The sequence below is a fragment of the Sander vitreus genome, chromosome 12 (assembly GCF_031162955.1).
Source record: "Sander vitreus isolate 19-12246 chromosome 12, sanVit1, whole genome shotgun sequence".
Classification (NCBI taxonomy): Eukaryota; Metazoa; Chordata; class Actinopteri; order Perciformes; family Percidae; genus Sander; species Sander vitreus.
In genome coordinates, this window is record NC_135866.1 from 27843842 (window position 1) to 27904789 (window position 60948).

Below are 60948 nucleotides of genomic sequence, written 5' to 3' on the forward strand. Positions count from 1 at the left end.
AGGTAACTGCAGCGGCGGCGCTAGGCTATTTTTAGCTGTGCTCAAGCCATTACGGCAGGCTATTAATAGCACACTTTAAAAACTTGTTGTAGGCTAGCCTACTCCTAAGCTACATTTGCCTACAGTTAGCAATTTTGTCAACAAAATTGGACTCCGTGGTGAATAAGCTTAGGCTAATTCAGATATAATTGCCATCATTGTGATCAGGGAATCACAGATTGGTTCCACAAATACTACACCTGAAGCCTACTTAACGTGTTCATTCGATTAGATTTAATTTTCACTCCATTAGCCATACCTTTTCAGTTGTTGAAAGTAGCCACACTCTGACGACTGTTCCCCAAAGTTATCTGCGCAGACTGAAGAGTAGGCTGAGGCGCCCTCGTTCAGGGAATCGCAGACAGGCTGTTGACTTTAGGCTACAACTGAGCTGAGCCTGTCGTCATTTATCCTATTCCATCGCTAAAATCAGGTTTGCAAAAGTAATAACGTTTGAGCAATAAACGATTTCACAAAATCACAATGATAAGGACTTTATTTTTCAGGGGTGCTGAGATGATTTTTAGGGGTGTTTCAGCACCCCTAAAAATAGCCTAGCGTCGCCTATGTACTGCATCTATCTATCTATCTATCTATCTATCTATCTATCTATCTACGTATCTATCTATCTACTGTGAGCCCGGTACCGGTCGCCATGAGGCAGCAGTCGTTTCAGAGCCCGATGCATTTGAGTTTAGCCCAAAAAAGTGCCTGTGAGCCGGGTACAGAGCACCCTGAGGGGCTGGTCCTTTCAGTGGCCATTACAGTTGAGTTTTTCCGACAAAACGTTAGCGTCATGCGCGACAACAGTTAAGTTTAGGCACTAAAATGACTAGTTAAAATTAGACAAAAGATCGTGGTTTGGATTAAAACACCGGGACACGAACACATGGGTGAAAGTCTTGTGTTTTAATCAAGACAGAGCCACTGCCACTCCCAATAAATAAGTGGAATACATACGTGTTATAGTGCATTACTGAAATAGATTGTTTTGATCATTGGAAATGATTCTGAAAGAAGTTACACGCTCAAGAGAACAAAGTGACACAATGCAGGGTTCAGTTCAAAATGTTGCAAAGGTTTAATGAGAAACACAAGAATATATACACTTTCTAACAATCGCTTCATTCACTTGGATGAAGTGAGAATAGACAGGCCCTGATAAGAAAGAGGCTCCAGAGGAAGGGAGGATTGATTCATGGTAGGTTCACACTTCAGGAAGGAAAACAGTGTTACAATTTATGATACAAACGTATGATACCAATTAAAACAGAAGAGAGAGGCTTTGTTCAGAGTTTTTACAGAATGGAATGTAACAGATTCACAACAGTACTTAAGTACAACTTTGAGGTACTTGTTCAGAAATACTTTCCTTGAGTATTTTTTTTCTGCCACTTTATACTTTTACTCCACTAAATCTCAGAGGCAAATATTGTGTAATAAAAGATTGTATTCAACCCCTCCCCCCTAACTGATTTTAGTGTGTGTGTGTGTGTGTGTGTGTGTGTGTGTGTGTGTGTGTGTGTGTGTGTGTGTGTGTGTGTGTGTGTGTGTGTGTGTGTGTGTGTGTGTGTGATCTTGTGACTTTAGAGTTTGCAGGTCTGCACTAGATGCAGAAATGCAGACTAGTGGGAAAATACAATTTTTTGTCCCCATTCATGTCATTGTACTTTGGGTGAACTGACCCTTTTAAAGCCAAACTGAAATTGATCCAAATTGTCCGGATACCTATGCATATACTTAACTCCACTTCTACCCTGATCACATGTCCTTATTTTCTTACATTCTACATCTTCTTTCATTACTCTCATTCTTTCATCCACAGCAAATCTCCCGCTGTGTGTTTTTTGTTCATCTTCCTCTGTCTTCTCCCTTTTTCTTCAGTCCCCCCCCCCTACCTACACCAAGTATTCTGCTATTCTTTTAATCTTGCTCCTTTCTCTTTCTTTTCTTCCACGCTCCACTCATCCCTCTTCTGACTGTGTTGCTACCTCCGCTCATCATCCTGCTGTCATCTCCTATGGGCTACGGTCCAAACCAAAAGAGATCAAAGCCTCCCGTTGCTCTCAGAGGCCACCAAGATCAAAGGGTGGATATATATACCGACTCTCCCTCGCACACATACTGGATAAATCCCATCACACATCTATACAGGAACACTGGTCCAACTGATAGAGTTGGTCTAAGATGATAGAGGAGAACATGTTTTTCAGCAGTTGAATTTCCTTTTGTGTGTATGTGTCATTTTGATGAGTTATTGATTACACAAGCTGATGGAAAACCTTTTTCTTTTTTCTGATGTATTTTCTAACATGTTTCCTCTTTTTTCCTCCGAGCTTGGAATGACCAATTCCCCTTTGCACTGTTGTTGTTATCGTGACCAACTCGCTCTGTTGGCCTAGCCTAAATCAGTAATTAGAAATACAGGGGGGAAAAATAAGAAATATAGCCCTAAAACGAGACTCTCCTCCCCCGAAAAAACGCTCCCAGAAGTTGTTTGTTCAAGCAGCAATTACGACCTATATTTACGTTTATAGTGGCGGTGCCCTCAAGTGGCCTTGGTAACTATGACGGGAGCAAAGCAGGAAGTAAGGTGACAGAATATAAGCGCGTCAAATTCCCACTGACAAACACAGGACTTCCACCCTTCACCCGGGAGAGCGGGTTTCGAGTCCCGTTTGAAACTAAAAGTTAAAGGGGTGGTTCAGAATTTTGGACATAGGACCTCATTTCCAAGTTAGCCAGTGTGTTATTTATCAGTGGAGACCGTTTTCAACACTTTTCATCCAGTCCTTCCAGTTGCAGAGTTCACTGGTGCTAGGCTGACAACGTTAGCTAACGGTATAGCTACACTCTTGGTAGATACCTGGCTGGGCTAACCGCTAAGTTTAGGTAACTGCTGACAGAAAAGTCATGTAAGCTCAGACAGTTTACATACAAATTGCAGCGGCAGGTAAATAAACTTATTAATAGATTGTCATGGAACGGCTTTCTCAGTGAATGAGTAATATTACTCCGCTGCTGTAGCCTATGCTGCAACTGCAGAGACAAAGTATAACTATTGCAATCTGCGATGCAAGGAGTAGTTTATTTCTTGTTATTCTATCACAGACATTTACATCGATGGTCTGTTATAATTTATTTGCCACGGGTGTACTGTGAGTGGGTAAGACTGTTTTAGTGGCAGGCTGGCAGATACTGTGACTAGCTAGCCTAGCACCAGCGAACTCTGCAACTGGAAGGTCTGGATGAAAAGTGTTGAGAAGGCGGTCTCGCTGACAAATAACACACTGGCTTTAACTTGGAAATGAGGTCCTACGTCCAGTCTGAACCACACTGCTAACGATAGTTAACGGTATGTTTTCAACCTAACGAAGGCGCGTAACATTCAGGAAGTGAAATAACGTCACGACTTTTAACCCTAAACTGTGGCCATTTCACAACGTTAAAGACGTGTTTAAAATCGCAACCTTTACGTTCAAAACCACAACCGACGTTCTCTGGTTTAGATGTGAGGTTGTACTTTCTGCCTCCACTAAAGGGCGCTATAGTATGAAACATGCCTGTGGGTTGCATTAGAGAGTTAGGGAAGAAGCGACCCACATCGTCGTATGGTTTGGAGGACTTGTTACCAAGGGGGTAAGCGAGGCATCCCAGGCGAGCCGTACCTCCTATGGGGAGATTCTGGGGCTAACAATGCCATCACCTCCTGTTAGTATTCCATTGGCTCCCATTCATTTTGGAGCCACTTTGACAGTGTATAACTTTACATCTGAAGCGTTTAAAGACTTTATTTGTCAATTTTTCATTTCTAAAGAAACACGACAATATATAAAAGGCTCCATTACCTTGTATCTCACATTATAGCTCCGTAGCAGCCATTTTTGTAAAAATAGGCTAACGATTGTGTCATGACCACGCAACTTTCTGTCGCACAGTAGATCAATTACCGTTATAGTCGGGAGATTGTGTGTGTCATGGTGGAAGGAACTGGACAAATGCAGACCCAAAATGCAGAGGCGGAAAGCTGAGGGATAGTTTTGAAGATTTAATTAAACTCAAAAAATGCACAAAAACCAAAGGAGTCCTGGAAACAAGCAGGCAAAATGGGAATCCAAAAATAAAGTCCAAGTAAAACAGAAAGCACATGAACTCTAACACAAACTGGGAAGAAAAACAAAACTGGAATACAACCACCTGGAGACAAAACACAATGATGGAGGAGGCATACAGTCAAGGGAGAAGCCCATAGAGAGTCCATGAAAGCATCGGAACAAAATATTTCAGCAACGTTTTGCTCCTGCTCCTACGCTCATGGACAGCTCCTACTCACGCTCTCCGTCTCTGCAAGATTGGGAATGATTGAGATTTCTCTTGGCACAGCTACCAGAAGACTTCCAACTTTCAGACAGGTTGCTCACGTCACAGCTACGTCGTCTCGCTCAGTTTGGAGGCTGCGCAGTAACGCTCAGCCATCGCCGGAAAAGTGCTTTCGTAATTGACTTCACTGATCTCCGTCGAAGTCCGTGGCGTCGCTGTGTCCATTTCTTTCACTGTCTATGGTTTAGATGTGAGGTTGTATTTCTGCCACCACATAGGACCTCATTTCCAAGTTAGCCAGTGTGTTATTTATCAGTGGAGACCGTTTTCAACACTTTTCATCCAGTCCTTCCAGTTGCAGAGTTCGCTGGTGCTAGGCTAGCGCAAGTCAACAGTATCTGCTAGCCTGCCATTAAAAACAGTCTTCACAGTACACCCGAGGCAAATAAATTATAACGCCAGACTATCGATGTAAATGTCTGTGTTGATAGAATAATGTTAGGACTAAAACTACCCTTGCATCTCAATGATCCCATTACATTTTGAGGGACTAGTTTCTCAGCAGCGGCGGAATTTTACTTTGCTCCGGTTAGTAGTACTGCACCGAAAAGTAAATAGAGAAGCACACTACAGTCGGGACACCTAGTAGTAGCCTAGTACAATGGTATTGAAGCATTGGATTGGAAACTAAGGACTAGGCAACATGGTCATTCAGTGTGCATTTAGAAATTGTAAAAATAAACCAAACAGATGGGCACCACAACATTTCCACAAATGTTCGCCTAGCTGCTACTGATAGATTGAGACTGACGACGTTAGTGGAGATAACGTTACAATTCAATGCATTGTGGAGAGTGACAACGTTAGCTAACGGTATAGCTACACTCTTGGTAGATACCTGGCTGGGCTAACCGCTAAGTTTAGGTAACTGCTGACAGAAAAGTCATGTAAGCTCAGACAGTTTACATACAAATTGCAGCGGCAGGTAAATAAACTTGTGTGATTGTCATGGAAACCGGCTTTCTCAGTAGACTAGGTAATATTACTCCACCGCTGCTGTAGCCTATGCTACCAACTACAGGGAACAAAGTATAACTATTGCAATGCGATGCAAGGGTAGTTTTATTTCTAACATTATTCTATCAACACAGACATTTACATCGATAGTCTGGCGTTATAATTTATTTGCCTCGGGTGTACTGTGGAGTGGGTAAGACTGTTTTTAGTGGCAGGCTAGCAGATACTGTTGACTTGCGCTAGCCTAGCACCAGCGAACTCTGCAACTGGAAGGACTGGATGAAAAGTGTTGAAAACGGTCTCCACTGATAAATAACACACTGGCTAACTTGGAAATGAGGTCCTATGTCCAAAATTCTGAACCACCCCTTTAACGATAGTTAACGGTATGTTTTTTTTTTCAACCTAACGAAGGCGCGTAACATTCAGGAAGTGAAATAACGTCTGATTTTAACCCTAACTGTGGCCATTTCACAACGTTAAAGACGTGTTTAAAATCGCAACCTTTACGTTCAAAACCACAACCGACGTTCTCTAGTTTAGATGTGAGGTTGTACTTCTGCCTCCACTAAGGGCGCTATAGTATGAAACATGCCTGTGGGTTGCATTAGAGGGTTAGGGAAGAAGCGACCCACATCGTCGTATGGTTTGGAGGACTTGTTACCAAGGGGGTAAGCGAGCATCCGGAGAGCGTACCTCCTATGGGGAGATTCTGAGGCTAACAAGCCATCACCTCCTGTTAGCATTCCATTGACTCCCATTCATTTTGGAGCCACTTTGACAGTGTATAACTTTACATCTGAAGCGTTTAAAGACTTTATTTGTCAATGTTTCATTTCTAAAGAAACACGACAATATATAAAAGGCTCCATTACCTTGTATCTCACATTATGGCTCCGTAGCAGCCATTTTTGTAAAAATAGGCTAACGATTGTGTCATGACCACGCAACTTTCTGTCGCACAGTAGATCAATTACTGTATAGTCAGGAGGTGTCATGGTGGAAGGCTGGATAAATGCAGACCCAAAATGCAGAGGCGGAAACTGAGGATAGTTTTGAAGATTTAATTAAACTCAAAAAATGCACAAAAACCAAAGGAGTCCTGGAAACAAGCAGGCAAAATGGGAATCCAAAAATAAAGTCCAAGTAAAACAGAAAGCACAGGAACTCTAACACAAACTGGGAAGAAAAACAAACTGGAATACAACCTGGAGACAAAACACAATGATGGAGGAGGCATACAGTCAAGGGAGAAGCCCATAGAGAGTCCATGAAAGCATCGGAACAAAATATTTCAGCAACGTTTTGCTCCTGCTCCTACGCTCATGGACAGCTCCTACTCACGCTCTCCGTCTCTGCAAGATTGGGAATGATTGAGATTTCTCTTGGCACAGCTACCAGAAGACTTCCAACTTTCAGACAGGTTGCTCACGTCACATCTACGTTGTCAAGCTCAGTTTGAGGCTGCTCAGTAACGCTCAGCCATCGCCGGAAAAGTGCTTCTAATAGACTTCACTGGTTGAAGTCCATCGCATCGCTGTGTCCATTTCTTTCACTGTCTATGGTTTAGATGTGAGGTTGTATTTCTGCCACCACTAGGGGCGCTATAGCCTGTGGGTCACATTAGAGCAGGGGTCATCAACTACATTTTTTCCAAGGGCCAGAATGTTTCTAAGCAGACACTCCGGGGGCTGGACTTACAAATAAAGAAAATAAAATGAATTTATACCTAATACGCCTATTCTTGTTTGAAATTTTCACTTTCTTACTGAATTAATGCTATATTTAATTTTGTTTACATGTATTAGTGTGAGCAAACTCCTAGAAAACATGGAAACTCCATAATGATAACTAGCTCTTTAACTAGAAAAAGATCTCAGACTAGGAGGCAGTTCACTGAGGAGTGATGGTTAAAGTCTGTGATTAGGGAAACATGGTTGTAGTATGCAGCGTCCTGATTGGTGGGAAATGCTTGCAGAAAGAAATGGCTGTTGTCAGGTAATGGTGAATGATGAATGGACTGATAAGCAGGCTATGCATTCGTCATGTATGCCCCATTTGAAATGAAACGATGCTGTTGCAAAATAATACAACCAGCATCATCAACAATGAAGAACGCGAACATAACGGTCGCGGCGGCCGTTGGCAATCCTCTTTGTATCGTCCCCAGTCAGGTACTGCGTGTTTTAACGCACACACATCTCGGCTCAGCTGTGTGTGTGTGTGTGTGTGTGTGTGTGTGTGTGTGTGTGTGTGTGTGTGTGTGTGTGTGTGTGTGTGTGTGTGGAGCGCGGGCATTGCTGTGCAGAATCCCGGCATGTGAATAGAGATGCAAATACAGGGGGCTGGGTTTGTGCTCTACCTGTGTAATGTTACCTGCTGTAAATGCTTGAAATGCTAAATAACGGAACGCATTTTTTCCTCTTCACATTTTCTGAATTCATGATTATTCTGCGGGCCAGATTAAACGCTTTGGCGGGCCGGATGTGGCCCGCGGGCCGCCAGTTGACGTTGGCTGCATTAGAGGGTTAGGGAAGAAGCGACCCATATCGTCGTGTGGTTTGGAGGACTTGTTGCCTAAAGCAGTACTTAGAAATGGAGAAAAATAAAAAAATATATAGGTACAAAACAAACAGGACACACCTGTCCAAAGTTAAACTTAACAAGATAGCCTACCTGTGATAGATGCTCTCTATCTCCTGCCAATCACACACACACACACACACACACACACACACACACACACACACACACACACACACACACTGTACCCTTGTCCAAAGCATTCTAGTCCTCCTTCTATGAGACACTTTCTAAAATCCTTAATAAACCTGTTGACCCTGTAGTCCATTAATCTCTATGTTTTTGTGTTCCTGAAGACTTCACATGCTTTATTAGAAAAAAGAGCAATATTATTGCTTTTTGCCCTCTTGTAGCCGTTGATGGGTTTTACTGTTATTGTAAAAATCAAAAACCTCCGTCTCCTAACCCTTGGCTGAAAAACCTACTGTCCTTTCTATCCCTGGAGAAGATCAAGTTCAGTATGAGGGGTTGCTCTGAAAAGTATAATACAATTCGGGACCCTGTTGTTTCTTTAGTTCATTCAGTTCCTTTTTTAAATGATTAGCATTATAACACGCATTGCCCTTGTTTGCTCTTCCTTTGTGTGTTTTTGCTTTTATACTTATTCTTGGCTTTTTCTTTTTGTCCGTGTGGGCTGTGTTGAGTGTTGTTAATAATAAAATACAATTAAAAAAAAGTGGGGGAAAAACTAACAAACACAAACAATATATATATACAGTCAGGTCCATAAATATTGGGACATCGACACAATTCTAATCTTGTTGGCTCTATACACCACCACAATGGAGCTGAAATGAAACGAACAAGATGTGCTTTAACTGCAGACTTTCAGCTTTAATTTGAGGGTATTTACATCCAAATCAGGTGAACGGTGTAGGAATTACAACAGTTTGTATATGTGCCTCCCACTTTTTAAGGGACCAAAAGTAATGGGACAGATTAACAATCATAAATCAAACTTTCACTTTTTAATACTTGGTTGCAAATCCTTTGCATTCAATTCCAGCCTGAAGTCTGGAAGGCATAGACATCACCAGACGCTGGGTTTCATCCCTGGTGATGCTCTGCCAGGCCTCTACTGCAACTGTCTTCAGTTCCTGCTTGTTCTTGGGGCATTTTCCCTTCAGTTTTGTCTTCAGCAAGTGAAATGCATGCTCAATCGGATTCAGGTCAGGTGATTGACTTGGCCATTGCATAACATTCCACTTCTTTCCTTAAAAAAACTCTTTGGTTGCTTTTCGCAGTATGCTTCGGGTCATTGTCCATCTGCACTGTGAGCGCCGTCCAATGAGTTCTGAAGCATTTGGCTGAATATGAGCAGATAATATTGCCCGAAACACTTCAGAATTCATCCTGCTGCTTTTGTCAGCAGTCACATCATCAATAAATACAAGAGAAGCAGTTCCATTGGCAGCCATACATGCCCACGCCATGACACTACCACCACCATACTTCACTGATGAGGTGGTATGCTTTGGATCATGAGCAGTTCCTTTCCTTCTCCATACTCTTCTCTTCCCATCACTCTGGTACAAGTTGATCTTTGTCTCATCTGTCCATAGGATGTTGTTCCAGAAATGTGAAGGCTTTTTTAGATGTTGTTTGGCAAACTCTAATCTGGCCTTCCTGTTTTTGAGGCTCACCAATGGTTTACATCTTGTAGTGAACCCTCTGTATTCACTCTGGTGAAGTCTTCTCTTGATTGTTGACTTTGACACACATACACCTACCTCCTGGAGAGTGTTCTTGATCTGGCCAACTGTTGTGAAGGGTGTTTTCTTCACCAGGAAAGTATTCTTCGGTCATCCACCACAGTTGTTTTCCGTGGTCTTCCGGGTCTTTTGGTGTTGCTGAGCTCACCGGTGCGTTCTTTCTTTTTTAAGAATGTTCCAAACAGTTGATTTGGCCACACCTAATGTTTTTGCTATCTCTCTGATGGGTTTTGTTTAGATTTTTCAGCCTAATGATGGCTTGCTTCACTGATAGTGACAGCTCTTTGGATCTCATATTGAGAGTTGACAGCAACAGATTCCAAATGTAAATAGCACACTTGAAATGAACTCTGGACCTTTTATCTGCTCCTCGTAAATGGGATAATGAAGGAATAACACACACCTGGCCATGGAACAGCTGAGCAGCCAGTTGTCCCATTACTTTTGGTCCCTTAAAAAGTGGGAGGCACATATACAAACTGTTGTAATTCCTACACCGTTCACCTGATTTGGATGTAAATACCCTCAATTAAAGCTGAAAGTCCGCATGTTAAAGCACATCTTGTTCGATCATTTCAACTCCATTGTGGTGGTGTATAGAGCCAAAAAAGATTAGAGATTGTGTCGATGTCCCAATATTTATGGACCTGACTGTATATATATATATAATATATATATATATATATATATATATATATATATATATATATATATATATATATATATATATATATATATATATATATATATATATATATGCTATGATTAAACAGTGGATAGATGATACATTTTACTTCTGAATATTGCACATTGCTAAGCTGTAGTGGCTTTATATACAGGCAATACTGTTGGGAATAAATATGTACAAGCAATATGCTACGTTGCATTGGAATGATGACATCAGTGCACTGTTTTAAATACATAAATAAATTCAAAAACAAATACAAAGCTTGCAGTTGAAATGTAACTGAGGGTATGCAGTGCAGATGATAGTCAGTGTCGTGTAGCATTAAAAATTGTTGTATTTTATTTTTTCTAACCATTTCGAACCGAACACTAGGAACCTTTTGTTTTTATCCTGACTCTTGTTTCTACCCGGACATAAAAACAATGCTTGGTGTCATTTCCGGTCGGTGCCAAGCTATGCCAACCTTGGCTTCAGCTGATTCTGCTATCAAACAGTTTGTTGCGAAGCTTGATTAAACGATGTGCTTTAGAGGGGAGTATGACAACGTGACGTCAATTATCTCAAGTAGAGTGTAATAATAACGTTAACGTTACTTTCACGGACGGAGTAAACATACGTTGTTCTCTGTTACAATGAGCTCCGTGCCGCTGAAGAGGTTCTACAAGGAGCTGCCGGTGTGCATAGTGGATGACCACCACGACGTAAGCCTGGCCTCTATATATATATATATATATATATATATATATATATATATATATATATATATATATATATATACAACTGTAATATTGCGTTGTCCTTCGAGACTTCCACTTGGGATCAACAAAATGACTCCCTGTATGTTTATATAGATATCTATGGCTAGCTATAGTTGATTAACGTTAGCGTTAATATTCCCTAGTTTATTTCTGACTGGGAAACACAGCTTCAGTAATGTGGACATAATGTCTAAGTGGGGAAAAGGCAAATAATAGAACAGCTAGAACAGTCTGGTAAGTTCAGAAAAGTACAGCACTTTACAGTAATGTAGCCTTTAAAACCAGGAAAAGACAAGACTTGGGTCATATCACGATATTACAATATCCAAAATCTAAGACGATATCTAGTCTCATATCACGATAGCGATATAATATCGATATATCTCCCAGACCTACTGGGCAATATATCAATATGAGATATATCTATATGATATCGACATCGATATATGAGACTAGGTATCGTCTTAAATTTTGGATATCGTAATATTGTGATATGACACAAGTGTTGTCTTTTCCTGGTTCTAAAGGCTGCATTACAGTAAAGTGATTCATTTTCTGAACTTACCAGACTGTTCTAGCTGTTCTATTATTTGCCTTTACCCACTTAATCATTGTATCCACATTATTGGTGATTATTTATTAAAACCCATTGTGTTAATATTTTGTGAAAGCACTACACACTACAATATCGACATTGACGTATTTTGTCAAAAATCGTGATATTTGATTTTTGCCATATCGCCCAGCTCTAGTACCTACTATTATGTTTTTATAGTAACCGTTTTAATTGGAGTTCATTTTTAAATGATTGACATGTGCTTTTTTTTCAATTTTTTTTTTCAATTTTTTGTGTTTTCTGTCTGTTTTACATCCGTATTGGCAGCTTTCACAGCGAGATTTCATTTGTCAGTGTTGTTGTCACATTAACCCTGCCGCTCACCCTTTAGCCAATCACCAGCCACATAGCAATCTCTGCAGTTACTGTACCAAAGATAGACTGCGAGGCTGGTCAGATATCAGCCTTCTAAAACTGTCTGTCATTAGTTATTCTGGTTCCTTTTAGAAAAACAGATGTTACCATCCAGAATTTTGCAAATCACAGGCAGGTTTGGAATTGTCAGTGACCATGATGAGCCCTTCATCATTTTAGTAGGGTTCATATTGTGTATCTGTAATTGTCATTCTGTTCCAAAAAAATAATACCAATCTTTAACTGTGGGCCAGATTTGTCCTTCAGCTGTTGGGATTGTTAAATGAGGTGGAAAGCAGCCTGAACCAAATCTGAGCCCAGAATTATTTCAGCAATTAAACTGTCAAACTGCTTTGACAAAGTTGTATATTTTGTACATTTTGTATATTTGACTGTAACTGCTGTTCTAATAGTGTAAGTGGCAATCACTGCTGCATCAAGAGTTACCAAAATGGCATAACTTTGGGTGTTGCGTGTACATGATTCCTATTGAAGTACTTTTGCCACTCTGCATTTCGTTATTCTCTTATGTTGTGATATACAGTAGGTCTTAAATTTCATTCATAAAGGTCTTAAAAAGTCTGAAATTTGACTTGTTGAAATCTGCAGAAACCCTGTGCACAGGTGCTATTATGTCTGTCTGATGTGTCAGTTAACAGTACTATACTACAGTTTCTATGAAAGATTCTGAGCTTCCAATAAACGGCCAAAGAACTTAGATATAATACCAGTTTTCTCAGCGCTGATGCAATGAGTCAAAAATCTCAAAACTGATTATTTTACTGTCTTTACTAGGTGGTGGGTCATATTTATCGGGCCATTGCATCAAGACACCTTCCACTGAAGGACATAAAGATGGTTCATTTAGACTCCCATCCTGATCTGCTCATCCCCGTCAACATGTCTGCTGACACAGTCTTTGATAAAGAGAAACTGTTAAGGTTTGTACGGCGATGGGAGTGCCACTTAATTTGCCCATATAGTAGCCATTTACAGGAAAATATCACTCAATCTTTTTTTTGTGGTGCCTTTTATATTCAATTCAGTGTTCAATAAAAGAATGAAATGATTTCCTGTCGTTTGTTTAAAATTCAACAGTCAACAAGCAACTTGTATTTTAGCAGGACACTTGCAGAACCGAGTACACTTTAATATCTGTTTATTTATCGCAAGTAATATTGTTATCGCGATATTCAACCACATTATTGCCTATTTTCCTCATATCGTGCAGCCCTAATGGATATTCTTAAAAATCAGACTGTTACATTGTGTTGGACTCCACCAATAACTGTAGGGTTGTTTGTTTTTCAGTGAGTTGAGTATAGAAAACTGGATAATGCCCATGGTCTATGCTGGCCATGTGTCATGTGTGGCGTGGCTGCATCCATACTGGGCCCAGCAGATCAGAGAGGGAGAACACAGGATGGCTGTAGGAAGAGACTCGTCCACCACCACCATTAGGTAAGATATAGAGCCTGGACCAAAAACACCAAACTCTAAATAATGGCCCAATTTATTTATTATTATTTTTTTAAAGATAATTTTTTGGGCATTTTTAGGCCTTTATTGACAGGACAGTTGAAGAAATGAGAGGGGGAATGACATGCAGCAAATGGCCGCAGGTCGGAGTCGAACCCCGGGCCCGCTGCATCGAGGAGTAAACCTCTATATATATATCAGCATCCGCTCTACCAACTGAGCTGTCCAGGCGCCCCCCAGTTATTATTATTATTTTTAAAATTGGCGATAAAGCAGGGGCTACACGCCGACCTGTCAATCATGACAATGGCTTAGCAATGCTAAACATGGCCCTGTGTACATTAAATTAACCGTGAACTTTTTTTGGGGGGTGTTTTCGTCTTAAACATTGACCCTCTCACTGTGTGTTTTTAGTTCATGTAGGTTAAAGGACAATTCCGGCGCAAAATGAACCTAGGGGTTAATAACTTATGTGTACCGAGTCGACCGTTCTCTGGGATATGTTTTCATGCTAATCGAATGTGTCTCTAGCTTGAAACAAGCTAGCGCAAACCGATGATTAGCTTGTAACGCTAGCCTTCGGGGCAGAGGGTAAAGTAAAAAGAAATCGCTATTTCTATACCACTAACAAGGCTCAAAATAGCACCACACTTCACGGTAGCATAATGAGGGTCCCTACATGTAAACCGAAGCATTGAGAACTTTGTAAGTGTACAGACAGTTTATTAAAAAGATAAAAAGAGTAGCGTTCACGTATACAAGCAGGCGCCGTCTTGGGAAAACAGTCATGACCAGTTGTGACTGTTTTCCCAAGATGGCGCCTGCTTGTATACGTGAACACTACTGTCTATATAAACTATCTTTTTAATAAACTGTCTGTACACTTACAAAGTTCTCAATGCTTCTGTTTACATGTAGGGACCCTCATTATGCTACCGTGGAAGTGTGGTGCTATTTTGAGCCTTGTTAGTGGTGTAGAAAAGCGATTTCTTTTTTCTTTAACCTCTGCCCCGAAGACTAGCTTTATAAGCTAATCAGCGGTTTGCGGTAGCTTGTTTCAAGCTAGAGACACATTGGATTAGCATGAAAACAGATCCCAGAGAACGGTCGACTCGGTACACATATGTTATTAACCCCTAGGTTCATTTTGCGCCGGAATTGTCGTTTTAATAGGAACACTTTGGGTGCCTAAAAATGTCATGTTCAGTGATTAATTGCACCTTGCCAACCAAAGCTAGCTAGTGCTAGCTAGTGACTTAAGGTAATAAATGCTATGTGAAAACTTAACCTCTTCTCAGGACTGTTTAGGTTTGTACAAACTGGACTTGACTGACAGTTTCCCCACTCATACGTTTGCACCTTTAGGGCGAGACAACTTATCCCGTTATCTTTCTGGTACATACCATATGAGTTTTGTGACTTTATGTAGCTCCAGCACAGCTCCCCCCTGGGCTTGAGCCTGACTGGATTGAAAACACCTAAGTGAAAAAGTGCAGGACCTTTTTTAAATGTAGTACATATGTTTTCCTTTTTCTTTTCTCTTTGATTTGTCCATAAACTCCACTTCCTTTCACCCTCTCTCCTCTGTTTCTCTCCCCTCTGCGCAGGGTGACCAGTACAGACAACTACTTCCTCAGCGATGGTCTGTACGTGTCGGAGAAGCAGCTAGAGAACTCTAAACCTCTCTGGCTGAATGTGGTCAAAGTCAATCCTGTTAAACCAAGTCCCGGGTCACCTCCAGGTGTGTTCTTAAGCCACTGAGGGCAGGTGGGAAGGAGACAGGGAGTCTCTAGTACAGTTAGCGACATTAGTAGTTGGATTACTTTGATATCCAACCGGAAATATTTTGTTGCCTCAGATGTTTTCAGCACCGTGGGGGGAAAGGGGTTTGTTGTACTCCAGGCCGCTTGGAGACTTTCTGGGCATTGACACAAAAAATCCAAATTGCGGGGCAGGGGGGGGGGGCAATATTTGTTAATGGCAAAATATGTGTCAAACCATTCTGATTTAAGTATTGTGGTGCTGCAGAGACGTCCCGGCCTACAAATCCCATCCTACAGACTAACAAAAAATTCTGTTTTCAATGAAACAGTGTGACATCCTGTTGTGTTCTTACAAAGCACAAGTAGACCTTATATTTCACAATTACTGTTTTCCGTCGGCGTTTCCGACCACACTTCAAGGCAGCTTCATTTCACGGCGAAAGAAAAAGAAAAGAGACGAGCGAGACAGAGCGAGTGCTTTGTTGTTGCAGGAAACACTCAGCTGTTACACAAACTCCCGGGCAGTTCAGTGCTTGTGTTTCCTTTTTTTTACCCTTTATAATGTTTTAAAAAACGTTCTTGTGGCAGCGCTAAAGGTAGTGATGTTTCCTGTACGGGATTCTCACACCGCCTCAAACCATAGCTCAAACCACTCTGACAAGTCTGATCTCCGTTACACGATTGGCCACCGCAGCGTGACGTGGGGTGGCGTTTCTCCAAACATTGAGTCAGTCTCAACTTTTCGCCGTAGGCACGCTGCTTTTTTTTTTTTTTGAGTGGTCCCCCTGCGTTAGTCCCGCTTTGCCAGACCCTCCTCCACAGCGCACTGAAGCAGGGTCTGGGTACTCCACACAGCGTTTAGGGATGGGAGGAAAACATGCTCTGGTTTAAGGGTGTTTCTTTAAACCAATCAGAATTGTCGTGAGCGGTGCTAAACTCCGCACAGAGCCGCTGTAAAATAGTCGTGCGAGAGAAAACTCAGATTGGACAGATAGTCTAGCTAGCTGTCTGGATTTACCCTGCAGAGATCTGAGGAGCAGTTAACCATAGTCCTCACAAATCCACCGGAGTTTAAAATTCCAACGCAAAGAAAGTGGAAGGAAACGGAAATTACATGCATCCGGCGGAATTTCCTGCAGCACCGGAGCAATCCCGGAAGTGGAACGCGAAGGATACAGTAGGGCTGGGCGATGGGGAGAAAATCAGATATCACAATATTCTTGACCAAATACCTCGATATCGATATTCAGTGTTTCCTCTACGTTGATAGCATAGTGGCGGTCCGCCATGGTAAAATGTCCAGCGCCACGGTATCAGAAATAGGGCAGACGCACAACAGGGTTTCCGCTATGTACACCGCGCACCACCGCTCCTTCAGCTGTTCATGAAACCCCCGCCACCGCTGAAAAAGATTCTAGCGGAAAACCTGATATTGCGGCGATATTCTAGGGTTGACAATTGGTGCTTTAACAAAATATCTTTACACACTTATATTTGAGATAAATAATCATCAGTAATGTGGACATAATGTCTAAGTGGGGAAAAGGCAAATAATAGAACAGCTAGAACAGTCTGGTAAGTTCAGAAAAGTACAGCACTTTACAGTAATGTAGCCTTTAAAACCAGGAAAAGACAAGACTTGGGTCATATCACGATATTACAATATCCAAAATCTAAGACGATATCTAGTCTCATATCACAATATTGATATATTGCCCAGCCCTAGGATATAGACTACCCCTGCGGCAACCCACGCTGCAGCCTTAATGCACTACCCCCATTCAAAATGGATGGAAAGGCCTGAGTTTTTGCCGGACCGGACGGTCGACGTAGGCAGTCTGAACGCGACCTTCCTTCGCCGGTGGGGGGGGGGGTTGTTTTAATTTCGGATTTTATTCTGGATTATAAACCCCGTTCTCTAATGGTGTGCGAGAGTGTTTTAATCCATTTGAAACAGTGTTGTGCTTTTCTGTGTAACATTTCAGAAAAGAAAAGTGAAGAGGACGCTGCGAGATGGTTTGCCAAGAGAGCCCGTACAGAGTGCAGTAAAGCTGGGGAGGCCAGCTGCTCCGAGGCCCCCTTCAGATGCACCGACGCACTGCAACCAGCAGAGGGCAGCACTGGGACGAGTTTGGGTGGCGATGATGATGATGAAGGATCCACCAGTTATGTTGTAAAGAATATATCTGCGTTTCTAAGTGAGACCGAGCCATACATCTTGGACATTGATTTGGATTTCTTTTCATGTAAGAATCCCTTCAAGGAATTATACACACAGGTATTTCCCGCTTATACACCTCATGTTTTAGTTCCGTAGCAGCTGTGATTGCTTTCAAACCTTGCTTTAAGTTACCATAATCATGTTTTTAATCAACAACCAGTCAACCTCTACAAATTAAAAGAATTTGTACTGCTACCTTATTTCTGTACTTATTATTAGGGCTGCGCGATATGAGGGAAATATGCCATACGCGATGACGTCGTTGAATATCGCGATAATGATATTACTTGCGATTAATTAACAGATATTAGAGTGTACTCAGTTCTGCCTTTCTGTTGCTTTCAGCATTCGTTTAAAATACAGCAAATTGCTTGTTGAATTTAAAACAAATAATCATTTCTAACATTCTTTTATTGAAGTGCAGTTTTCTACTGATATTTTCTTTCAACTAACACAAACAATCTTGTAGTGTCTGTCGCGATATGTCGCAACCTTTCGCAATATGTATATTCCGCTACTTGATATTGTGATGACAATTTAAAAAAAAAACGATATATTGTGCAGCCCTACTTATGTCGATCATTATCCGTACCACTTTCTAGCAGTCAGTAATTTTGCCTTAGAATTGGAAGAGTTTTGTAACTATCCCCGGCCTCGACAGGAAATGCATCATATCCAGAAAGTAAAGACTCCGTGGGGCTTTTAAAGTAACAATCCTTTATCCAACAAAACAAACAGAAATACTAAACACAGGGCTGAGACCTGATAAAGTATCGCTTCAATACATTGTCAAAGATACGTTAAGTTATTCATGTTTTCCGGTGCTTGGTTGCTTTACATCAGTGATTTAGGGGGGATGTAGCTTTTTTGTTTTTTCAACATAAATCACTTATATAGCATACATTACGTACATAATAACGAACCAAACCAACACTAAACCAAAGTATAATTTCAAAACAAGCCCCTATTACCCAGTCCTTCCAGAAAAATGCAGTTTTTTCGTGATTGTTGCAGGCAAAAATCCTTGATTATGCGTCACGTTTTCTTAAAAAATATATTTTTTTAAGATATATTTATTTTATTTTATTTTTTTATTTTATATATAAGATATTTATGCAATTATGCACGCCTCATACAAAATCATATTTGCAGTTTCCCACTTTTCACTAGCTTTCCGCTTTTTTCTCTTAAAGTCCGAGCATTGGTCAGACACTGAAGTTAATGTCGTAGCCTCCCGATGATGAATTTCCAAGAATGGTTTTAATGCAAGTTAATGAGCGCAACATTATGCCAAAGTTTAAGTTTTTACACACCCGTTTATCCCACTCACACTGCCTTCACACTGGCACTTGAAATCAGCTCCGTCATACGCAATGCGCCCCCCAGTGGACGTGGTACTACACCGTTGAAAAGCGTCGGGAGACTAACGACTCATTCTGTCAGTGTCCGAATGTCCAATTCTCTCTGACCTCTCATCTGAGGGCTATAGAGATATAAACAGAAAGGCTGCTGTGTGGAGAGAAGTTGCCCAGGACGTTGATCTGTCAGGTCGGTTTAATGTGATATAGCGGTATAATGACAATAGTTGTGATGTCTGTTGCTAACCAACTTAGCCATAGCAGGTATCCTATGCATTGTTTCTGCACAAATTCAGATTTGTTTACCAGTACCATGGCAACACTAACTTCCTCTCGGATTGTCAAAAAGGAACCGTCCGTTGCCTGTCGTACGAGTTCAACTTTTTTAACGCATCCGGATAACCAACAGACACGATTTCCTTTCGCACCGCACTCGTTCGCATCGGTTCGGACACATTCGCATGCGGAATGACATGAATGGTTTCGCAGCTGTATCTACTGTGCCAGTGTGAAGGCAGCGTTAGACCAGTTATAGCCTGAAGTACAACAAATGTGCGAAAAACTGTGTCCATGTACATAGGACATCTGTAGTAAAAAATGCTAAACGTGTTTCCTTGAATTGACCTCTGTTCTGTTGTTGTCTGGCTGTGTCAAGGAAGAGTACACCATCCTTAAGGAGCTCTACAACTTCAGAGGACCCAGGCCTGATGCTGCTGAGGTCAGACTTTTTGTTTAGTAAATGGGTTTCAACCAAAGATTACACAACCGACAATCCACCCTCTTACCTTATACTTAACAGATATTTCAACAACAAAAAAACTCTACATTTGACTGTTAAAGCACGAGGCTAGAGAAAATAATTAATTATTTGTGTGTGTGCGTGTCCAGGAGGAGCTTGATGAGTGTGTGGATTTCCGTGTACATCAGTTAGAAGACCTGGAGGCAGCATTCGCTGATCTGCTAGAGGACGATGGGGAAGAGACGGTTACACGCTGGGCCAGCAACCCTGGGTAACGTTTCTCTGGGTTCATTTCACCCGAAATGTATAGAGAACTAAACCCCGTGCTTCCTTAGCATTGAAGTTAATGTACCTTTTTAAAGGGGCACTCTCTTTTCCTAGTAAATGTCAAAATGCCAGCTGTGAAAAAGGCCCATGGTAATAATTTAATGTTAAGGGTAAAACCTATCCAGCTGTTTAGTTGAGTTTAGTTGAGTTGATTTCTTTATTTGACAGGGGCGGTGTGCCACAACATATCATATATCTATAAGGTGCAGAGCCTTGCATCATGTGACTGTAGACTGTAGAAACTCCATGCCATGAACATTAGTTTTCTGTCCATTGTTAGCAGAGACGCTCACAAGTCTCTGAGCTAGAGTCCAAGTCAATGGCCAATGCTGAGCAAAAACATGTTGGCTAACCTAAACTCGAGTCCCCATCTCTGAATCAGCTAGAGTGTATTATCTTACTTTGTTTCCTCCATGTGTTTTCAGCATGGCTTCGTTAGCCCAACTGGTTTCCAGTTTGAAGTCAAGGAATCTGTGCCCGGACTATGAAATGGTAAGAATGTCTGTACTGTAACTTAGAGCTGTAATCGGGCCTTAAAAGTTTGGCCCGACAAGGCCCCGAGCCCGACAGAATTCGGCCTGAGCCCAACGAGTACATTTTGATTGACAGCTTTTTAAAAGCCCAAACCCGTTTACAGCCCGACATTATTCAAATGTGCGCACGCACGCACACAGCTCTTTTCGCCTTTTGTCAAGAAAGAGTCATTTATACATTGTTTAACATAATTTATTCATGACTAACAGAGGCTATAGGCCACTTGGAAGTTGGAACAAAGAAATAAAATAAGTCCTCCAGAGGCCAGAATCCGTTTCACCTCCTCAGCATCCATTTTCGAGCTTATCGAAACGCATCACCTGACTGCTCATTTACCGCGCAACCCGGAGCGCAAGCCCGAGCCGGTGTAAAATGATAGAAATTAAGACCAAACCCAGAGATCTTCAGCTCTACTATAACTGCCAACCCCATCTACAATCTACTACTATATGTTAGGGCTGCACGATTATGGCCAAAATAACAAGAACAAGATTATTCACCACGATTATTCTTTGATTTTAGGGTTAATTTTCGCTTCCATGGCTCCGTTCTGGGGCCTCTTCTGTTTAACATCTACATGCGTCCACTGGCTCAGATTATGGAAAACAACAAAATAAGTTACCATAGTTATGCGGACGACAGACAAATTGACATAACCTTATCGCCAGGGGACTATAGTCCAATACAAAAACTGACTAAGTGCATTGAACAAATTAACGACTGGATGTGCCAGAACTTTCTTAAATTAAATGAAGAAAAAACTGAGGTGGTTGTTTTTGGAGCAAAAGAAGAACGATTGAAAGTCAGCTTTCAGCTTTAAACGATGTTAAAAACAACAGACAAAGCCAGAAATCTTGGTGTAGACATGGACTCAGACCTGAATTTTAACAGCCACAGTAAGACAATTACAAAGTCAGCCTATTACCACCTTAAAAATATATCAAGGGTTAAAGGACTTATGTCTCAGCAGGATTTGGAAAAACTTGTCCATGCTTTTATCTTCAGTAGACTTGACTACTGTAACGGTGCCTTTACAGGTCTCCCTAAAAAATCAATCAGACAGCTGCTGCTGCTCGAGTCCTCACTTAGACCAAGAAGGTGGATCACATCACTCCAGTTCTGAAGTCTCTACGCTGGCTTCCAGTGCCTCAAAGAATTGATTTCAAAATACTTTTGCTGGTTTATAAATCACTAAACGGTTTAGGGCCAAAATACATTTCTGATCTGCTAGTAAACTATGACCCACCCAGACCTCTCAGCGTTCTGTTTCTATGCTCCACATATCTGGAACAAACTCCTTATTCTTGTAGTGCCCTGTGAATTTTATTCTCGTATTTTATCTGTTTGTAATTTTGTATTCATTTTTAACTTCTCTTTAATGTTTTCTGTAAAGCACTTTGAATTCCCCTGTTGCTGAAATGTGCTATACAAATAAAGCTGCCTTGCCTTGCATGATGTGTAGAGCAGTGCCTTTCACAGTAAAGGCATACATAACTCAAATGAAATGGCAGATTTTAAATGTTCATACCGGGGCATTGTTTTATTCACACTTGTAACGTTTATCTGATCTCGTGCTTCTCTCTTCTCTCATGTTTTGCAATCTCCCCTGACGTTGATGCTTGTTTTTTTGGTCCTACTTTCCTACACTCTCCCTCCCTTTGCTTCAACCCTCCTGCTCTCTCCCTGTGTTCTCTCTCTCTCTCTCTCTCTCTCTCTCTCTCTCTCTCTCAGGTCCATCAGGCGGGGTTAACCTGTGACACCGTGGAGCTGCCTCACCACATCAGCACCGACGAGGAGATCGACAGACTCATCTCGGCGGTACAGCTGTGTCTGAAGGCTCTGCCCAAACCTACACTGGTTACTATGTCCAGGTAAATAATACGGCCACACAGAGTCAAAGACATACAGACGTAAGAGTCGGAATTCAGGCCTATCTTGTAAAAGGTATAGCGGTAAAGAATAGGGCTGGGTATCGGCAATGATTTCCCGATTAAATTCTGATTTACAAGGTCCAGATTCGATCCCAATTAGGTTCGGGATATTTCAGAAAAGAATAGTCTTGATTGTCATGTTGTAATGTATTGTAGTGGGTATACTGTACTGTGTGTATATATATAACTATATATTGGCCGGGGGGGGGGGCATATCATAGTGGGGGGTCTGGGTGTCCTCCCCCAAGGAAGTTTTGGGCATCAACGACTTAATTTCCTGTATTCGGATAACTTTTATGCACCAATTTACAGTGGAAATCCCTTTGTTTAGCCTATGTGAAGAAGAAAAACACAGATGGCAATTCAAAATATATCAAAAATATAATGGAAAGTATGTCGTTGCGTGTCATTGGGCATTTTTAAGAGGGTATATGGAAATCCTGGAGCTTTCTTAGTGGGTATACTGTGTATACCTGCGTATCACGTAGACTACACCACTGGTAATAGGATGCAGTCCTGTTGGTGCAAAAGTGCATAAACAAATATAAAAGAGCCTCCGAAAGTCACAATAAACATGTAGTAAGAAAAAAAGTTACAAAATTGTTATTAAATTGTACAAACAAAAAGCAACCCTCCAATATGTTATGTTTACATTAAGAATTGACGCCCAATGTCTAAAGTGCTTTTTACTTATGCTATACATCCATGGTGAAAAGGCATATGTTAAAAGATTGATTTCAGGATTTTATGAATCGATATCAGATCACTCAAAGAAAGATCGATTTGAATTGGAGAATCGAATATTGTAACCCGGCCCCGGTGAAGAAAGCATTTAAAGATCGTTGTTGATGTGTGTTTCCAGGTCCAGTCTGGATGAATACTGCCCGGTAGAGCAGGTGGATTCGGTCCAGAGCAGAGTACTGGCGGTACTGGAGAGCCTGTATGGAGCACTGGACTTACACAAAGACTACGAAAACAGCAGCACAGAGACTCAGGGCTGTCAACCACAGGCCTCCTAACACACACACACACACACACACACACACACGTGTCACTTTTGGATTGGATGTACCGTTTGATAAAGACAACCACATCAAAAAAGGAGACGTCAGGGGCTTGTTTGTTTCAATGAATTCATGTTATATGTTAACATTAGAAGTGGCCATAGATGTTGTAATACTTGTCAACAAATAACATGTGCAGACTCAAACCACTGAACGATACTGAAACCCATTTGAGAAAGTACTGTATATGTCCAAGACATTAGGATGCCCCCAGCAGACTGATGAATGAAATGATTTGGGTTCATTTTTTATCCGTTTCTGTAACCTGGCAGTAATCTTTCAGTTCAGTTTTTCTTGAAGGTCTTAGTTTTTATTTAGTTTCCGTTTACTAAAAGTAATTTGTACTGCTTATTTTTTTTTTTTTTTTTACAGTAGTTTACTACAATAACCCTGCAGTCACCCCCGCTGGCCTCACCAGCAAAAAAACTCAACTGCACCATCTAGTGGATTGACAAAGCAATTGATTGTACTATTTTAGTACCAAAAAAAGTTCAATTCTCGTGCAATTTATCTAATTAAAGATCGATACTACACATCTGTGTATCGACACAGTAACGCCACGGAAAATATTGCGATACTATACTGTATAGATTTTTTATTTTTTTTTACCCCACCTCTACTCCTCCCCTGTACTCTGAACGTTGTGTAAAATCAGTTATGTGCTCCTTTACTGTTTGTTTTACACCGTTTTGTGAAAAAGTATACAAATAGTAATGATGACTTTTGGTTATGTTTATTCTACTGTAAGTAAAGCCAAAACATAACCATAACCAATGCATTTGAACTACACATGGCCAGAATCTTCCTTCCTACCTTTTTTTTTTTTTTTAAATAAAGTTTACAAAATGCATACTCCCTCAAGCTGTATTTATTCAGATGGATACAGTGGCACTCATAAGTTTATGAACCCATGCTAAAGGTGACTAAAAAAAGGAATCTTTTGGGAATTGATCTTAATGCCTTAATTAAAAAAATTAGGAAAAATCCAACCTTTGAGAACACCAATTTTCTTTGTGAAGGAATAATGTATCGTAAATAAATAAATGTTCTTCCTTAAAATACCTAGAGATTGGCATGGGGTACTTTCCATAAGCTCATCTCTCAATGCAAATCAAACCAGCTATTAGGCTAACTGAAATAAAACCATGCCAATCTCTGGGTTTGGTGAAGGGGATGTGATGATGTGAGGCTATTTTAATTCCAAAGGTCAAGGGAACTTTATCAGGATCATAGTATCCTGGATCCATGAAATAACTGGCCTTTAAAAATAAACATCTGCCTGCCTCTATGGGAATTTAACATAGGGGTGTAGTCACTTATGCCCCCTGTATTTTAAAGGAAGAACATTTATTTATTCACGATACATTATTCATTCACAAAGAAAATTGGTGTCCTTAAAGGTAGAATTTTTCGTAGTTTTTTTAATTAAGGCATTAAGATCAATTTCCAAAAGATGATTTGTTTAATTCCTCTTTTTAGTCAACTTTAGCATGGGTTCATAAACGTATGAGTGCCACTGTATAGGCCTGTACAAGGGGTAAGCAGCAACCAAGGACACTTGGGACTTGACACAATGGGACTTTATTACAGAATCTCTTCAATACTGGAAGCAAATATTGCGGCAAAGTAGTTTATCAAGTTATGGTTCCAATGACAGGTCAGTATTGGTAATATACTGACTGGACTCTTTGTTTCACAGCTTCTAAACATTAACAAACAATTGACTATTCTGTAAATACATAATCTATAGCCTTCTAACGTGGATATTTTAACATTAAAGTGAATTATCTTTTTAATCACATGTACTTCGAGAGTATAGTTTGGGTTTGTGGTGGCGCCTGTATTTCCACTATTTAACCTGTAGAGGACGCCATAACGCCTCAAATGCACATCTGCCTAAAACCCTCAAAACTCATTTTGACAGTGAAGAAAAAACCCTTTTACTGCCTTTAGGTCCAGTGATCACTGTTACTGTATCTAAAATGGGTGTAGTCATACATGGGAAAAGGTTATTTTTTATTTATTTTTTTTATTGACAAAAAAACAAACTCTCGTAGGGGAAAGAGAATATAGGCTACATGCGTAGATACGATACAAATGTTGTCAATGTACAAGAAAGAATTACCTAAGCAAAAAAAACAAAGAAGAAACCACACAAGGGCGAGATTAATCAAAACAGTCGTTTCCTAGATATGGCATTACACATTTCTCTTGCAATTTTACTAGATTTGATCTTTTTCAGTGAGGAAAAAAAACTATTTAAAATCATTCATAAACCATGAACAAAGGAAGGCTTTAAAACATCTCCACTTACTGCAATGGATATGATATTTACCCATAAGAATAATCATATTGACTAAATCTGATTGTTTGGGAAAAGGTTGAAGTCTGAGCACTAATGTTTGTGTTTTACAATGTCAGGCAGTGGGCGTTCACAAAGCACGGAAAGGCGTCGTTTGGTTCCGTTAGTTTGGTTCTCGCCACCCTGGCAGTCAGTGATAGCTGACCAGTATAACGCCATAGACCAGCATCGGACCAACACGCTCACGGTACCCGGACGAGAAGCAGCAAGCCACCTAACATGAAGGACAACAGTTTGCCCCGAATTGTGGTTATTATCTTGTGCACGGTGGTTTTTATCGCCGTTTTAATTGTTAACGCTTTGGCTGGAGCGGGCAGAGGTAAGTTAAAAATAACGCTATTCAGACACTTTTTTTTTATTGCGCCAAGTTAACGTTACAGCTGAAGTTTTTTTGAATCGTTTTAACACTGGCGCATTCAACGTAACATTGTTTGCAACACGTTACATTTGGCATTTATTACATGTGTTTCTCATTTATTCAACTGTGTTTTCACTGGTTACGAAACTGTTTTCCCTGGGAGGGAGACTCCCAGACACCAGCTAGTTAATGACGCATCGGTGGAAACTCGTTAACTTGTTGCGTAGCTAACGGTCATTAGCTAGAGTAATGTAAAATCACGGCGGAAAAAAAACTACTTTTAATTTGCGGTGACGTTTACTCACAGAGGGAAACATGCGCGTATGGTCGGTTCACCCAAATTACATAGCTAGCCGTTTTCTTACTTTACTCTCAATGTTGGTGGATCCAACAATTTAGCCAGTCGGGTGGAATGTCATTCATGGTGCTCACAGCAATCACAATGAGAATCCACAGCAACATATCTGGCAACAAAAATACATACAAAACTGTCCCAACAGCAAATTTGCGTTTCCTAGGATGGAGAAGGCATGAACCGCCCTACTAGTCCTCTGATTAGCTAGTATTCGTTGTCTTCTTTGGCTGGATTGGTTAGGTTTAGTTGGGGTAAAATTCTCCGCAGAATACCAAGCCAATCAGAGGCAGAGTAGGGCGGGACATGCCTTCGTCATCCTAGGAAAACGCAAATTCATCTACTGGTGCTCCTGTTGGTGGGGAAGTTATTAAAAAAAGAAGAAGAAATGACGACATCCATGGGTAGGGTGTGGCATAAACATATAATTAGCAACAGATGCATCATCAGACGTATTATAAAATGTCTATAATACTAGGAAGAAAGTACTGTGTGGAATTTGTTATTATTTTTTTAGTCATTTTACAGCGGCATGGCTCGCTCCTTTTTAGATTCTGTATCGCTAACGTATTTAAGTAATATGTCTGAAAATATTACACATAATATATCAGAATCATAAAGGGATTAATTTACAAGGAAGATACACTGGTTGTTGGTGCATACATAAACATGAATTTGAAATAAACAAACAATAAATGCAGAAACAAATACATTTTATGTTTCAAGATTTTTGGACTTGGAAAACAAATGTACTTTCTGCCAAACTGACCAAGAAAGTATAATTCACAAACGTAATCCAACATGCCATATTGGATTACATTTTGGAAAGACTTTTAGTTTTTACTATTATTGAAGCAGGGATCAACAATAAATAAGGGTTGCCCGATGGCCCCCGGGCAGGTAAAACTCCACGTCCAACATACACACACCATTTTCATGAGATCAGTCTGCCACGTCGAGCAAGTAAATAGAACAACTCAGCTACTGACGTATCAGACGGGATGGATCCAATTCTTTTTGTCTTTACACATCCAGTACACATTTTGCTTCACTTGCCCTACAGATCCTTCCTGGTGGCTGCTACCCCCCCCCCCCCCCCCCCCCCACACACACACACACACACACACACACCAGTCACTGTTGGACTGTTTTTAACGGCCTCATGACTGAACGTTTCTGTTGTTTTCCAGGTCCTTTCCATTCCTCTGCAGGTAATGTATCAGGCCGCTATGAGACAGACATCACTCCAGCTGGCTGGACCTTCTCTATCTGGGGTGTTATCTATACCTGGCTCACCCTGATGGTCCTATACCTCACTACATATGTATTCAGAGGGTAGGCTTGCATCAACACACTGTAGTCATACTAGACATTTACACATGCAGATTTAACAATAAACTGGCTATATTAGCCCATATATACAACCCCTCCCTCCCTCCCTCCCTCCTTCCCCCATCATGGACTGAGGTCTAACTTAATACTTGAACAATGGCTGTAACCCTATTACTTCAAACCTGTAATATTGACTGTTGATTTGTGTCTATCCTACTGTCTACTTTATTCCCTTTATAATGCCCATATTTAATGCTGTCTTTTTTTAAACTTTACCCTTGCACTGCTATAGTTTTTATATTACTATGTCTACATTATTCTTTTATATTTATCTATCTATATCTATCTAATTCATTCATTCATCTGATAGTCAGAGCAGCATGCAGATGAAACTGCTGTCTCTCTCTCTTCCTGTGAACAGATCCTGGGCTCAGTGTCTGCTGCCCTACTCCTTCTATTTTTGCTGGCTGTCCAACATGGTGATGAACATGACATGGTTGCTGCTGTGGGATAGAGAGTATGTCTGCTACTTTTACTGATCACTTTATTCATTTGCACAGAAAAAAACAAACAAACTTAAAGACAACAACGGCAAGGAAAACGAAGTGTAATGTGGACCTGTGGATGAGTGTATTAGACATTACCGTTTAAAAGAGAATCTGCAGATGTGTGCCAAACGCTTTTGCCCATTTTCTATGAACCACTGTCATAATTCATGTGCTCAATTAGGTTATAAGTCAGTTATTACACAGTGGAATTTGTTTGACTGCATCTGAGAAATGTATGAATCAAGACACTTTTAGGCCACCGCATGTTCCAGTTAACTTTGATGAAGTGAAAACACACAGTGAGAGGGTCAGTGAGAAATACAATTATGAACCTGAAAATTAGCATAATATGAGGTCTTTAAGTCGAGGAAGTTGCCGAATACTCGAGGCAGAATCCATTTTATCACCTCCTGAAATGTGCACTTGTAATGAAACGATTGATCTTGAGATGCTGCTCCTCTCTTTTTGTCTTCCTCTGTGTCGCAGGTTGATGCTAGCAGCTCTGGTTGTATTAATCCTGATGGCGATCACCAACTACACTGCTTTGTTCTTCTGTTGCTTTGCCACCGACTACTACGGCCTCTGGTTACAGACATACCATCGCAAAGACCTGGCCTGTCTCCGAATATTGGTACGTGTTCAAATTAGTTTATTCGGATAAACCCCTTGAGACGTATCATCTCGTTTTGGAGGGGGTCCCAACATAGAAATATAATCATAACACAACAAAAGAGAAGTGACAGAAAATAGAAATACAATTATCGAGCCGACAACGTACATACAACATGCATAAGGCCGGCTTCACCCTGCCTGCGTGGCGTGAGCGTGGCGTTTTCTATGTCTTTACACACCAGAAACGTGTCTGACGCGGCGCTGCTGCTGCTGCTGCTGCTATCCTTGTCTGTACACGTATGTTTCCCATTGATAAAATGAAATGCGAAACATGGATATAGACTGATTGGATTACAGCAAAGACAACGTCGGCAGTACTGACGGCAAAATAGGCTACAGAATATCTTGTTCTGTATTGACAGGTGCAATTTTTTTTTATTACATTTATATATGCATTAATGTCATTTATTAAATGTGTTTGTGTCAAACTGACACACAAACATCTTTTCGTGTTCTATGTTGCCTGGAAACGCTTCCAACGCGCTTGCGTGTCACGTGAAAAATAGGCGTTGGTCCTATTTCTAGCATGGACGTGTTTTCGGCGCGGCTCTAACCTGTTAACATGGGAGCCGAAATAAAAACGGACACGCCACGCAGCTGACACGCTCACGCCACGCAGCCAGTGTGCAGGAGGCCTAAGTTCATCAAAACATTACAACCACTAGGTGGCCAAAATGGCCAATAACAAATAAACACAAAAAGTGTGAGTGGATCACCAACTACAGGCGGATATAAACATGATATACATATATATATATATATATATATATATATATATATATATATATATATATATATATATATATATATATATATATATAAAAGTGTATATGGACAGATGGTACATTAGTAGAGCTGCAAATAACAGTTATTTTCATAGGTGATACATCTGTTGATTATTTTCTCGATTAGTTGTTTAGTCTCCAAAAAGTCAGAAGCTGTCGATCAGTGTGATCAACTGTTAACATTAGTTGGCAGACTGCGTTTGCTCTTTATTCACTATATTGCTGATGAGTCTCAATAGTTAAGGAATGTCCCCTGTGCTCCCAAATGTTCATATGTCCAGGTCCAGAACGGTTTGGCTCTCTACACCACGTGGACTTCCATCGCTTCTCTGATCAACTTTTCGTTGGTTCTCCACCTGTGGGGGGTGGACCGGAGCACGGCGGCAACGGCTTCTCTGTGCATCCTGTTTGCCGAGGTGGTTGGATGGTAAGCGTTGATTGGACAAGGTGACGTGATGGGCATTTGAAAAGTAGAAGAGCCATAGATGCGATACTAGCAGATTAGCTTTCTTTTAGTTCCGACAATGGCTATAGCATGAATCCATCACTTAAAGGACATATCCGGCGCAAAATGAACCTAGGGGTTAATAACACGTGTACCGAGTCGACCGTTCTCTGGGATCTGTTTTCATGCTAATCCAATGTGACCAGTTTTAGCGCTAACCGCTAATTAGCTTATGAAGCTATTCGTCGGGGCATCCGAAAGTAAAAAGAAATCGCTATTTCTACACCACTAACGAGGCTCAAAATAGCACCACACTTCCACGGTAGCATAATGAGGGTCCCTACATGTAAACGGAAGCATTGAGAACGTTACGGGAATACGAGAAGTACCTTTCACGTATACAGGCAGGCGCCATCTTGGGAAAACAGTCATGACCAGACGAACGCCGTGCACCGTGCATTGAAAGGGTCCTTCCAGAAAAATGAAAAAATGCCCAAAACAAAATTTTTTTTTTTTTTGTGATTGTTGCGGGCAAAGATCCTTGATTATGCGTCAAGTTTTCTTAACTTGCAAAAGCTGCGGTTTCATCGTGTCTTCATCGCGAGGTTTGCAGCTTTTCGATGACGTTCACGTCGCGTAATCACGTCACTTCATAACGTTTCCATGGCAACGGGAAAATGGCTGCTCTTGTGTGAAGTAAACGCAACATTTTTCAACTTTCTGCTAAGATATATGTGTGACTTTTTTTGCAACGAAAATGCGGGGATTATGAAATCATGCAAGCCCCGCATATTTTGCACGGAAATCGGCAATTTATGCGGCGAAAGTGCGCTCCCCCCGCATAATCACGTTTTTCTGGAAGGACTGATGGAAAAGTTGAATAAACTTGATACATGTTACTAAAGACAGCAGCTACTAAGGGAAGCTTCAGTGCAGAACGTCTGGTATCGGTATCAACCTTAGATTTTCTTATTCAAGTCATCAGCAACATCACGTGGGATATAATCTATAGAGGTATTGCACTCTATACATACATTTTCCCATTGGTTAATGATTGCTTTGTCTGTGTGTGCAGGTTTGTTCTTGAGAACTGGGTGCTGGACCGTTGGGTGCGTAACATCCTGACAGTGTACCCTGTGGTGATCGTGGCTCTGGTTGGGAACATCTTCAAGCATTTTAAGCCAGCTCATCCCACTCCAAATTCTGTGTTTATGGGTGAGTGTAACATAACGGTACCGTCCGCTACCACGGCGGGATCACTACAACTGTGATTTCCCCAGCGACAGCCCTACTTACCTCTTCATAGCAGAGCCTAACAAGCTAAATATTTATCTGGCATCTGACTTTATCTTGCACTTAGTTGACTGTTGGACAGAACAGTCCAAATCCATACAAACTGTATCAATGGAATTTGCCTACAGTGACGTGTTGCCTTTTTATACTACCTAAAATGATTTCCATTGAAGGTCCCATGGCATAATAACATTAATATGAGTTCCCCAGCCTGCCTATGGTCCCCCAGTGGCTAGAAATGGTGATAGGTGTAAACCGAGCCCTGGGTATCCTGCTCTGCCTTTGAGAAAATGAAAGCTCAGATGGGCCGATCTGGAATCTTCTCCTTATGAGGTCATAAGGAGGAAGGTTATCTTCCCTTTCTCTGCTTTGCCCACCCAGAGAATTTGTCCCGCCCATGAGAAAGAGAGAGACATCATGGCTTGCAAAAGAGCGAAGCATGGCAGTTGGTCAGGGCCACACCCCCACCCTCCACCTTGCCCCCCCCCCTCTCTCCTCCTCAATAGCATTTAAAGCTACAGACACAGAAATGGCACGTCCTAAGGAAAGCTCATTGTGGGACTGGCTCTAGTGGCTGGAATTCTGCACCAAGGCTGAATTTCGGGAAAGAGACTTCAGATACAGTATTAGGGGACCACTAAGGTCTATAAAAAAGAGACTTCAGATACAGTATTAGGGGACCACTAAGGTCTATATAAAAGAGACTTCAGATACAGTATTAGGGGACCACTAAGGTCTATATAAAAAGAGACTTCAGATACAGTATTAGGGGACCACTAAGGCCTATATAAAAGAGACTTCAGATACAGTATTAGGGGACCACTAAGGTCTATATAAAAGAGACTTCAGATACAGTATTAGGGGACCACTAAGGTCTATATAAAAGAGACTTCAGATACAGTATTAGGGGACCACTAAGGTCTATATAAAAGAGACTTCAGATACAGTATTAGGGGACCACTAAGGCCTATATAAAAGAGACTTCAGATACAGTATTAGGGGACCACTAAGGTCTATATAAAAGAGACTTCAGATACAGTATTAGGGGACCACTAAGGCCTATATAAAAGCATCCAAAAAGCACCATGTCATGGGACCTTTAATGTTGGAGGTAGGGATAGACCGATACTGGTTTTTCAAGGCTGATATTGATACCAATTATTAGTAGTAAATGAAACCGATATTTAGAGTGAAAATGCAAATCTTTAAGTCAAAAATAAGATTTTGGAATGTTACAAACTCCAACACAAAACTTTGTTTAAATGCTTTAAGCAATTATTTAATAAATTAAAAACTTTCAACATAATACACAGTAACGGAGAGTCAGATAGTGTTGTGGGCGGGACATTAAGTCAGACTCAGTGGTGAGTGAAACCGAAGCAGAGAGACAGACACAGAGCTGGAGCCGAGCCAAAGTAGACCACTTTTTAATTCATTAACTTCATCGGTTATCAGGCAAATAAAACACAGACACAGATAATCTGCAAACTGCCAAAAAGTGGACCGATAAATGGTCTATCCCTACTTGGAAGGTGACTTAAGTTTTGGTGGCTGACCCAATCACCCACTGTTACATTTTCTTTTTCTTTTGTGTCCAATCAGTTGTACTGCTGGTGTTAGCATGTGTCCTGCTGGTGTCCCGACTCTGTACCGTCATCTGGAGAAACAAATGGCGGCCTCTCCACTCCCCAGGCTCTGCACGGCTGATGATATCACCCCTTGATGGCAGTAAATTCAAGATCTTTTCTTAAACAACAGAAACTTGTACATTTCCTCCTGTCCCGCTCTCAGGCCACTTTCACACAAGCCTCTGCAATGCTCCACTAGGTTTCAAACTCATGAAGGTGTTTAACTAGTCATGGATTTGCATAGACAACATGGATAAGAACTGTATTTCTTTAAATAGACTGGCTTGAAAAAGAAAGTGTTCAGAGTCTGTAATGGGAAGGCAAGAAAACATCTCTTTTCTCAAACTGCAATTTAGACAATGCAAGACTTTCTTTGAAATATGAATAAACTACTATGACTGTTTGCCACTACTTACCATTAATTATTGCCTATTTGTAAAGCACTTTTTATACAAATACATGCGTGTGCATTTTGTTATCATGTTTTGTATGGCTATTTTAAGGCCGTTTTATTGTTGCTTTCATTGCTTTCTTTATTTGTGTATCCATTCAGTGACAATAGACCATATACTGTCAATATAATGTATGTTGGCTTTTATACATTATCATTTTAATAAAATAGGAGCTTTTTGCTGAAAATTAAAGCATTCTTTTAAACATCTAATTCTGTATGATTTTTCTGAAGAAATGTATAAAATCAACTGCAAAAACACTATTTGGCTGAAATGTACAGTAAAGATATATCGGTTCATGGAGTGTGTTTATTTATAGAACCGGAACAGACAGATTACTGAAACAAAGATTAGACATTCCTCGCTTGTATAACGACGAGTCAATGCAGAGGTGCAGTCACTTATGGATTTACATTGCCAGACTTATCTGTACAGCGCTGTGGAGTAAGGTCTGGCTACACCACAGATGCCTTCTGTTATTAAAAAAAAGTCATCCAAAAGGTCATGTATAGTATGTAGAAAAAAGTCATAGTATAGCATGTCGAAAAAAAGCCATAGTATAGTATGTTGAAAAAAGTCATAGCATGTCAAAAGAAGTCATAGTATAATACGTAAAAGAAAGTCATGAAAAAGGTCACTGTATAGTATGTCGAAATAAAATCCTAGAAAAGTCATAGTATAGCATGTCGAAAAAATTCTAAGTATAGTATCTCGAAAAAAAAGTAATTGTACAGTATCTTGAAGTCTTAGTATAGCATGTAGACAAAAAGTCATGAAAAATTCATAGTATAGTATGTCAAAAAAAGTCATGGTATAGTTTGTCATCAAAAAGTAATAAAAAAGTCATAGTATAGTATGTCGAAGAAGTGATAAAAAGTCATATAGTATGTAAAAAAAAAAAAAGTCATAATATAGTCTGTTGAAAAACGTCATAAAAGTAAGCAAGTAGTACTCATAGTATAGCATGTCAAAAAAAAGTCATAGTATAGTACGTTAAAAAAAGTCATGAAAAAGGTCGTATAGTATGTCGAAATAAAGTCATAGAGAAGTCATAGTATAGCATGTCGAAAAAATTCAAAGTATAGTATCTTGAAAAAAGTCATGAAAACTCAGTATAGTATCTCGAAAAAAAAGTAATTGTACAGTATCTGGAAAAGTCATAGTATAGCATGTAGACAAAAGTCATGAAAAATTCATAGTATAGTATGTCAAAAAAAGCCATAAAAAAGTGGAAGTGATAAAAAGTCATATTATAGTATGTAAAAAAAAAAAAAACGTCATAAAAGTAAAAAAAAGTAAGCAAGTAGTACTCATAGTATAGCATGTCGAAAAAGGTCATAGCATAGTATGTCAAAACAAAGTAATAAAAAAGTCAATAGTATGTCAAAGAACGTCTGGAAGAACATACAAACTCCACACATAAAGGTCCAGCCCGGACTGGGGATCGAGCAAAGGTTAAGAGTCTGCAGTGCCTGTTTGCTGGTGCTAGCTGGAGCTGTGCTAACCATTGAGCCACCATACAACCAGTCATGACATAGCATTGTGCTTGTGGGCTTGGCGTCACGGCTCTATGGATTCATAGTTTACTATATTTTTACATATCGAAAAAAAATGATACAAAAGTCATAGTAAATGTCAAAGAAAGTCTAAAAGAACATGTAAACTCTACACAAAAAGGTCCAGCCCGGACTGGGGATCAAACCAAGGGTCATAGTCCGCAGTGTTTATTTGCTGGTGCCAGGAGCTGTGTTAGAACTACTGAGCATTCATGCCACCAAATATATTTTGAGTTCTAACAAATTCATGGCATAGTTTGTCCAAAAAAAGTCATTAAAAATAGGCATAGTATAGTATGTCAAAGAAAGTCTGGAAGAACATACAAACTCCAAAAGAGCTCAACATTTTGATATTTGAATGGTTTTTTGTAGCTGAAAGTATGCAGAAGTAGTAGGCGACAGAAAGTCATACGGAAGAATCGGAAAACCATTTTTAACGATTTGTTTGGGGGCATTTCAGCCTTTAATGGAAAGGAACGCTAGATATGAGAGAGGGAAGACATGCAGGAAATTGTCCAGGTCGGACTCGAACCCTAAACCTTCAGCGTCGAGGAACACACCTCTATATATTTGCGCTTGCTCTTCCAATTGAGCTAACCCGGCCACAGCAGTCACACTTTCAATTCACAATTCTCCAGTCCTTTGGGTGGCGGTAATGAAGCTGCGCACCACCAATATTTCCAAAGAGGTAAAAGAAGAGGAAGTGAAGAAGTGAGGAAGTGGTAGCGCTGGTGGAAAACGGACTACTGGGCAGCACAGTTGCTAGTATCTGCTGTCCATAATAACACCCGCTTTGCGTTGAACAATCTTTACTATCGTGTCCAAAATGTCTAAAAATGCACTTTCCGACCGGTTTAGAAAAGTAGACGTTGATGAATACGACGAGAATAAGTTTGTGGACGAGGAAGACGGAGGAGAGAACCAGGCTGGTCCGGACGATGCAGAAGTAGACGCTTTGCTCAGACAATATCCTTTAACTTGAAGTAACGTTAAGTTAACGTTCCTTAAAAACGGTAAGTCTTGTCAGACAGGGGGCACAAACTAGCCCACAACACCATAACACGTTTCTGTCCTATTGACCTGAGGCGTTACAATAGATTGGAGGGCTAAAAGAAGGGCAGAATATGGATTGAAGGTAATATTTATACTCTCATTCAAATTGTTTTAAATTATAGTCATGTTATGAGACATGGGGGACATTTATTTGGCAGTTCGCACAACGGTGAGTAATTAAAAAATATAACGTTAAGTTGTCATAGTAGCAGCATTTCCGGGTGTCATTTCACCGGGTGTGGTCGCTTCACTAGTTGCCAGTAAAAATGAGTTGATAGATGTAACTTTAGTGTTTTTTTTTTGTTTTTAAAGTTATTTTTATTGGTATTTTGGTAACTTTGTTGTTTTAACCAGACTTTATTTTTGATTTTGTGTGTGTGTGTGTGTGTGTGTTTGTGTGTGTGTGTGTGTGTGTTCTTGTTTAACTATATTCGTGGGGTCCCAAAACCAGGAATACAGTATACTTGTGGGGTCCGGACAGCTTTGTGGGGCCAAAATGCTGGACCCCACAAGTTTAAAGGGCTGTTTGAGGGTTAAGACTTGGTTTTAGGATTAGGGTCTAGGGAATGCATTATGTCAATGATGGGTCCCCACAAAGATGTGTGTGTGTGTGTGTGTGTGTGTGTGTGTGTGTGTGTGAGTGAGAGAGAGAGAGATATAAATGTGCAGACAAAGTTTAAGACTTTTTAGGGGAACGGAGCAAAGATACAAGCATCTCTCTGGTAAATCAAACACTGTGTATAACCTATTGTATACCACAATGAGGCATTATTATTATTATTATTATTACAACGTTATTTCCAACATACTTTTTTCGTGAAACAGAAATATTGTTCTGCTGTATTTTCAAGCTGGTTAAAAAAACTCAATACTTGGAACACAATACAAGCATATGTGAGAAGGGAAACACAAATGAAAACAGCAACGGAGCTCAAACACAAGTCAAGGAGGCTTCTGTTTTACAGATGAAAATACTTCAGATCTGTCTGGTTCCCCCTCACTTGAGGATCTGAAAATGTCCAGGCGATGCTCAGTTAGCCAAGACATCAGTCAAATGCAAAATATGACGAAGCTCCTGTTCACGTTTTAGCCTGCATTTTTTTGATCTATTCCCTCAGTGTTTTTCTTTTTAGTTATTCTTCGGAGACCAAAGGAGGATGCTGTGGTGGCAGCGTACCATGTAGAAAACACTTTCTCTCATTTCTTTAGATTAATTCAGTAGAGTAATGTGATGTACATGTATCTCTGTCACTGGAACTGTGTAGTCCTTGACTTGTTTTGTAAGGGGAACATGAATGCAGCTCTCCAAGCAGTGCTAAAGAATCCTCCAATCAACACCAAGAACCAGGTCGCCAAGGTATGTAACATTCTTTACTAAGTGCAATAACAATCTCAGAATGTGATGATGGAGAAAGTGCCTCTCCACTTTGAGTCCTCGAAGCACGATGTGAGGAAAATATTAGAGATGGCCCGATACCATTTTTTGCTTCCGGATACCGATTCTGATACCTGAACTTGCGTATCGGCCGATACAGAGTACCGATCAGATACCAGTGTGTCATATATTTTAACAACTGTATACTACTATCCCTGTATGGATGTGATATTATTTCTATCTTTGTTGTCGGTCTGGCTCAGGTTAAACTCTTTGTGAAACATGAACGCCCCAGAACGTTCTTTTATTCTCCAGTTTGACAGTCAGTCATAACGGAAAAAGAACATAAATAAACTACTTTAACGTATGTTCTTTTATTGAACAAATTGAACATTGAATTGACAATAACAGGCACTACTAAAAAAGAATGACGTATACACTTTAAAGTGCAGTTTTCTACTGTTATTTTCTTTCAACTAACACAAAAAAAATCTCGTAGTGTCTATCGCGATATGTCGCGACCTTTCCCGATATGTATATTGCGCCAGTGATACGAGACATTCAACCCATTACAGCATTTATGAGCAAACTTGTGTATTTGTCTGCATGTATTGATTGTTTTTGTTTGGAAATGTACCATTTGTTAGTATAAGTAGAATGCTTACAAATGTGTCAAAATGATTTATTATTCATTTAATTGTAAGTGATAGCACAAGCAGGGTGGATTTAGTGTTTCGGTTGGTTATGGCATTTCCTGTGACAAAAGGATATGGGGGCTGTGGAGGGGCTGTCTATGCCAATTATCCAGTCACATATTAGATACATCAGCAGATGCTACAGCATGCGAAAAGCCGTTTATTAACGTAAAAAGGTAGTATGTGAGCGGGAAAGGAATGGAAGATGGGAGAACACGTACACAGGATTATTGTCACGGTGACATTAGAGATCCTCTTTTACTTCTCCAGCTCTTTACATCTTCTGTTGTTAATGCCTGTAATCAGGGTCCAGAATTAGCACCATCCACAAGCCAAACGCTGCTAAACTATCTAAGTGGCCGGTAGATTTTCTTCACTCACTAGCCAAAAATCAACGGTAATCTATTGAGCGGCTGGTACAATTTGAACATTTCCTAGCCGTGTGTGTGTGTGTGTGTGTCTGTGTGTCTGTCTGTGCGTAATAGTCTTTATTGTCATTGTACATGTACAATGAAATTGAATGCAGTCCTTTTCAGGAAAATAATAAATACATGTCCCTATAAAATATAAATATATAGCGTGTGTTTGTTTGCTTGTGTTGGTAGGAGCGAGCCGAGCAGCTGGTGGTCAAAGTGCTGAGCAGTTTTAAGAGCGGCGACATAGAGAAGGCCGTGGGCTCGCTGGACAAAGCTGGAGTGGACCTGCTGATGAAATACATCTACAGAGGCTTCGAAACCCCGTCAGACAACAGCAGCGCCGTGCTGCTGCAATGGCATGAAAAGGTACGCGGTTAGTCATTAATTATACAAACAAGCGTCCTTAAAAAGAAGCAAGAAATTGTTCTAGTTGGGGAAGTGTCATACGGCGAGCGCATAAGGAGAGGAAAGATTGCGAAAATCCTGATTTCATTTGGTGACATTACTACCGTGCAACAAAGAAATCTGTCAGGTGTTACACATACATTAACCGGAGCTTTAGACCAGGGATGCACCGAATCCAGGATTCAGCCTAATATTGGGCTTTTTGTCGGGGTTCGGTTTCTGCCGAACCTTAGAATTTTTTTTCCACCGAACCCTACGCTTGCACCACGCGCGCTACGCTGGTCGACGTAATGACGTCGACCAGCGTGCAGAATACCAGTTGTGCATGAAGGAATCTACAGACAGCAGCCAAAACGCAGCAACTTCAGGTACATTACATACATTAATGTGTTTACTGTGTTAATGGACTGAGGACGGGAGGAGGATTCGGTATTCGGATTCGGTATTTGGCCGAACCTCAAAAATCTGGATTCGGTGCATCCCTACTTTATCCTACACAACCGGTAGGAATCAGACCGGTTTAGAACGCAAATTTCGGTTCCACCTAATGTGTCGACTGAAATATTTTCCCTCGGTCGCTCCGAAACGGACGTAAAAATATCCCACTCTCTCTGTAGTCTACCGTTAGCTAGCTACTGTAAATGTAGGCTACTTTTCAAATGCCATATTTTCCCTCTGGGCTCACCGGAACGGACGTAAAAGCCTTTCTTTGATGTCATTTTTCATTTTTCCAAGAATCGGTTTAGGAATCGGAATCGTTTTTAAAAGTACTGTTCGGCATCGGAATCGTAAAAATCCAAACGATGCCCGACCCTAACCACAACTCAAATATATTTAGGATGTTTTCATAAACAGTTGGTGAATAGTTGAGAACAGATCAATGAATCTTTGCAGCTCTACACTGCACTACACCTATATCAGACTGTGTGTGTGTGTGTGTGTGTGTGTCCACAGGCTCTGGCGGTGGGAGGAGTGGGCTCTATTGTCAGAGTCCTGACTGCCAGGAAGACGGTCTGATCCTCGCAGAAAGTCCTTCTGCAAAACCGGCATTAGACAGTAATCTGGCCAAACACAAGATCACTAGGGCTTCCTGTTTTTTGGACATGATTCCTGTTTATTTTTATACTGAAGCTGAGTGCCCTCCGCACTTCTTTCCTCTGTTTTATTTTCTTCTTCTGCATTCATTGTTTTCAGTCACACCTCTGGAATTTAGAAGTGCTGACAGACAGACAGACAGACAGACAGACAGACAGACAGACAGACAGACAGACAGGTGCTGGCACCTTAAACTGTCTCTGTTTGTGTGTGTGTGTGTGTGTGTGTGTGTGCACCAGCCAACCATGCAGAGAGAACAGACACATTTCAGACGCTTCACTCGGACACATTCTCTCCAAAGCAGCGCTACGCTCTTTTTTTCCAAAACTGCCTCCCTGCTGCTCCGATGCCTCAGCGCTCCTCCTCTTCCTCTACTCTCCTTCTGTCCTCGTCCTCCTTTCTCTCTGAGTCATCCAGGTTGAGGAAATGGAAAAGTTTGCTCCTGGATGGACTGCCAGAGACTGGTTGACCTGTCCAGGGTGTTTTCCCTGCCTTTTGCCCAGTGCATGCTGGGATTGGAGTGCTTTTTTTTTTTTCCCTCGTTTTTTTCTACTTACACCACATTGTTGTGTGTAGCCTGGCTTTCAGGTTATACTACGTACATTTTTGAACAAAATAAAGTACTAAAGCCAAGGCTCTAATAAGTGTTTCCGTTTAATTCATGCAACAAATGCAACATTTCCTTATTTTCCCATTTGCTTTAAAGGTCCTATGACATGCTGCTTTCGGATGCTTTTATATAGGCCTTAGTGGTCCCCTAATACTGTATCTGAAGTCTCTTTTATATAGGCCTTAGTGGTCCCCTAATACTGTATCTGAAGTCTCTTTTATATAGACCTTAGTGGTCCTCTAATACTGTATCTGAAGTCTCTTTTATATAGGCCTTAGTGGTCCCCTAATACTGTATCTGAAGTCTCTTTTATATAGGCCTTAGTGGTCCCCCTAATACTGTATCTGAAGTCTCTTTTATATAGACCTTAGTGGTCCTCTAATACTGTATCTGAAGTCTCTTTTATATAGGCCTTAGTGGTCCCCTAATACTGTATCTGAAGTCTCTTTTATATAGGCCTTAGTGGTCCCCTAATACTGTATCTGAAGTCTCTTTTATATAGGCCTTAGTGGTCCCCTAATACTGTATCTGAAGTCTCTTTTATATAGACCTTAGTGGTCCCCTAATACTGTATCTGAAGTCTCTTTTATATAGACCTTAGTGGTCCCCTAATACTGTATCTGAAGTCTCTTTCCCGAAATTCAGCCTTGGTGCAGAATTACAGCCACTAGAGCCAGTTCCACAATGAGCTTTCCTTAGGATGTGCCATTTCTGTGTCTGTAGCTTTAAATGATATTAAGGAGGAGAGGGGGGGGGGGGGGCAGGGTGGGGGTGTGGCCTTGACCAACTGCCACTTTGCTCGTTTGCAAGCCATGATGTCTCTTTCTCATGGGTGGGCCAAATTCTCTGGGCGGGCAAATCAGAGATAGGGGAGGTAACCTTTACCCTTATGACCTCATAAGGAGAAGATTCCAGATCGGTCCATCTGAGCTTTCATTTTCTCAAAGGCAGAGCAGGATACCCAGGGCTCGGTTTACACCTATCACCATTTCTAGCCACTGGGGGACCATAGGCAGGCTGGGGGAACTCATATTAATGTTAAAAAAATCCTCATAGTGACATTTTCATGCCATGGGACCTTTAAGCTTATGTCTATAATTTATTAAAGACCACAAGAAAACATGCCCAAGCTACCAGCTAGCTAATATTGTCATTATGTATAACGACTATTTTCTTTGTCGATTATTTTCTCGATTAGTTGTTTGGTCTATAAAATGTCAGAAAAATGTCGATCCGTTTCGATCCGTCTTGTTCTGTCCACAACTCAAAGATCTTCAGTTTACTGTCACAGAGGAGAGAAGGAACTAGAACATATTCACATTTAACAAGCTGGAATCAGAGAATTTTGAGATTTTCTTTTCTTAAATAATGACTCAAACCGATGAATTGCTTTTTAAAATATTGATAGCGATCCATTTAATAGTTGACAACTAATCGATTAATCCATGCAGCTCTAAAACTAGACATTAGACATGAACAATGTTGAGAAATGAGGAACACAACAAGCCTAGCTGAATGTTATCTTGAACATGAACTGCACGTCTCTAAACGCCGTTATAGGAACTTAACTTGACAAAAAGGTAGAAGTGAGACAAAGGAAATATAGATTTGAATATTTTTATACTAATAGGTAATCCTTTTTTTGAATGACCCCACCTAAGAAGGGCCAAAATGTATCTGGGTGAAAGGCCACGGGCCAAAAATAAATGTAGATGTTGGAGAATACCGTAATTCTTCGTAGATAAAACTTACGTATGTAACTTAATAGGGAAGTTTCCCAGCACTGTGCTTTACGTTGCTGTAAAACTCAGATTAACACTTTTTGGACCCGTTTTCAAAGTTTCCGCATCAGAAATTTTGGTCTCTTTCAACCAAATTGCCCCAAAAAATAAGACGGATGGTTACATACGACGCTCATCGCACGTCAAATTTAAGATCAGTTCACTACTTTCATCGAATTCTGGGTGTTTTATTCTATTTTTTCTAGCATTTGAAAAAACTATGAAATCTCTCGCTTTCTAAACAGTATCCTGACTAAACTGTGACAGTCTGGGAGTATCCACTACATCGTAACTATTTTTCAATACAGTTCATCATTTCAGATTTTTTGGAACTCAAAAATGAGGTATAATTTCAGATAAATGAGGTTTACTGATTAGGAATTCCAAAACAAAAAAGTGTAAAACTAACGGTAATAAGTTGATGTTGGTGGTGAATCCGGTGGTAGTGGAAGAAAAAAATAAAAAGGAATCTTGAAGAAAAAAAATCGCCAGCAACATAAAAAAAAAAAGTTCATTTTAATTTTTTTTACCTGGGAGTACAAGAAGTTGCATGGTCAACGGGAAGACAACACAAGGGTTAAGTACTGTTTAGCTGCACAAAATGTACTTTTCGTAGTCATTACGGTTAGGATTTTACAGCACTTTCAAAATAAGAGAATAAGCATGAGCAGCATGTCAAATGCCTTGGCGGGCCAAAGCAGAGGGAGCGGGGGGAGCGGGGGCCCTAAATTGCTGTAGTCTTTATTTGTGATTTATAAAACCAAACAATAAGAACATATGTTCCATGTTAAACACACACACACATTCAGGTTTATTGTTCAAATAAAAAGATGCAAAATACAGTCTCTCACACACACACACACACGGAAGTGAAGCCGTTTTCACTGAGTTGTGCAGTTCAGTTTGTGGAACTTTCCGCTTTCTGATTCCTAAAGCTACAAACCTGATGCAACGCTTGAGTTTGTGGGGGTCCCTCATAATGAGTCAGCTACACTGACACTGAATTCATCAACAGGCTTAGTTGAGTTGGCACACTAACAGGTAGAACAGCAAACTGATAATAGTATGACATAGGGCTGGGCGATAGGAAGAAAAATCAGATATCACGATATTCTTGACCAAATACCTCAATATTGCTGCGATATTCTAGGGTTGACAATTGGTGCTTTAACAAAATATCTTACACACTTAGATTTGAGATAAATAATCATCAGTAATGTGGACATAATGTCTAAGTGGGGAAAAGGCAAATAATAGAACAGCTAGAACAGTCTGGTAAGTTCAGAAAAGTACAGCACTTTACAGTAATGTAGCCTTTAAAACCAGGAAAAGACAAGACTTGGGTCATATCACGATATTACAATATCCAAAATCTAAGACGATATCTAGTCTCATATCACGGTATCGATATAATATCGATATATTGCCCAGCTCTAGTTTGACAAAATTCATAACTCACAGTCCACTTCTTTTTTTTTTCTTTTTTTTTTTTAATAAGACAACTGAACAAAACTCATCCACCGATGAAGACCGTTTAGATGTGGTTGAACGCTCCACAAAAAGCTGACAAGGACCTCGCATTAAGGGTAGTGGTAGTTTCTAGGTTTAGGAAATTGTAGTACATTCTCACAAATATTGACAAAACTGTCCTGAATTGAAGAGAATCCAGTGAAATCATAAAGTGGGCTGCATTCTTTTCTTTTTTTTTACTTATGTAGTGAAATATTATCTGGGAATGTGACAAAACTGCTCTGATCATAAGGTCACGCTAGTTTCTTTTCATCACTGCCTCTCAAATGCTGCAGGTGTTGTGACTCTTGGATTCAATAAATGAGTTACGTTAGAACCGTACTGCCAAATATCAAACATGTGACATCACTGACAAGAAAAGGAAAACATTTCCAGCTTTTCGTGGAACAAATGCCGCTTCTGAACTAAACATCCAAAAACTTTTTGTAACAGTGAAAATCAGCCGTTGGTGTCCATATGTCAAGACAAGACTGCATTGAGGGATTCTTCAGCACCTGATGTGGGCAGCCAAAGCCTCATTTCAGATGCTGATGTGCCGACACACTTCATCCAGTCACTCATGATTAGTGTATTTGCATTCTTCACATCTAAGAAGTGAGACATTATGATCCTTTGTCAATCACCAACTGCTGGTGAGTAGAGCTGCAACGAACGCTTCTATTCATTATCGATTCATCTGACGATTATTTGGTATTTAAAAAGGTCAGAAAATAGTAAAAAAAAAAAAACAGTGTTTCCCAAAGCCTAAGATGACGCCCTCAAATGTCTTGTTTTGTCCACAACTCAAAGGTGTTCAGTTTACTGTCACAGAGGAGAGAAGGAACTGGAAAATATTCACATTTAAGAAGCTGGAATCAGAGAACTTTAAACTTAAATCGATTATCAAAATAGTTGGCGATTGATTTCAAAGTTGACAACTAATCGATTAATCGTTGCAGCTCTACCGGCGAGTCAGTGGGGATTGAACAGTGAAGGGAGTAGGTTTGTGGAGACAGTGGAGGAGATTGTGAATACTTTAATGGTCCGACTGTATATGGTGCTGCGAAAATATCCTCCCAACCCGACCCACCTCCAATTAAACACACTCCTTCCTCTCCATGTTACAAAAGACATTTATAAAAGAATAAGCCATAGAGAGCAGCCACATATATTAAGAGGACAGTTTGTTTCTACAGGCAACAGATCAAGACAACAGCAACAGGAGTTTTTTTTTTTCTGCTGTACACTAAACCCCCGGCCGTATTATACGAACAGAAAGACGAGCCCTGGTGGTAGCGGTGGTGGTGGTGGAGCTGGATTGTTCTCATACGTTCACACTGGTGGCATGGCGGCCAGAGAGTGACCAGAGCTCCATTCATCTGGAGCGCTCCCATTGTTCCGTTACAGTGACTCCGTTTCACACAGTAGCCTTCTCTAACAAAAACATCGCAGCCATTCAAACCTTCACTGTTCTCTAGTTTTATTTGAAAGACATGTAGTAATAAAAAAAAAAAAAAATAATAATAATAAAAAATAAAAAAAATGTTTAGAGAACACTTACAAAATGATCGGGCAAAAACAAATAATAAAAAAAAGGCAATCTTTGTAGCTCCATATCACTATATAGATGCTTGCACTGCCCACTGCTGGACAAAACTGTCAAGTTTGTCGGTGTGAACGCACATTTTACCTTGAAGTATTCAACATTAATCTTACAGGTGGTTTCTCAAAGGCCCCTATACACTACAGAGCGTGTCACACTGTGCCAGACGGGTCTAATGAAATCTTGGTTGACTGTCCAACATAGAAATAATATTTCTATGCTGTCCTAGCTTGGTTGACACAAGACCCTTCTCAGTTGTAACAGAGTAGGTCTGGGCAAGGTTCATTCACAGTTCATTTCCAAAGAGGCGTCACCAACGGATGCCTCTGGGCTCAATTGGATAGTCCTTCAACCAATCAGACCAACGATCCGGGTGACGTAGCAGCTACAGCGGCATCAACGGGTTGCTGCACTTCGGTGGCCGTCATGTTGAATGTAAACAAAAAGCTGCTTGCCGTCGCTGTGCTATCGTCATCGTGTAAAGCCCGCCTCAACGGTTGTGATTGGTGCCTCGATTTGGAAAAATTGGAAATGGGCTTGAATGGGCTTCTTGGCCAGACTGACTGGCAGAGCAAATCTCAAATTTGCCGGAAGTTCGTCAGGGTTTTCCCAGCCGCCTTCCCACTGGCACTTGAAATCAGCTCTGTAATACGCCCCCAGTGGACGTTGTACTACACCGTTGAAAAGCTTCGGAAGCGACTCACAAAAATGGCGGAGAGACTAGAAGGACTGATAAGTGTCTGAATGTACGATTCTCTATGACCTCTCTTATACAGATAGAAATAGAAAGGCTGCTGCGTGGAGAAGAGTCGCCCAGGACGTTGACATGTCACATTGGTTAAATGTGATATAGCGGTATAATGTCAATAGTTCGTTGTCTGTTGCTAGCTAACCAATTAGCATTAGCAGGTTTGTTTATCAGTACCATAGCAACGCTAACTTCCGCTGGAATTGTCGGATAGGAACCGTCCGTAGCCTGTCGCAAGAGTTCAATTTTTTTTTAACAGATCCGGACGAGCAACTGACACGATTTGTTTCGCACCGCACTCGTTCGGACCCACCTTCGCATGCGGTCTGCAAATCTCCACAGGAAATAAATGACTTCCGGTCGTTTCGAAGCCGTATCGGAGCTGATTTCAACTGCCAGTGGGAAGGCGGCGTAATGCTGTCCAATATCAGTTTAGAAGCAAAGAAAAGCCATAATCATTTGAATTTCATAATCAACTGAAACCTAATTATGAAATTGAATGGCTACAGATTAATTAATGTTGTAACATTTACATTTTTTTTTTTACTTTCAAAACCTGTCTGAATGAATGTGTTTAAATTTCCCTTTTCAAAATGTCAAGTAACTCATTTCTAAAGTAATGTGCAATTCCAAAAACTTTTTAGGGTTCAACAAATTCAGACAGAAAATGCCATTCGACTTTATTTCAGACACACCAGTCCACATCAAAACACCAAGTCTATAGATCTAAAAGATTCAGATCCAAAAGTTCAAGTTAATTCTAAATGTTAAGTTGCCTAAGATTGGATTTGGACAATGAAAAGGTTTAACTTAAACATCCAGACTACCAAAGGATAATCAATCGAGCCTGGATCTGCCTGATCAGTTCAGATGAGCGACAAGTCACCCGACTACTGACTACCCAACTATTTCAAATACATGGCTCTCAAAGTAAAATATTTCAACGTTACAAATTCAGTGACTATTTTTACCTTTAACATGAAGTATTCAGTAGTGAACAGGTCTTCAGTTGACTCTAAACTTCCATTTTTTTTTTTTTAAATGGCTTTTCTTTGCTTCCATACATGTCAGATTCATGTTAAATGGCTGTGTGCAGTTGAAAGTGCCCACACCCGCGTGGTATATGAGTATGGGCAGTTGCCATTGGCCTGCGTATTCTGCATCACATTTTGCCCTTTTCCGAGCTGCGGCCCCATTTTGTCAATATGGTCCTAAATTTCAGATACTGTAAGACATTTGACACATGTGGTCTTGGTCTCCATTGGCGGACATGTCCCAGTGAGCTCTGGGACCAGGGTTTGGGATTGATAACCAAAGATCTTCCCCCACGTTTCTCTCACAGTCAACTTTTGTCTGGTACAGACCAAAATCCCATCAGCGCAGAGGGGCCCTTGCTGAAGACAAATAACAGTATAATACAATGGTTTTACTTGGAAAACATTGCTGAGCTAGACTGTGACCCTGGTTTTTCAGAGTTGGAGAGAATCTACAAATATTGTCAACAGCCCATAATCGCCTCAATTTACCTGCTGGCTGCTGTACTGATCTGCTACCTTCTACAGAGAGAAATATAGAAAGAGACACAGCGAAAGAGAATATAAAACAAAACGTTTTTTTTCTTTTTACAAGAGTCCTTTTGAGGGTTTCAACAACCCCTCTCGTCTCCTTCAGACACTCACATTCTTCTCCTCTTGTTTCCTTGTGTGCGCAGGTGTATCACAGTCCATGTTTACTTCCCACTGGTGGGTGAGAGAGTGTGTGCGTGTGTGTGTGTGTGTCTATGTGTGTGTATGTGCATGTGTGTGTTTTTTATGTGTGCCTACTTGTGTTCTTTAGTAGGAGCAAAGTAGAGCTCCATGGGTTTGTTCACCTTCCAGTACTTTTCGCTGACCAGCTCAAGGGAGAAGGAACCATTCAGAACCTGTGAACAGAGTGAACAGTTGAAACATCCGTGAGACTTTCCAACTCGGACCCTGTTACCTTTTTAATGAACCTCTCCCACTGCTACAGTATGTTATCCTTAAAAGGTGCTCTAAGCGATGTCACACATTTCTTTTAGGCTACTAGGGGTGCACAATTCAGAAAATGTCACGATTCGATATCGATTTATAGGCTCAAGATTCGATTCACCGGCCCCCGGATAGCTCAGTTGGTAGAGTGGGCGCCCATATATAGAGGTTCACTCCTCGACGCAGCGGGCCTGGGTTCGACGCCGACCTGCGGCCCTTTGCTGCATGTCATTCCCCCTTCTCTCTCCCCTTTCATGTCTTCTGCTGTCCTATCCAAATAAAGGCTGAAAATGCCCCCAAAAACATAATCTTAAAAAAAAAAAATTCACAGTATGTAAATGTAGTTACTTTTCCCATGTGATTGCAGTAGACATACAATTTAAAAAAAATAAAATATATATACACGAATCGATTTTTGGAATTCTATGAATCGATTTTTTGTCACATACAGCAAACATCTCATCACTATCCGCTAGCTGCCTGTCCCCTGAACACACTGTAAAAAAAAAGAGGTCTCTGTAGACAGCCCAGGCGCCACAAATGCCAACAACAACAAACTGTGCCAACCTGCACCACCAAACATAAACAAACACAGTTCCAGCCAATAACCGACAAGAAGGATTTGGTTGAGCCATCACCGCAGCAGCGTTAGCACGTAGGCTACTTCCACGATGCACGTTCATGACTGTTTCAGGAAGCACGGAAGGGAGGGGGAGGGGACGGGATGAGGAGGAGGGAGGGGCGAGCTAGCCTCCGTTTTGTTTGACAATACTTCGAATGTCAACAAGAAGTGACCTCACCCAACATCGCTTAGAGCACCTTTAAGTCTTTATAAGTCTTTGTGGTTACATTCATCTGTAGCAGCAGAGTTGTTCTTTCTCAAAGGATAAGCAGACTGGAGGGAATCAAATCAATCAAATGCAGGGCATATGCACAACTTCTGCAGTTTACTGTTTCACAGTTGAAATACTTTCCTGATATTCCTTTATTACTTCCTCTGTTCCTCTGCGTCTACATTTCAAGATTCTAAAGAGCAACATACCGCCCTGTTTTACTTTCAACATCCCCTTTTTAAATGGTTTCTTTAGAAATCATTGGCGATACCCAGGTCTAATCAGACGTGACTTGACAAAAGCATTTTGTTTTCACATGCAGGTACATATATACAGTATCTGTGATATATTGGCTAGGCCAAGGTGAGAAGGGTGTGTGTACACTCACAGTGAACTGGTTTCCAGCAGTAGGTATGTAAATGGTGTACTGTTTCTCTGAAGCTGCCTCCACATTAACAGGACTGGCCTCCGCGTTTCTTCTCAGCTCCTCCAGAGCCAGTCTGACAGCCAAGTATTTAGACAGGTGGTCTACTGTAGCGTTACCGGACGTCTTAATGTAGCGAGGGACAAACTCCACACTGTAGACGCACACAAACATTCAAACATGCAGGGGGGGGGTGGGAACAGGCACAGTTAATGAGTACGTAGCAACCACATATGGTAGTGTTTAGGTGCTCGAGACTTATTTTTAATGGACTCTAATGCTGTTTTAAGGTGCTTTGCTTTAAAATATGTTGCTGGAAGGGTTCTTACTTATCTCACAAAAGTGCAGACAAAACAACATGCAATACAATATACACAACAGCTGAAGAATGGCTCTTTTCTGTTCACATTTGTCAAAACATTCCAACATTTGCTTTAAAATGTAGCTACTATATTTTATCTATCACATTTGGTCTAGCTAACATTAAACATGACCAAAATACCAGTTCAATCAATATGTGGTGGAGCTGCCACAAATAATTCTATGTGTGGGAAACACTGCGAGCTGTATAAGCGTGTGACATTACCTGTTGTGACCGTCATCCTTCTCCATCAGGGTGGGATGTGGCCTAAACACCAGTTCTATTTCGCTGGCACCACCATCGATCACAGAGTCCCCGCCCCCATTCTCCGCAGCGTTGTCCATGTCTAGACCGCTGTCATCGCTCGTCTTGGTGCGCTTAATGCTCGGACCTGCCTCCTGGGGGAAAAGGTTCAAAAACGTGGTTTTTCTACAATATGCAAACACACCAGGAAGAGAAGCGTGCTTTTAAACACAGTCTCATTCCTAATTCAAGTACGCTTATATTCACAGCTGGGGAGGATGATGCATCTAAGCCACTGTTATGTATGGTTTCAATGGCTCTGCGCTATGCTAAACAGGTCTCTTGAGAATGAGTCCCTGTGTCTCAATGAGATTACATGTATAAACAAAAGGTAAAATAAATAAAAGAATAAAGAGAGAAAGTCGCAGATTTTCAACCCTTATGATGCGAGTAATCCAGCAGAGTTCTACTGGCGGGTAAACGCGGATCTCCAGAGACTGATGCCGTTTGTCAGCATGTACGGCAGTACAGAGAGCTGGTTGACAATCGGCAAACTTTCCCTTAAGCTAGCTGCCAACGCTAGCGCTAGCTAGCTTGCTTGGTTGGTTGACAGAACAAGACATTTCTAGGCGACCAAGGTGTTCCAAATAACTTTGATGAAGTGAAAACACAGTGATGAGGGTTTACGTTTAAGATAAAAACATGGACAACACCCAAAAACAAGCTCAGGTCTATTTGAATGTACACAGTGTCATGGTAAGCCTCTGTCCTGATTGACAGGTCGGTGTGTAGCCACGCCCCTAAAGCATCCCCTGCTTTATCGTGAGCAGAATTAGTAACTGGGACACAAAATGCATTCATAGTGTTACGATGTGTTAAACATCATAGATAGCAACATACCTGGTTGCTGTGGACAGAAGCGTTGCTACAGTGGGAGGAGTCTCCATTGTCCTCAGCTCCGCTACCATTCTCCACTGTGTGTCTCTTACCGCGCTGCAGTCTGACAGAAACAAATGCAAATTCAATTTATTAGAGTAGACAGAGTTTTTTTTTGTTTGCGTTGGCATCATTGGTTGACATTACTGTTTACCTGGTCATAGCCTGTATCTTCAGCCCCTCCTCTATGCTGTGGGACAGGGCTTGCTGGTTGTTGTGTTTGCTAATGCGAGCCAACACTCTCTCTTGGTGGGCTTCGTACTCGTCTCGGCTGGGATAAATCTTGCCTGAAATGGGATAAGTTAATAAAACTAAATGCGAGAATATATATATATTTTTTTTTCACAGCATTTTGACTCACAATTTTCAGTTAATCCAGATTGTTTTGTGTAGTGATTAAACCTACTTTAACCGTCTTGTAGTTACTTACTAATCAGAGCATCAAAATTAGGGTCTGGACGCAACGACCTCTTGGACACCAGCTTCTTACGACAGGTAGGACACTCTTTATTACTGCAAAGACAGGGAGGACAGACATTTTGAAACATTCAAATTCAGTTTTTAAATCAGATTTCTTTGTTCCTTTACTGTACGTTGATTGTTCAAGAAGGACCATTTTAAGAGATGCATGAAAAAAAATTTGAACCTATCCTTTAAAACGATAATGCTGTATCAAACAGGTCATTTTTGTTTGTTTGTGCTCCAGTATATCACCATCAACTTAAGACTTTGAGTGACATTAGCTTCCACCACTAGTGATCGAATAAAATAGTGACCAGATTTCTCTTGTCTGAGGGCGCTTTCACACCTGCCTCGTTTAGTTCGGTTGAATCGCACTAGAGTTCGTTTGTCCCGCTGGTGCGGTTCGTCAGGGCAGGTGAGAACGCGGCATTCGCACTCGGGTGAGCACCAAAAGCAGACCAAACAAGCGTACCGAGACCTCCCTGAAGAGGTGGTCTTGGTATGCTTTCAATCGAACTCTGGAGCGGTTCGTTTGTGGTGAGAACGTGATCCGTACTCGAACCGCACCAACTATATGTACTCCGCAAGTCTGAGCTAATGTCTCCTGTAGTCAGGTGTGTTTACAATCTGCGATGCAGCAAAGCAGCAAACTGTAGCAGCTTGCAGTGTTTCTATCACAGAAATAGACTGCGGTCAAGCTTGCCGTCAGTCACTTGCATCTCCGTGGTCAAACCAGCTGCCGCTAAAATTGGAGGCACCGCGCAGTAGAGCAAAGTCTCGGCAACCAGAGCAGATGTAGTAACGTCTCTCGCGAAACAATGTCTGATCATTTTAATGAAATGAGCTGGTTTGACAATGGAGATGCAAGAAATATGCACTAGTCCAGAACACAGGACCTTTTTCCTGTATTTACTTTCTTGCTCCCGCCCCCAGACACACCCGACCAATAAGAGGAGTGGACGTTCCTGCGTGACTTGTAATGGCGCATTTTGGTACGCTTGGATTTTTCCAGGTGTGAAACCAAACCAAACCGAGGGCAAATCGCTCCAAGTTTACAAACTCACCAACTGATTCGGACCAAAGCAAACGAACTACAGGTGTGAAAACGCCCTGACTGTGGAGACCTTGTCTGACTGTGGAGACCTTGTCTGACTGTGGAGACCTTGTCTGACTGTGGAGACCTTGTCTGACTGTAGAGACCTTGTCTGACTGTAGAGACTTTGTCTGACTGTAGAGACTTTGTCTGACTGTAGAGACCTTGTCTGACGCTCTCCCTTCCCTCAGAGTTCGCCACTACTCACTACTATTCACGTTACTGAATATGGATAAGACAATGAGACACCTGAAAGCCATTACAGGGGACCAAGAAGGCTCTTCTGGTTTCTACTGCATGGTCAAACTTAGGGCTGGGCGATATGGAGAAACTCAAATATCACGATATTTTTTACCAAATACCTTGATATCGATACAGCAACGATATTCTAGTGTTGACTATTAGTGCTTTCACAAAATATTTACACACTGAGATTATTGATAAATAATCATCAGTAATGTGGATATAATGACTAAATGAGTAAAGGCAAATAACAGAACAGTTACAACAGTCTGGTAAGTTCACAAAATGACATCACTTTACTGTAATGCAGCCTTTAGAACCAGGAAAAGACTTATGCCATATTACGATATTACCATATCCAAAATCTAAGACGATATCTAGTCTCATATCACGATATCGATATAATATCGATATATTGCCCAACTCTAGTCAAACTTACCCGGATCTTAAAGCTGTGATGATACAATCAGCGCAGAAGCGATGCAGACATTCTTTGGTTGTCATTGTGTTCTTCAACATGTCCAGGCAGATAGGACACATGAGTTCACTGTGCAGGGACCTGGGCGACACTGCTATTTCCAGTCCATCTGTTATTGCCTCCTGTGCCAGTACGAAAACAGATCGAGATGAAGGTTAGTACACACAAAGATACAAAGATTTGCTGAGTAGTAAAAGACTGATACAGCTCTGTTGATGTTTTTATGTAAAGTCCTAAAAATCTTATAACCAGAGTAACTGAAGAGTCATCATTTAAGATATTGCACACCTCAGTGTTCTATTTTCAGGAGCATAAAGGAGCTTAAGATCTTCCTTGCTGTGTTGCAGGGATAATTATACCATCAACTGACATGAAATGATTATGTGCTTTAGGTATATGCAGGGTTTTTCCTGCATAGATGAATTTTTGGCGCCCCCAAAGAGGTTTTAGCCGGCTCATCCACAGCCCGCTATATTTCACTGATGCAGCCAGCTCATCTTCATTGTTTTGACTGGACCTGAACGCTCGGCTGTGAAGCTAGCACTAATGGGATCTCAGTTTTACCGTCCAGCGAGATTAAGCTCTGCTCCTGGCCGGAGGAGGAGCAGCGGCTGTCGGGCGCGGAGCTCTCAGCCTCCCACTGGAGCTCCGACTGCAGGTCGAAGGTGGCAGCGAAGCGGATCTGGGTCTGATATCGTGGCATCAGTATTAAATTGAGACAGTTTCATAACCGATTAAAAAAATTTTTAGATCACCTTTTCAAGTGGACTTAGGCACGTATAGACCAACCGTGCCCAGGTTAAAGGACAATTCTGGCGCAAAATGAACCTAGCGGTTAATAACATATGGGTACCGAGTCGACCGTTCTCTGGGATCTGTTTTCATGCTAATCCAATGTGACCAGTTGTATCGCAAACCGCTAATTAGCTTAATGAAGCTAGTCGTCGGGGAATGCGGAAGTAAAAAGAAATCGCTATTTCTACACCACTAACGAGGCTCAAAATAGCACCACACTTCCACGGTAGCATAATGAGTCAAACGACGTGTAACCAGTAACATAGCTCAAGCACGGCGTTTGACTGGTCATGACTGTTTTCCCAAGATGGCGCCTGCCTGTATACCGAACGGTACTGTCTTTATAAACTATCTTTTTAATAAACTGTCTGTACACTTACAAAGTTCTCAATGCTTCTGTTTACATGTAGGGACCCTCATTATGCTACCGTGGAAGTGTGAGCCTTGTTAGTGGTGTAGAAATAGCGATTTCTTTTTTTACTTTACCCTCTTCCCCGACGACTAGCTTTATTAAGCTAATTAGCAGTTTGCGCTAAAACTGGTCACATTCGATTAGCATGAAAACATATCCCAGAGAACGGTCGACTCGGTACACCTGTGTTATTAACCGCTTGGTTCATTTTGCGCCGGAATTGTCCTTTAAATACACAGTGCTCACACTGATCAAACAAACTGGACTTTGGGGTCAAGTGTACTCGGATCCAAGCCCAGGTCCCTGATGTGAAAGCCCCCTTACTGCATTATAGTCCATTATATTTTGAATTGTGCCTGCCTCCTGGACTTTGTATTTCCCTTCATTTAAATAAAGACGTTTCCACCATAAATTGCTGCATAAAATCAGAATGCAGGAAATGAAGTGTTTGACACTAAAGATTTTCTGGGGGGGGGAGAACCCACAGACCCCCCGCTTAATGTATGTCCCCCCCCCCCAAAGGCCCAATCTGAGCCAGGACAAACCCTGTTTATTGATAAAAAGCGAAATGAGACACTTATGTGAATGAAATGATATACTATGAATTGTTACCTGTGGAGTTCTCTGTAGCTCATACAGACTCAGTTCCCAGGTCTTACTGAGGGGTTGAACCCCGTTGGTCTGAACTGTCTGAGTCATCACTGCAACACTGAAACAAACAAAAACAAATTTAAGATTTTCATGGAAATCTAGGATGTAATGATTACCTCCGGTGTCGACTATAAGTGGGAATTTGGGGTTGAAAATAAATGGTAGATGGGACTTCACTTTTCGCACTTCTCTACCAAAACCCTTTTTCTAATTTTTACTTCAGTCGTCGCTTATACTGTAGATAATATTCAATTCATTTGCTTTGCCTTGTGCATTTCATGGGGCAAGAAGCTTAGGAAATTAGCACTGAACAATACAGGAGCTTGCATGACAATGTATCAAGCATGTCTTCCATGAAAGACAAAGAAGAGCACAGCCTGGTGTAACAATTCAATCCATTTCTACAGCTGGCGACAGTAGGTAATTACCCTCGATGTAATCCTTGCATTAGGGGTGTGCAATACGACGACATGAGATAGCAAACTGCCAAAATGTCTCCACGACCTGCCTTTACAGCGAGATTGTTTGTGGTATCGGTGCACAGTCCATCATTTGCAATTCTATAGCTCCAGTGTTTCCCTGCATACAACGGCGCAGCACAGCTGCTTAATGATTAGCTCCACAGCTAAATCTCCCCAAACGTAATAAACCCTCTCTCTCTACTTTAAGCAGCCAGAGTCTGGGACGAGCAAGGATTATAGATCGCACACCCCCAGACATTGCCACCGTTTAGCAGTCTGTTATTGGTCGTTTGAAACCTTGCGTTTCACCCATAGTGTGGGGCTTAGCGTTCAGTCACACTCGATCAATCGGTACAGCGATTCGCTGCAGGGTTGTGCCGCAGTGGGAGCGTCGCTTAAATGGCCCGTTTGTGTGACGTCCTGTTGCTTTTTAAACCCCCAATGTAGCACAAGAAGACTTTATACATTTCACAAGTATCGTTTTCCTTCAGATCTCGACATTTCCGAGCACACGTGAAGGCAGCTTCCTTTCACGGCGAAAGAGACAAGAGCGACTGTGCTTTGTTGTCGCAGGACACATTTAAAACGTTCTTGTGGCAGCCATAGAGACAGTGAGGTTTACCGGTTACTGTACGGGACGCTCACAACGCCTCATAAACAGACCAACAAGTCTGATCGCCGATTACATGACCAGGCCACCGCAGAGTGACCTCGGGTTTGCGTTTCTCCAAAAGTTTAAATTTGTCTCAACTTTCGCTGCAGGCCGCGGTTTATTTCGCGCCCACCCATCGCCGTAGCCTAAACTAGGGCTGCACAACACACGCAGAGCAGAGACGAGACAGATGAAGTAAAGATAACGTTGACGGTAACCTAACGGTTATAAGCAGGCTCGGTATGGAATGACATGCTAATGTTCTGACCGTTCTGTGTTTTTAGCTGAGCTAGACCAGAGAATATTTGGTTAAAAATGCTGTTTTTAAATAGGGAAATTAGTTTGGTTGCAATGTTCAGTAACTTATAAGTAAAACCGTCTTAAAAACCAATGTGACAAATAATCGCGATAAGATCATGGATCATCTTCCTGCATGATATTTGCCATATCACCCACCCCTACATTGCATTAAATATAATTCTATTGCAATTGCCATTCTTTTATAAACACACATTTGTTTATTAATTGTGAAAAAAGAAAAATGACATCGCCAGAGGAAATGTTCTTGCAGCTACCAACGTTAATTAAGGGGCTACTTTCCCATCTGGCTAGCTACTCAAATATGTTGGGTCTCTGTTAAATGTATTACTATTACGCTGGATTACATTACACATCTATTTCTGTTATTGTGTCTAACCCCTATAGGGTATTTGAGTTAATTTCTAAAAGTAAAGAAATGCCAAGAAACAGCAATATTTGAAAGACATCAAAAGGGGAATTGTGTTAACTTGTATTAATGAAAATGTTTATGATTAAAAACTTAAGATTTACAGCTTTATACACCTCAATGTGAAATCCCTGCAACGAAATATTTATTTTTCTTCAGCAGGAGTGAATTGAATTCTTGGGTTTCAATCGACCAAGGAAGAGCTAGAGAAGAAATGAATTTTCCAAATAACGCAGCCAGAGTGAGGACAAATAGGACTAGCATCTGTCTTGAGTAATCAAAATATCTCAATTGAGTTCAATTGACAATTTAAATAATTGTTTTTGCCTCTTTGTCAATGTGACCTTTGGGTGGTGCATAGCTGGAATGTATGACCAAAATATCTCCAAGTCAACCAGGGGAAACCCGAAATAGGTATTGGGCCTGGTGAGCTATGTGTTACATGTTGCATGTGCTACATTCCTACATAATAGCATTTAGAAAACACAAATGTAGATAAGCCAAGACACCTGAATGCCAAAATTTCAAATCTACACTCAGATTGCTGTAGTTGTGTGGCCATGCTGTATACATGTGACAGACAAGAGGGAAAAGTGGGGGTGGTCCATATTTAATAAAATTTTGGAGGGCAAACTGATGTTTCTTTTCAAATAAGCTTAAAATGTCAAGAAAAAAACAACAGACATGAGCGTTGTGACGTATATATTCTTTGTAACGTTAACGTAACCGCAATCAGCAATTCATGTCAATAAACCAATCCCGATGTGTTATAACTAGCTACTGACTAACGTCAGATGCATGTTCTCTACGGTTGTTAGTTGTAGTACCGTTAGTTAGTTTTGCTAGCTAGCTAGCGCAACACATGGAGTAGCTAACGTTATACATTGACATTTCATTCAGTTCATTATATCAGTCGCAGTTAAATCCCGCGCACAGATTACATATACAATCTGTGACTCGGCTAATGCTAACTAGCTCCCAGAGAAGCTAGCTATTCTTCGTAACGCTAACATTAGAGGCAAAATAAGCTTAAGGTATAGCACTATGGAGCAGACAAAGACTGCACGGGCGTGCGAAATTATTCGTGTAATGTTAATTTAAACATTACAGCTAAGGATACAAAAAGCTAATATCTAACGTGAAATTATTGCGAGAAAGTCGTAAATGTTTTGTCGCTGTGACAGAGGGAAAAACAACAACAGAGAAAGAGCCGACGCACCAATCCCTTCAGGTGAGCTATATGCTTTCTTTTAACCGTATTTCCTACGCTTAAACAGTTGCAAACTCGTATGCGAACAGTAATTGATACACAGATACAGACATTAAAACGATATATTCCTAGCTTACATATAATTATGATTGCTTCTGTACTTACATTTTCAGTTGTTGGTACGAGCGGATCCAGTCAGCGCGTTTAAGCGAAGGCAATATGGCGGATATGGCAAGAAGCAATGTAGTCTGGGAAATTGAGGCGCTATGCCAACGGGGCCCGGGTTTCCGAGGGATGGATGTGTATGATGAAAACAAAGGCCAGCCTATATTTGTGCACTTCCATTCTCCAACTGCCGTCCATCTAAAATTACATTACTTAAGAAGAAAAAAATGGCACTGAATCCAAGCCACCTAAATCACTTTCTGAAAGCAGGTAAAAGACCCACAGTGTCAAACCATAGACTGTAAATATTAACATTCTATGTGTCAAACACAGCAATAAATCCTGATGTACAGCCTAAATTCTGAAAGGCAACGATATTATGCATAGGAAGACGTTTTTTGAAACTGAAATGAACTAAACATAAATAAGGGATGGTAGAGAGGAAGCTGTGATTATTACTATCTTTTTACATGTTGTGGTGATGAATGTTTACCTACAGTCCATTCTTAATCCTGGGTCTGTAACCCAATTTAAAAAATTAAACATAATAAATTCAAAAAAACAGAATTTTAAAACACCATCCCAAAACAACTGTAACTGAAACAAATAATTAAAACAAATGCTCAAAAAAAAGCCTACACATCACATTGATGTCAAGAAGTAGACCGGGGGTGTAGTGTAGAGCAAAGATTAATCGATGAATCGATTAGTTGTCAGCTATTACTTTAATTGCCAAATATTTCGATAATCGATTAATCGGTTTGAGTCAGTTTATATGATAAAAAAGTAAAAAATAGATCTCTGATTCCAGCTTATTAAATGTGAATATTTTCTAGTTTCTTCAATCCTCTGTGACAGTAAACTGAATATGGGCTTTGGGAAAAACTGATCGACATTTTTCACCATTTTCTGACATTTTATAAACCAAACAACTAATCGATTAATCAAGAAAATAATCGACAGCTTGTTGACAATGAAAATAATCGTCATAGTTGTAGTGTGCGCGTGCATGGTGCATATGTATGAGCGTGAGCGAGACCAGAAGGCGTAGCTACATCAAAAGGGGGTGGAGGAAGGAGGGCAGAAGCTGAGAAGTGGGGAGGGGAGCGGAGGTAAGGGGAGGGGAAGTGTAGTCGGTCCATGACATGAATGAACCATGTTCGGTAACGGAGGCTTAGCTCTCCCGGTTTGCTCCTTTCTCCTACTACACCTCCCGGTTCTCCCGCTAACGAACAACTGGCCCGTTAAGGTAAATAGCTCGCGAAATAGCTGGGTTTTTTTCACCTCTCAAAGCTGTAACGTTAGCCATTTGCAAAATGGTTAAAAGTTATGAAGGGGTACTGGGTTAGTTCGCTTCAATGAAGATTAGTTAAGTTGCTCATTAGTCTGTCACTTTGATTCTGTCGTGCCTATCGTCATGGCAATGTCTAACGTTAGTTTTCAACATAAATTCATCGAGCATTCTCAATTCGGCTAAGATATAATTGTCACCATAGCAACGGCAATGTATGAATTTAGTTTCAGTCTCTGGAGTAGTTCGGGCTTCGAAAAAAAACCATATAACCATAGTGTAATTGTGTATGTGAAGGTAGGCTAACTGTTACCAAATGCGGGAATGTCACTGTTCCCTTCGGCGAACCTCCTACAAAAAGTTGAAAGTGTCTTGAATTAACGCTAGTTGGATGCTTGGATGCATGTTGCATCACGGAATGAACGCTAACGACCTATAAAACGGCTGTGTTTACATTAGACGATAAACAAGGCAGCAGTGAAATGACATAAATGATTGTAAATTGTAAATAGTTTTTAGTTTGCCTTTTTTTTTCTCTCTTCCTCCACATCAAATGAACATGACCTGTTCTTCTGTGTGGTTAATCTTAAAAACCAGACTAAAATACTTTCTGATGGGGGGGTGGGGGGTTAGATGCATGGACTGTCATACTGTTTCCCCCAATTCACTTCTTGCCTCTGGTGTTGTAGCTAAAAACAGCAGCTTTGTTGAACTTGAAGACCTCATCCATTGGATGTAACAGAAGCGACTGTTTTATAATTCAGACAGATGGTTGCAAATAGAGCTGCAAAGATGAGTCGATTAGTTGTCAACTATTAAATGAATCGTTATTCCTGTCACTTAGAGCTGGGCAATATGTCGAGATTATATCGACATCGTGATATGAGACTAGATATCGTCTTAGATTTTGGATATCGTAATAGCGT

The 60948-nt window shown here is 40.9% G+C and overlaps 4 protein-coding genes across 5 annotated transcripts; 3 read left to right on the top strand and 1 right to left on the bottom strand.

The window, feature by feature from the left end:
* Positions 1 to 10795: 10795 nt before the first annotated feature.
* c12h5orf22 (chromosome 12 C5orf22 homolog) lies at positions 10796 to 24353 on the top strand. The gene is made up of 10 exons (XM_078265002.1): positions 10796 to 11060; positions 12883 to 13028; positions 13399 to 13548; positions 15174 to 15307; positions 17315 to 17607; positions 19564 to 19626; positions 19797 to 19918; positions 20400 to 20466; positions 22240 to 22379; positions 23302 to 24353. The coding sequence occupies exons 1-10, from the start codon at positions 10992 to 10994 to the stop codon at positions 23456 to 23458; spliced, it is 1341 nt and encodes a 446-aa protein (XP_078121128.1). The 5' UTR covers positions 10796 to 10991; the 3' UTR covers positions 23459 to 24353.
* Positions 24354 to 25977: 1624 nt separating this feature from the next.
* LOC144527117 (uncharacterized) lies at positions 25978 to 34027 on the top strand. Its single transcript, XM_078265003.1, has 7 exons — positions 25978 to 26184; positions 27766 to 27910; positions 28329 to 28424; positions 28942 to 29086; positions 30194 to 30339; positions 31433 to 31572; positions 33253 to 34027. Exons 1-7 carry the CDS (start codon positions 26085 to 26087, stop codon positions 33399 to 33401), a joined length of 921 nt encoding a protein of 306 aa, XP_078121129.1. The 5' UTR covers positions 25978 to 26084; the 3' UTR covers positions 33402 to 34027.
* A 1950-nt stretch (positions 34028 to 35977) lies between these two features.
* LOC144527118 (actin-related protein 2/3 complex subunit 5-like) lies at positions 35978 to 40958 on the top strand. Its single transcript, XM_078265004.1, has 4 exons — positions 35978 to 36251; positions 37623 to 37696; positions 39015 to 39191; positions 40185 to 40958. The coding sequence occupies exons 1-4, from the start codon at positions 36113 to 36115 to the stop codon at positions 40245 to 40247; spliced, it is 453 nt and encodes a 150-aa protein (XP_078121130.1). The 5' UTR covers positions 35978 to 36112; the 3' UTR covers positions 40248 to 40958.
* A 4382-nt stretch (positions 40959 to 45340) lies between these two features.
* On the bottom strand, positions 45341 to 58788 carry rnf2 (ring finger protein 2). Of its 2 annotated transcripts, none has more exons than XM_078265008.1 (9): positions 58732 to 58788; positions 55478 to 55574; positions 53620 to 53780; positions 51813 to 51895; positions 51537 to 51669; positions 51347 to 51446; positions 50429 to 50601; positions 49807 to 49996; positions 45341 to 48497 (listed from the first exon to the last, which is right to left on the bottom strand). In XM_078265008.1, the coding sequence occupies exons 2-9, from the start codon at positions 55562 to 55564 to the stop codon at positions 48396 to 48398; spliced, it is 1029 nt and encodes a 342-aa protein (XP_078121134.1). In that variant the 5' UTR covers positions 55565 to 55574; positions 58732 to 58788; the 3' UTR covers positions 45341 to 48395. The 2 variants fall into 2 exon arrangements, with proteins under 2 accessions (XP_078121134.1, XP_078121133.1); XM_078265007.1 differs by having other exon boundaries at positions 53620 to 53785; positions 55477 to 55574.
* Between the last annotated feature and the right edge of the window lie 2160 nt (positions 58789 to 60948).

Excerpts from the sequence above, each read along its gene's own strand:
- c12h5orf22 (XM_078265002.1), top strand. The coding sequence starts at position 10,992 with ATGAGCTCCGTGCCGCTGAAGAGGTTCTACAAGGAGCTGCCGGTGTGC. Across the intron at positions 13,549-15,173 it reads TCGTCCACCACCACCATTAG|GGTGACCAGTACAGACAACT; the intron begins GTAAGATATAGA and ends CCCTCTGCGCAG. Across the intron at positions 19,919-20,399 it reads CGCTGGGCCAGCAACCCTGG|CATGGCTTCGTTAGCCCAAC; the intron begins GTAACGTTTCTC and ends ATGTGTTTTCAG.
- LOC144527117 (XM_078265003.1), top strand. The coding sequence starts at position 26,085 with ATGAAGGACAACAGTTTGCCCCGAATTGTGGTTATTATCTTGTGCACG. Across the intron at positions 28,425-28,941 it reads TTGCTGCTGTGGGATAGAGA|GTTGATGCTAGCAGCTCTGG; the intron begins GTATGTCTGCTA and ends TCTGTGTCGCAG. Across the intron at positions 31,573-33,252 it reads TCCAAATTCTGTGTTTATGG|TTGTACTGCTGGTGTTAGCA; the intron begins GTGAGTGTAACA and ends GTGTCCAATCAG.
- LOC144527118 (XM_078265004.1), top strand. The coding sequence starts at position 36,113 with ATGTCTAAAAATGCACTTTCCGACCGGTTTAGAAAAGTAGACGTTGAT. Across the intron at positions 36,252-37,622 it reads AGTAGACGCTTTGCTCAGAC|AGGGGAACATGAATGCAGCT; the intron begins AATATCCTTTAA and ends ACTTGTTTTGTA. Across the intron at positions 39,192-40,184 it reads TGCTGCAATGGCATGAAAAG|GCTCTGGCGGTGGGAGGAGT; the intron begins GTACGCGGTTAG and ends GTGTGTCCACAG.
- rnf2 (XM_078265007.1), bottom strand. The coding sequence starts at position 55,564 with ATGACTCAGACAGTTCAGACCAACGGGGTTCAACCCCTCAGTAAGACC. Across the intron at positions 50,602-51,346 it reads CTTCTGTCCACAGCAACCAG|GAGGCAGGTCCGAGCATTAA; the intron begins GTATGTTGCTAT and ends CTTTTCCCCCAG. Across the intron at positions 48,498-49,806 it reads CTGCTGGAAACCAGTTCACT|GTTCTGAATGGTTCCTTCTC; the intron begins GTGAGTGTACAC and ends CTCTGTTCACAG.